Source organism: Elaeis guineensis, chromosome 1 (genome assembly GCF_000442705.2).
Source record: "Elaeis guineensis isolate ETL-2024a chromosome 1, EG11, whole genome shotgun sequence".
In the NCBI taxonomy this organism is placed as follows: Eukaryota; Viridiplantae; Streptophyta; class Magnoliopsida; order Arecales; family Arecaceae; genus Elaeis; species Elaeis guineensis.
This window is the reverse complement of record NC_025993.2, coordinates 183,893,290-183,965,378: the sequence shown is the minus strand read 5'-3', so window position 1 is coordinate 183,965,378 and position 72,089 is coordinate 183,893,290. Positions and strand designations below refer to the sequence as shown.

At 37.7% G+C, this 72,089-nt stretch overlaps 5 protein-coding genes across 6 annotated transcripts; 3 read left to right on the top strand and 2 right to left on the bottom strand.

Moving 5' to 3' along the window:
• The first annotated feature begins 17,846 nt into the window (after positions 1–17,846).
• LOC105040098 (CBL-interacting protein kinase 1) lies at positions 17,847–24,073 on the top strand. Its single transcript, XM_010916477.4, has 13 exons — positions 17,847–18,142; positions 18,235–18,297; positions 21,120–21,191; positions 21,316–21,423; positions 21,619–21,699; positions 21,797–21,850; positions 21,947–22,072; positions 22,315–22,530; positions 22,681–22,785; positions 23,212–23,328; positions 23,510–23,572; positions 23,660–23,734; positions 23,829–24,073. The coding sequence occupies exons 1-13, from the start codon at positions 17,972–17,974 to the stop codon at positions 23,946–23,948; spliced, it is 1,371 nt and encodes a 456-aa protein (XP_010914779.1). The 5' UTR covers positions 17,847–17,971; the 3' UTR covers positions 23,949–24,073.
• A 1,001-nt stretch (positions 24,074–25,074) lies between these two features.
• Positions 25,075–31,556, top strand: LOC105040097 (protein RADIALIS-like 4). The gene is made up of 2 exons (XM_010916476.4): positions 25,075–29,325; positions 31,280–31,556. The coding sequence occupies exons 1-2, from the start codon at positions 29,045–29,047 to the stop codon at positions 31,305–31,307; spliced, it is 309 nt and encodes a 102-aa protein (XP_010914778.1). The 5' UTR covers positions 25,075–29,044; the 3' UTR covers positions 31,308–31,556.
• Positions 31,557–32,597: 1,041 nt separating this feature from the next.
• Positions 32,598–44,423, bottom strand: LOC105040096 (suppressor of mec-8 and unc-52 protein homolog 1). Its single transcript, XM_010916475.4, has 16 exons — positions 44,269–44,423; positions 43,323–43,533; positions 42,719–42,871; positions 41,371–41,419; positions 40,359–40,442; positions 40,136–40,239; positions 39,926–40,012; positions 39,785–39,838; positions 39,248–39,343; positions 37,231–37,358; positions 36,611–36,737; positions 36,455–36,514; positions 36,208–36,315; positions 33,818–33,918; positions 33,489–33,540; positions 32,598–32,942 (listed from the first exon to the last, which is right to left on the bottom strand). The coding sequence occupies exons 1-16, from the start codon at positions 44,295–44,297 to the stop codon at positions 32,844–32,846; spliced, it is 1,542 nt and encodes a 513-aa protein (XP_010914777.1). The 5' UTR covers positions 44,298–44,423; the 3' UTR covers positions 32,598–32,843.
• A 133-nt stretch (positions 44,424–44,556) lies between these two features.
• On the top strand, positions 44,557–49,613 carry LOC105040095 (probable RNA 3'-terminal phosphate cyclase-like protein). The gene is made up of 6 exons (XM_010916474.3): positions 44,557–44,838; positions 44,922–45,071; positions 45,665–45,846; positions 45,936–46,111; positions 48,266–48,485; positions 48,987–49,613. Exons 1-6 carry the CDS (start codon positions 44,634–44,636, stop codon positions 49,194–49,196), a joined length of 1,143 nt encoding a protein of 380 aa, XP_010914776.1. The 5' UTR covers positions 44,557–44,633; the 3' UTR covers positions 49,197–49,613.
• Positions 49,614–51,680: 2,067 nt separating this feature from the next.
• On the bottom strand, positions 51,681–55,897 carry LOC105040094 (uncharacterized). Of its 2 annotated transcripts, none has more exons than XR_003800035.2 (3): positions 54,561–55,887; positions 54,123–54,279; positions 51,681–52,059 (listed from the first exon to the last, which is right to left on the bottom strand). XR_003800035.2 is itself a non-coding variant. In XM_073250699.1 (3 exons), exon 2 carries the CDS (start codon positions 55,559–55,561, stop codon positions 54,593–54,595), a length of 969 nt encoding a protein of 322 aa, XP_073106800.1. In that variant the 5' UTR covers positions 55,562–55,609; positions 55,758–55,897; the 3' UTR covers positions 54,057–54,279; positions 54,561–54,592. The 2 variants fall into 2 exon arrangements, 1 of the variants encoding a protein (XP_073106800.1); XM_073250699.1 differs by lacking the exon at positions 51,681–52,059 and having other exon boundaries at positions 54,057–54,279; positions 54,561–55,609; positions 55,758–55,897.
• Between the last annotated feature and the right edge of the window lie 16,192 nt (positions 55,898–72,089).

The window sequence follows — 72,089 nt, the reverse complement described above, 5'->3', positions numbered from 1 at the left end:
ATCAACTGATTGTTAGTTAGTATATTATGTTTATGAGATCGATCTGTAGTCGGAATTGGGGATCGATTGAATTATCCCAACAGTTATCCCCCACTCCTAAGTTCAAGGCAGTCTGACATGCATATTGTCATATGGTCTATCACGTTGGACGAAGGGAGTTGTCACGTCATGTACTGCTTCGAACCTCGATTCGGCTGCTAGCATTAATGATTTTTGAAATACGAGAGGTCTCCAGCTGTTTTATTGTTTCAATATCTATGAGATCATCATTGGGATGTCATTTCGGAAAGATAATTCGGTGCCTGAAGAATTTGGAGGATTTGAGTAAATCTTGGCCATGTGTCTAAACATCATTGGCTCTGAGCTATTCACACGGATAATGGTGATGTGGCATGATCTGGGAGCAAGTGCGTTGAACTGTCCGATCAATGGTCAATCTTGATGTTGTCACATGTCGACATCTGAGAAGATCCTGATTTGACTGCTTTCATCCGAACCGTTGAGAGGTCCTATATATATAAAGTCGCTTTCATTTGAATTTTACTTTTGCATTTGTCGCTTTCCTCTGCAAGAGAAGGTTCTGCTGCCTCAGTGTTAGGTACTTTCGAGTTCTGTTCCTCGCATCACCTTTGGCTCCCGATCGAGTTCTCCTTCTCTCTCTTAGCATTTCCTTTCTTTTTGGACTTTTCTTCTTTTAGGGTTTCTATTTTCAATGGTAAGTAAGAAGGTTTCATCTTCTCGAGATAATCGGTCGGAGAATCTAACTGACGATTCACCTTTAAGTCTGAAAATAAAAATTTTTTTCTTATCCAGGTCCAATGTTGAGTGGTTTCAAAAATAATACCGTATTTTGGAGCAATATCGGTTTTCTACTCCTAGTCCGGACGGTCGGATGAACTCCCCTTCTCTGGACCAAGTCGTATTTTACGTTGAGGACCTTCGGACCGATCTTCGATTTTTTATTTCAGAGTTCATCTGAAATCTTCTTGACTATTATGGTTTTTGTCCTGCTCAACTGGCTACGAACTCTATTCGACTGATTATCAGTTTTGTTTTGTTATATCGGCTTATCTCGATTGATCCTCATCTTTTTCTCTTTCAATCTTTTTTTGTCCTTTGTTCTCATCCTAAGATCAAGGGTTGGTGGTTCTTCAATCCGAGAAATGACCTTTCTTTCATCTCCGATCTTCCATCGTCCATCCATGGATGGAAGAATCAATTTTTCTTTGTTTCTTCTTCATCTCTCTGGAGCTTTCCTTCATGTTGAGGCAATCCGAGAACTGGCTCCAACAAAAATAGTCGGGTGGATTCTGTTGATCAAGAATACTTCTTTCGATTAAAGGATATAGAAGTTCTACTGCAGCGAGAGCTGATAACCGAATAGGCTCTCTACGATGTCAGACTTAGTTCGATAACTTCTCTAGATATAACATAGTCGGTCATTTTATTTTTTCTTCCATCTACTTTTAAACTTTGTACAGATCTTTTTCTTTTGATTGCAGCTATGGAGACAAGTGCACGAGTATCAACTGCTAACATTCGTTTGCATGCTGCCAAGAAGAGGGCAGCGACTGACGTCAGATCTTTCCGACCACCAAGAAGGAGTCGAGTTGACTCTCCATCGGTACTGGCAAGGAAATTTGATATTCCATCGAAGACAGCCTCCGAACCAGTCCTAGCATTGTCGGCCCCGATAATGCTTCTTCCATCTGAAGCACCATCCACTGGAGTCAGGGCGGCGAGGGATGAAGAAGCCACAGCAGAACCATCAACAGGTCCATCGATGGGGGTTCAGGCCGGGTCAGAAGTCGCAGCTGAACTCGAGCAATCTGCGGCTGTGCCAGCTATTCCTTCAGTGAAATGTTCTCAGATGCAGTCAAACATTGACTTCTCGATGGTCTTAAGTGCGTGACCACTGACTGAAGATTGGGGAAAGACGCCAGTTACCTCGACTGATGATGGGTCGTCTGCAGGACTTCCCACACTCTTCGACATTAGGATTTTCGAAGGTGAGTCGGCCTTGACCAATCCGGCATTGGCCAAGCGACTCATTGAGGCCACACTTCTCTCGACAAATAGGGAGAGTAGAAGGAATCGGACTGTGTCCGAAATATTTTCTTCTTTCTACTCGACGATACTTGAGATAATTTTCTGACGTTCCTCATCTTTTTTTTTTAACCCAACTTGACTTGTCTTTTGTTTTTAGTGGGCACACGATATATACGCTCTAGAGAGCAGATATCGGAAGATTGTTGACCTTCGTCAGGCATGGATGGATAAGGTGGCGGCCGTCACTGTCGAAAAAACCACTGCCGTCGAACAACTTCAGATGACAACTGAACGGAGGAAGAAGCTTCAGGAAGAAATCTTCCATATGACGACCGACCTAAAATTCTCTAGAGCCAAACTTGAGTCGGCTCGTCAGAACATCACATCTCTCGAATCTCGGATCAGGAGCAAGAAGCACTCCATTCATTGGCTCTGGAGAGAGAGGGATGGATGTATTAATGAGTTAGAAGCAAAGCGCGGGAGGCATCGAGCCACTGTAGAAAGGCTGGCATTGGCCGATGCTGAGTCGGTCTCCACGAAGGCTGAAGCTGAGTCGGCGAGAGATGCCCTGAGTCTGACTGTTGAGAACTTCAAAAATTCGAAAGAATTCAAGGAGGAGATTCTCGAGGGTGGATTCATTTTCTTCTGCATCGAATACGAGGAAGATTAAAATATGATCAAAAAATTATATCCGAACTTGGACTTGAGCAGCATCATTTCTCTTGGCTCTGAAGAAGAGGCTGCTGAAGAGGGCACTGCACCGACTGAAGAAGATGCACCGACAGCACCAGGAGCTGCTCCAACTACCGAAGCTATACCGAAGCGATATAATGAAGAGAACGATTGGTGATCGGTGTAATATTTTTTTTTTTTTTGTAATCAGACAAATTGTGTAATCAGACCTTGGGTCTAATTTTGTAACTTCTTCGATGAATGAAAAAGAAAACTTTCTAAGTACAAACTCTTTGATATTTTTCTCTTTATACTTTCAATATTGTAGAATCATAGTCGGACAACCGATTACCCATCGGTGAATCGAATGTTCAGTAATAACTGCAGTAGAGTTTCTGTTAGTCGAGCGTTGGTCGATATACCTTACCTTTTAGGTACTTGGATAGACGATGATAAGCCGAATGTCCTTCAATTGATCGTAGTCAAACCGATATGTCTAGATATTTGATAGATGGTGATAAACCAAATATCCTTTGATTAACTGTAGTCAAGTCGGTATGTTTAGATATTTTCAATTCGATACGAGCTGAATTGGTATAATATTTTGCTTAGTTAAAACTAAATCAGCATAAGTAGCCATTTAACTAGAGTTGGTTTTTATAGTGAAAAATCGAGATATAGACAGTATGTCGATTTTTACAGTGAAAAATCGAGATATAGTTGGTATATCAATTTTTACAGTGAAAAATCAAAATGTAGTCAATAAAAATTGATCGATTATTTATCGACCTAATATCATTTTGTAGATGTAGTTGCTAGAAGCTTTCATGATTTTGAATTCGAATATTTCATTCTAAATATTGTACACATGAACAACTTTATTGAAAATATATCTTTAAATTATCAACATTCTAAGTTCGAGGAATAGTTATTCCATCAAGAGTTTTTAGCCGATATGCATCTGATTGAAGTGTCTCAGTTATTTTGTAGGATTCTTCCCAATTGGGAGATAACTTCTTTTGATCTAAAGGTTTTAAAATTTTTGCCTTTCTTAGGATCAGATCTCCTGGACGGAAGACCTTCGGCTTAATTTTTGTATTATAATACAGAGCCACTCTTTGCCGATATACTGTCATCCGAACTTGAGCTTGCTGTCGGACTTTCGAAAGTAAGTCTAAATCAGCTCTCCGATATTCTGAATTGCTTGACTCATTAACTGTTCCACTCTTGCTGATTGCAATCCGATCTCAAATGAAATCATCGTCTTCGTTCTATAGGCCAGGTTGAACGGTGATTCTTCCATCGATATGCGAGGAGTTGTCCGATATGCCCATAAGATCGGATACAGCTCTTCTACCCAAAAGTCTTTGGCTTTATTCAGTCTGGTCTTAAGACTATGTAGGATTGTTCGATTTGTTACTTCCACCTCATCATTGGATTGTGGTTAACCGACTGATGTGAGTTTGTGCGTAATATAAAATTTTGTACAGAACTCTTTAAAATTTTGATTGTCGAATTATCGATCATTATCAGTGATGATAGTGTGTCGTAAACCAAATCTGCATATGATCGACTTCTGAATGAAATCTTTCATCTTATTTTTAATGATTTGTGCCAAAGATTCAGCTTCCATCTATTTGATGAAGTAATCAATGACAACCACTATAAATTTTTTTATCAGATACTGGAGGAAAAGGTCCGAGTATGTCGATTTTTTATTGTGCAAAAGACCATGATGCAACAATCGATGTCAGCTAACTGGTCGGTTGATGTTGTATATTTGTATACTTCTGACATAATTCATATCTTCGGACGAGTTCGGCTGCATCTTTTTCATGATGGGCCAATAATATCTTTGTTGTAAGACTTTGTAAGCTAAAGATTTGCCCCCAAGTAAATTTCACAAATCTTTTAATGAACTTCTTGAAGTGCATAGTCAGCATCTGCTGGTCTCAAATACTTTAGTAAGGAAAGAAAAAATGACCTTTTATAAAGTTGGCCATTCATTAAAATATATGACGATGCCATTCATCTGAGTCGTTTGACTTCTAAAGGATCTGTAGGTAAAGTTTCATCAGTCAAGTATTAGCTGATCGGATCCATCCAGCTCAGCTCATCATTGACTTGTAGCACTTCTTCGATTTTATCGATGTTTGACTGTTCAAGACATTCGACGAATGTCCGACCCAATGAGTTGAATGAAGTGGTTGCAAGTCGAGAAAGTGCATCAGTTGGAGTATTCTCTGTTCTTAAAATGTGAGATATCTCAAAATATTTTAGAGTAAATATAAGATCTCTCACCTTCTAAAGATATTTCATCATAACGGAATCTCAAACTTCAAACTTGCCCTTAACCTATCCGGTAATTAGCTATGAGTCGGTGAAAACCTTCAAATTATTAATATCAAGCTCTTTAGCAATCTTCAAGCCGGCTAGGAGAGCTTCATACTCGATTTGATTATTTGAAGCTTTGAAATTAAATCGAAAGACATATTCAGTTACAATTTTCTCAAAATTTGTGAGGATGAGACTGGCTCCACTGCCCTATGCGTTGGATACTCTATCAATATGTAACATCCATATCGATGTTAATTCGGGCTTGAAAGTTTTAATTGACTTTATTTTGTCATTAGATTCATTCTCAAGATTATTGTTAGGTATGGTACACTCGGTGATGAAATCGATCCAAACTTGTGCCTTCATCGATGGATATGGACGATATTATCAAATTTACTAAGTTTTATTGTCTACTTTGTCATTCAACTTGAAGTATCATATCGGTATAAAATCATCTTCAACAGCTGATCCGTCAAGACAATAATGGGATATGCTTGAAAATATGGGCGAAGTCATTGTAATGATATGATTAGGGTGTAGATCATCTTTTCTACCCTTAAATATCTTATTTCAGTATTATGAAGCACATTGCTGGTGTAGTAAATAGGCCGTTGAATTCAATTTTTATCCTCTTGGACGAGTATCGAACTAATTGCCTCCGTCAAAATCATCAAATAGAGATTCAAAATTTTTTCGATCTTTAATTTTGTAAGCAATGGTGGAGATGTCAGATATCTTTTTAGATCTTTAAAAAACTATCGGCACTCATCTGATCATAAAAATTTTTTTACTTATCTCAAAATTTTGAAGAAGAGCAAACATCATTCTGCCGATCTTGAGATAAATTGGCTGAGTGTAGCGATCCTTCCATTAGATTGTTGTATCTTTTTCTTAGAACTTAGATACTTCATATTAATGATAGTCTTTATTTTCTTGGGATTGGCTTCAATTTCTCATTGTGACACAAGAAATCTAAAAAATTTTTTAGAAGTTACTTCGAATGCACACTTAGTCGGATTCAACTTCATTTGATATCGTTGAAGTGTGTTAAAGATTTCTTTTAGATTTCGAATATGATCAGAAGTTTGGGATCTTTTCACCAGCATATCATCCACATAGATTTTCATATTTCATCTGATTTGTGTCTTGAATATTTTGTTGACTAGCCATTGATAAGTTGCTCTGGTATTTTTTAAACCAAATGATATTATTTTGTAACAATAGATGTCTTTATCGGTTATGAAGGCTATGTGCTCTTCATCTTCGGATACCATTCAAATCTGATTGTAACCTACAAAGACATCCATGAAGCTTAAGAGTCGGTATCCTAAAATCGCATCAACTAGTTGATCGATTTTTGATAAAGAAAAACTGTCCTTTAGACAGGTCTCATTTAGATTTATATAGTCGATGCAGATTCTCTATTTTTTATTAACTTTTCTCACCATCACTATATTGGCGAGCCAATCGGAATAATTAACTTCTCTGATGAAGCGAGCTGCGAGAAGCTTATCGGCTTCTTCGTCGATGATCTTCTGCCTTTTAGGAGCAAAAGATCTTTTCTTTTATCTAATTGGCCTAACTTTTGGATTAATATTTAGCCGGTGGATTATTACCTCTGAAGGAATATCTGACATATCAGTAGTCGACCAAACAAAAATATCAGCATTTGCTCTTAATAGATTTATTAATTGTTGCTGCTCCAGATTAGACAGCTGCGGTCTAATTTGGACCGTCTTCTTAGGATTTTCTTCTTTTAGCGAGATGGAAACCAGTTGTTTGGCAGGTTCACCTCTCTTTTTATTTTTTCTTTGGTCTAATTTATCGACGGACAAAGAGTCTTTAGATTGATTATTTTATGTGGAGACGAGAAAGCAGCATCGAGCAAGCTATTGATCTCGATGCATTTCTCTGACTCTATTTCTTGTTGAACATTGGACTAGCAAATGGTATGTTGAAACTACTGCTCTCAGGATATTAAGTCCAGATCGTCCGATTATGGTATTATAAGTCGAGGAAACTCGAACGACTGTGAATGTCAAGAGAACAGTACTCTGTTGTGGATCTGTTCCTGTGGTTAATGAGAGAGTGATTTTTCCTTCACAACAACTGTATTTTCAGTGAAACCAACTAATGGTGTCGAGACTCTTCTAAGTCAGTTAGTCCGTAGTCGCATTTAGGAGAAAGTCAAATAAAACAGAACATCAGTTGAGCTTTTATTATCAACTATTTTTTTTTACATCATAATTTGTTATCATCGTAGCAACAACAGCATTATCATGAGGAGTTTGTATTCTCCGGACATCATCTTCTGAAAAAAAAAATTATTATCAAGTCGTCGTTTCTTCACCGACTCTTCTTCGAAAGTTGCCCTCCGATCCTTCTGTTCCTCAAAAATCATATTGACGACTCCCACTATTGGTCGATTGTTGATCGTTTCCTTAGCTTGTGGCTGAGGCTGTTGGTTGGTGGGAGGTTGAGTCGGACGATCTGTCGAAATTTTTTGAGATAGTCTCGTCGAATCAGGACTCTATTTTATCTCTGAGTTGGATGCACTGTTCGGTATCGTATCCGTGATCATGATGAAACTGACAGTATTTCTTTCTGTCATGGCTCTTTGATGGTGCCTTCATTGGCAGGGGGTGTCAAAGATACTCCTTTTCTTCGATCTCCATCAAGATCTGTATACGGAGAGCAGAAAGAGGAGTATAGGAGTCATATTTACCATAGCTGTTCGGCTTCAGACTCCATTATCGAGGTGAAACTCGCTTATTGATAGTCGGCCTACTTGATTCAGTCGGAGCTCCATTTTTCTTCCATTTTTTTTCTGATCTTTTGTTTCTATTTGGTGCCTGTCAGAAGTGCCCTCATCTGCATGGATATACTTGTATGCATGCTCCAAAAGTTTAGCATAGATCCGAAGAAGAGTCTTGTCTAGAAAATACGTGAATCTGGATCTCCTCAGACCCCTCTTCATGGTCGATATAGCCATATCTTCATTGAGATCCCTGATCTCAAGTGTGGCTGTATTGAAATGAGCCACAAAATCTCTTAGTATCTTTGTCTCGCCTTGCTTAATGGAGAAAAAACTGTCTGATATCCATGGCACCTTTCAGCTAGTGCTAAAATATACCATAAAAAAATACTCGAGCTGCTCGATAGAATTAATGCTCTCCGGTTGAAGCCCAAAATACTAGATTTGAACAACCTTGCGAATAGTCGCTGGAAAGTCAATGCACAAGAGGACGTCGATTGTCTTCTGAATCATCATGAGAGCCTTATAGCTCTCCAAATGGTCGATTGGGTCGATGGAGCTGTCGTATGGCTCTATTTGTGGTATCTTGAATCGAGACAGAATCGATTCATTTACAATATGCTGAGAGAGAGGTTGGATAGTGTGGAAGTCATAAATGTTGGAAGATTTTTGACCTTTCACCTGAAGTCGGATAAGTTGACAGTCGATCTCCTTAAACTTGCGCTCGTAGTCGTCGAGCCACCATTGTTAGAAAACTCTAGGGATAGAATTTCCTGAAGAGCTTGAAGATGGAGAAGCAGAAGGCATACGAGGTCTTTTTCCCTTTTTGATACTATGTACACGGGAAGGAGAGGGAGAACGCTGTGAAGGATGGACGGCACGATGGGAGTACCGAGAATGCAGTTATATGTCTCGATGAGAGTGTCGAGAAAGTCGCCGCTCTGGAGATGAGGAAGGTGAACACCGTAGAGGATGGTAGCTGTGCCTAGACGGCACTAAATGAGCCATCGGCTCCTCCACCGGCGGTTGCTGCTGCTGTTGTGTTTGTTGCTGTTGGAGGTTGTGTACCGCTTCCGTTAATACTTTCATTTACTGCATTAGGGTAGCAATTTGTGCATCCATAGTGACTATAGGATGCAAAGAGCTAGGCTCTGTCAATGGAGGTGGGGGAGGAATATCTTCTCCTCGCAGATCCTGTTGAAAGTTGAGCTCTGATTTTTGCCATGGTTCTCGTATTGTCCCCCTACCTGATGTGCCAATCTATTGCGGCTAATCCCCTATTGCATCCATCGTCATAGAAAAGCACCTGCAAAATAAATCCACACTGATCGAAATTATATCTGACGGAGATCCTCAGATGCTTAAGTCAGTAGGAAGTGGTAAACAGCGGATAAAGTATTAGAGTGGTAGAGTATCCATCCAGAATTGTCTTACCAGTGCTGTTTGTTTATCTCTTTTTTATAGATAATTCAGATGTAACCGTCGAGCACGTGGTCTCACTTTTTATGACACTAAAGAGGCTATTATCCCAATTATCGAACCATAATCATGGAGTTAATGGGCTATTTATGCCCACTAATGATCGTGACATATAGTTGATAATCATTTATAATGGTTAGACATGTGAGTTCTGCACATTTCGGCATTATGTGATCGTGAAAAGATAAGTCAACCATATTTCGATAGTCGTGGAGATCCGAATGAGCATTGATCGGTAACTCTGATATACCGATGATCATCGATCAGATATTAACTGAGTTATTGTGATTGTCCGTTGATAGTTGAGAATAGCCGATAGTTGGTCGGTCAACTGATTGTTAATCGGCATATTATATTTATAAGGCCAATCTAGAATCGAAATCGAAAATCGTTTGAACTGTCTCAACATATATATATATATATATATATATATATATATATATATATATATATATATATATATATATATATATATATCATCCATTCTATTAATGCTTGGAACAGAGGAATCCCTGAATCCCTAGAACCAGCAAAACAATCTCATGGCACCATCATTGCTCTCCTACATTGCTTTTATTTTTTTGGTAGTTTGAAACCTTCCTTCTTTGGATTGAATGGATGAACCTGCTGCTTGTTTAAGTTATGCAAAAGATCAATTATATTAAAACCATTAAATTAAGAAAGATCAAAAGAAAGATAGCAGCAAAGGAAGCTTCAAAATATTTTCTTAACAAAGAAAAGAAAGACTTGTAATACCAAAACAAGTCATACAAATGCTTAACACCGACCTAGAGAGGAAACATGATAATCCCAATGGGAGACATTTTAAAATCACGAGCTGTATGTTGCCAAATTGGCAGGTTGCCAACCTTTACAATGAAGCATTCTACCATCTCCACTGAGAGAACATGATAGTTTTCACTAATTAAACGCCATCTGCGATATGTGACACTTGTGACTACTAAGCCGTGTGGGTCTACCATAATTGCCCTATATGAAACCGTCATGCATACCTGGAAATATTGACCATCCTTCCAACGTACTTTCATGACTCACACGTTCTTCATTCCAGCTCTCTCTCTCTCTCTCTCTCTCTCATATTATTTTTACTCATTCATTCATTCATTGTTTATTAGCTAAAATGGATAAAATTTGACGTTTGTCTGAAGGGCCACTTTGGCATCAGTTCGTCATCTGGCAATCAACGGCTAAAAAAAGCGGGATAACTTTACAAAAGTATGAGTTGGAACTGATAGCGACGGAAAGGACCTCTGGACTCGCCTTTACCACCTAAAGCTAAAGCGAGTGATATGACATCAGTGAAACGAGGACCACATGGCTTGCGTGGTTATTAGGCTTAATTGCGTGAGGCCATGAATTCACTTGTGCTTGCCTAACCCTTGGCTAACGTGTTATGGTCCCCATCTTCTTGTTTGGATTTGGCTGGTGTCTTATCTCGAAAATTCAAAAAGATATAATGCCGGAACTATATATATATATATATATATATATATATTTATTTATTTATTTATTTATTTATTCTACCTGTGGGTGCATCATATCATCCGAAAAACTAAACATGAACATTACTCAAGTTCCCCATGGCCAATCACTCTTGTGACTAGTTGCAGCACTTGGAGAGAGCAAAATTATCGCAGTTGATTCCTAACACTCTTTCTTCCTCTACTTTGCTGCAGCATTTCTTTTTCCTATTTCACTTGAGTAGATAGTTCTTATCAGTTTCTACAAAACCATGGTCTTGACGAGCCATAGACCGATACCTTTTTCTTTGTACTCATATAAGAACAAAACAAGACAAACTCTTCTTGATGCCAAACAAAAGAAAAAGAAAAAGAAAAAAAAAAAAGTAGAAGAAGAAGGAGAAAAGAGAAGCCCCCTTCTTGATGACAAAATTAGTCATCTTTCAAAATAGATACATTGGATATATGTATGGAATAATGAACAGGCATTCCAGCAAATCATTTATAAATGTGTAATATGATGGGGGTTCAACATCAGTGACCTAAAGAATGTCGGCAGCTCTCATTTAGGTTCGAGCAACTTCTTTGGTCCATCATACCTCATACTTAAACATCACTTTTGGGATAAATCATAATAAGAGATCATCAACATGGTCCCCTCATCTAGCTTTTAGGTTCAAGTTGATCTCAATTGGATTCCATAACTCTAATCAATACCCTCAGTGATGGTTAAAAAATTATACTATACCATATGCATCATATAATTGTGCACATAGTCAATCACAACCATTCATTCTTGTAGACCTTATTTTATGAAACGGTGAACTAAGTGCATCCGCACAAAAACAAGCCGACTATGATTATCAGCATACATAGCCACTCGGTGCACACGACACAATCAGCTGATTGTGAAGACAATAAGGGCTCAAAAGAAACAACTTGGCCTAAAATGCTTTAAAGATCCAAGAGTTAGACCTCCATTCAACGGGGATCGGGTCAAGTTGGGTCCTTTAACTTTGGGTCTCATGCTGGTCTGGGTTTGAGAGGTAAATGCGACAAGCGAGAAGGGACATATATATCTCATCAATCGACGACATGACAAAAATGATCTGCAACCAACCACTCTCTTCCAGGACCACGTTTCACCTTCAGTTATTAGCCAATAACTTATAGACACATGGACCTGGAGTCTACGTCTATGCAGAAATTATTGCCTGGACCACACCCCCGGTCAGGTAGACCAGTGCACATCTCGAAAACATGCACGGTGGATATCGTGAAATCGAAAATTTGTGACATACAAGGGTGGATATGGCATGTTATTCACCGTGGGATTTGGATGGTCTATCTGGACCAAGCCCAGACAATAATTTTTCACATCTATGAGAACAGCTTCTCCCTCTCCCTCTCCCTCTCCCTCTGCCAGAAGTCCCAGGGGCTTCAGCCGGAAAACGGGTCTTGTATCGTCCAAAGCGGTCTGATTCGACTCTGTGTCCGGTTCGAGGGGGCAGCCGCATTTGGTGGTCGGCAGGTAACTCCTTAACATCTTTATTCTCTTCTCTAGTTTTGTTCGTGAACCGGCGTCCGGTTCATGCGCACGAGCCGGTCTGATAACGTATGAAAGCCATCGATCGGCGGTTTGTGTGACGCAGTCATGTACGTAACGGCTCTCCGGATATCATGCGTCCGTGAGAGAGAGAGAGAGCGCGCGCTACGAAATGGGTGGTGCGGAGTAACGCGAGCTCTCCCTTTACGAAATGGGTGGTGCGGAGTAACGCGAGCTCTCCCTTTACGAAATGGGTGGTCCAGAATAACGCGAGCCCACAGGTCATAGCTGTTGTTCGCGCGTTACCTGATGTCATCCATCTCCACCTGTTAGTTTTCGTTAATTGGATGGCAGAGATAAATGGGAGGCTCCGGGCGTCTTCCGCGGCATGGATGAAACACTATGAACGCAGACACTTTTTTTTTTTTTTTTAATGGATAATACATACAAATCTAATATAAATATACCTAATAAAATTGAAAAATAAAATATTCCTAAAAACTCTTAGACCAGCCATTATGTCAGTGTATAGGACATTCGTCATGTGTTGAGCCACAAAGAAGATGATCCAATCTACTGTAGTATTTACCTCATGGTGGACAAGCTTGACGATTACGAAGGCATAGCCCATCAAAATCTTCTATATGTCATACAACAAGGGGTAGTCATGGCTTGTCTTCATTTAGCCTTGAATCCCCCATCTATCACGATGGAGTCTTCTTTAATAATGATCGATCGATCAATCCCAAGGATCTACCTCATATAAATGAGATATTCGTCCAAGTTGCCCTCGATTCGGCTCTAAAAATCGAGGTGATAACTTCCTGTTATCCTAAGATTTATATTTGGATATGACAAAACCAGCACTACCACTGCGACCAATCAACTGCCATATATCGAAGTATGGTAATATCTAAAGTGTGAAGCTCTGATGCATCCATATAATAATATCCTACATTGTGTGCACTATAAGATCATGCATATGGATAATCACAATAAGTTACTTTTCCAATAATATATCAAGATAAATATTTGGTGAACGAGATCTATGAAAACGAGCAGCACATGCGTTATAGAATATAATTCGTAAAGGAGTCCCCTTTCTACACTAGTAATTCTCATTTAAAGTGGCATTTCAACATTAATTAGCTCGTAGATCGTATCACTTCTTCTAGTAAAGAATCCTTAATAGAAGAAATTCTTGCATGCATTGCAGTTACATTAGTGCACGCCATCAATCATCAAAATGTATTAGCATGAGCTCTATTCATCTCAATTATTGGCCCCTGCCAACATACCTAATAAAGTGATGGTGTGCATTAGTGTGGCCGCGTATGCGGCGCACGCAAGAGGCATGCTTTGCTTTGCCAACCCGCAAAGCCACGCAGACACAACAAACCGTGGCTACCCCGGAGAGTGAAACTGAAAGGCCGGCATCAACGGCCACGTGATCCACCTGCCTGCCTTTATGTGGTTACCGGACGTACACGTTGCCCAATGAACCGTGAAACGCTTGGCAACGGGACATGGAGCTCCATGGAACACGAAACGTTTGGGCACGCCCTCCTTGGGCACATGCACGCAAGGTCACCTGGACAATTCTATATTCAGCCAACCTCTCATGCAGACCGCATCAATAATTCTCACTGGTTATGCCAATCATCTTATACAACATAAGAACAGGAACTTTTCATAGGTATAGAATAGATGCGATACTGATTGGTTGTTACATGTTGAAACGGCTTGAAGACTTGCAAGGAAACCTAGCCATTTCATTCCCTCAAGTCTTACGTCATTCTCTAAAAAAGAATTGTAAAATGTGCAAGCATGCGTAGAGAACGGGAGCAATACGCAACCTTTAACGACTTTCCCTGGAAGCAAGTTCTATATCTTTAGCTTTCACTGTGTTGTTGTTTGAAATCTTTCTAGTTTTGTTTTTTCAGAAGTAACCGGTATTCAATCTTCGGGCCTGTGGAATTCTCATCTTCCATCTATTTCTTTGCAATACCTTTTCTGCTCATAAACAAGAGTAGTAGAATTGTTGGAAGGAGCACTACATTTATTTACGAAGAAAATATATGAATATAGTAAATGGATGTAGATGTTATTGATTTTATATATTTCTACAGTATGCTAAACTCCTAGGGAGTTGGTGATGGTGTTATGCAATATTGACTGATTGCTCCGCATAAATGATTGTAGTCTTTGTAATAAGCATTATTATATGTACTTTAATTTACAGATTTTCGTGCACTATAAAGTAATTATTTTTGAATGAGCATCATTAGAAGATAGACAGCTATTAAACAAAACACATGATATAGCAGTGCACTCGTGAATGAACTTATTTATCTCTTGACGGCGGTCATCTATAGTTGTAGAGCACTGTGCATCAAAGAGGATCCATCCTCATTCAATCCTTAGGCATTTTTATATTTGCTTTCCTAATTTTGTGGAACAATATATAAGCTTTTATGCTTATAAAGTTGGAAATAGGTTTCCGGCAAACATACGTCTAACATGTGGTTGTAATAGAGATATAATATTTTCAATTCATGCTCTTTCTGTGTCAAAAAAAAAATATACTAAGGCCGTAAGCATCAGCCGCTTTTTCTTCCCATTATCTTGCTATTCCAACAGTGTGATCGCTACGCACACTTGGGGACCATATAAATGCCTTTTTCTAACGAGCGATTGGACCAACTCAACTGCGCTACCCAAAACATACTCCCACGAGGCACGACTTTCTTGGCTTAGAAATCTTAACTTATGCAGAAGAGAAGGAACCGCATACACCTCTACATTGCATGCTGCTAACCATGACCAAGGATTCTTTTATTTTTCGGACCATGACAAAAGGAGTCAGCACACTAACTTATCATTGACGGTTTCTATATATAAGGGCCATACACCTGCTATGATGGTAAGCTTTCTCTTTTTTGAGGATAATATTGGTCATAACATTTTTTTTGGGAAATAATTATCTTAATTTTGATACATGTATTTTACATGAATCATTTATATGTCAGTTTTTCAATTTAATTTGTAAAAACTTTAGGTGGATTATATGTCTCACTATATTTGGACCATATATTTGTGTCAGATTATACTCAACCTCGGTATGTTGTTGTTCATATGTTATTTTGCCCTTAGCCTAGAAGTTTTTTTGTTTTTTTTGTGGGATAATTAAATTGGATAAATCAAACCTTAGCCTAAAAGTTTCAAGTGCCATCGTTATAATGCTTTATTCATGATTCGGTAAACAAAATATATGATGGCCATTGTTGATTTTATATTTTTATTCTATGTTAACTCACTAATTTCTTTGACAATCAACATATGTTATGTTATACGTACATATAGACGTTATGGTTGTTGTAATTGTCATTTCATAGCATATTTCTATATAATTTCATAGCATATTTCTCTTTTGGGTTCGTGGTTTCTTATTATTCAAGTGTTAGTTGGAGAATGAAAAAGAAATCCCCCCAAAAAAAAGGAATGAAAGAAAAAACATTTCACATCGAGTAGAGGAAAAATATTTTTGATTGCTTTACGTATCATGCAGAGACATAATATTTGCACAGTTTAAACCAAGACAGCATTGTTTTTCTTTTTCCACTATTCTTCATCATATACTCATATTAAGCTCCACACTAACATCTAATGTGTAGACGTTGCTTAAAGAAATTATGTTCAAAGAATTCTCATCAAAAGTTTTAAGAAATCGATAAATCTAAGGATAGATTTATAAAAAAAGAATTTATACATCTTAGATCTATATAAAAAAAATTATACATCTCAAATATATAGATAGATTTATAGGATAAAAAAAACAGTTCTTTTTTTTTTTTAATGGATACCAATACTCAGAAAAATAAGAGAAACTCAATCAAATATAAAAAAGATTAAAACTTAAAATATGAAAAAAAGTTAAGAAATAAAAAAATTAATATCTTGTGAAATAAAAAGTTACTGCATCCCCCCCAAAAAAAAAAGGGAAGATGAAAAAAATAAGACGAAAATCCAAATTTCTCATAAAAACTGCTTTCTTGTGAATGCTTTTTCTTGATCATTTTTTTTATAATGTTGCTCATGTCCAGCATTAGAGGACTAGCCAATACTATCATTGTTCGATCGAGAGATATGGTTATCCTAAAATCTTATTTCAAGATCAGCGTATTTGGATGGTCTTGAATATCCATTCTCAAAAAATCTCAGACTGAATGATGATTTGAGAAGTTTTATAATCTAGCATCACTGTCATGCATAAATACAGCAATCTTATTTTCTTCATCCGGATCATCTTTCATCTCGAATGGGTCAACCCATACCAAACACACCTGTTGGGGAATACCGACCGACCCCGCTCACGGCGGCTTATGGTCGGTCATACCCGACCGACCGACCGATCGTCGGATGCCATTACCGACTGAGGGTATGTCGGTCGGACGGACCTTTTTTACTCTCCCGACCGACTGCACCGGGGAGTCCGATGGCCGACTCTAGCAACATGCCCGACTGACCGTCGGAGGGATCTGAATCTCCATCCGACGCCACACGGCTGGCTACCGGCTTAGGGTCGGTCGACTCCTCCGATCGCCGTACAGCTGTCAGAGACTGTCAGCCCTGACAGCAGCACGCGACACCGCCGTCTAAGGGCATTATCCCACCTAGGGCATTATCAACCCTAGCGATTTGACAGCCCCACGGTGATGTGACACTTTCACGGCGACTCTGACAGTCTACGGTGAGTTGACAATTCCTCACTTGTCCGCGCCATTAATGACGGCGCCATACCACGCTCCACTATATATATCGGGGAAGGCTACAGTGCTAGAGACCCTTCGAAACAACAGGCTTGCTCCCTTTCTCATTCTCTCTCGATTGAGCTCTCTGTTTTCATTTCACTGTTGCCCAGTCACCTCTCTGACTTGACCGTCGGAGGATCTCCGCTGGAACCGCCTCCGATCAGCGTGGACTTTCTTTTTGCAGGCGTTCGTTTTCGACGATCAGATGATGAGAGAATTGACCGCAACAACACCAAATACAGTAGTTAAGTTTGACGCGAACTATTGGTACAATTGCTTTCCACGTCCTATAACAGTAAACACGAATAGAATAATTATTTTTAAATGCTAATAATGAGATCTTACAACTTCGTAATGATACGTTGATAACATGGCGCGCAACCACGGCTCTGATACGGTCTTCCGGGTTAGCTGTTGCCGCGGTTATGAGCAACAGCTGCTGTCTTTTCTCTACAAGTAAAGGGTCATTTTAGTAATTACGTACTTAAAGCAGAAACCGAGATCCCTGCCCTTATTTTATACCTTTCGAGATCTTGTCACCGCCCGGTCAGGGTCCACGACCCAAGCTGGCCAACCCAGCTGCTCATTGTGGCCTCCTTGCAGCCAGCTGCCGGTGTCGCCGAACGAATCTCCCTCAGTAACAAGAACAAGCGGTGACGGGACTCTCGATTCCGACATCCCAATTCCGGACGCTATAAAAGGCTCTCTAGGCTCTCCGTCTCTCCCTCTCGCAGAGGAAGTCCTCGGTTGTCTCCACAGGCCTCCGGCTTTCGAAGCTCAGGAGGTGTTCTCGTCCTCCCCGGCCGACGGCAATCGGTGTTCGGTGACCGGCGCCCGGCGGATGACGAAGGACGGGGAGATTGTGCGCCTTGGGAAGTACGAGATCGGGCGGACGCTGGGGGAGGGCAATTTCGGGAAGGTGAAGCACGCACGGAGGATCGACTCCGGCCAGAGCTACGCTGTTAAGATTCTCGAACGGAAGCGGGTCATCGACCTAAAGATTCGAGACCAGGTATCATACGGGCCCTTTCCGGGAATCAATTTCGTCCATTTTCTTCTCTCTCTTCTTGTTTTGAGTGGTAATTCCGGTTGCGAATGTGGCAGATTAAGAGAGAAATTGGTACGCTGAAGCTTCTCCGGCATCCAAACGTTGTCCGCTTATACGAGGTCCGTTCTCTCTCTCTCTCTAGAGGCTAGTATGGAAACTTTCGTGTGGGAGGGTTATTTTGGGAATACTGTAGGTGTGTATTATATGCGAGTTTAGGCATCCTTGCTCTCTGCGACGAGGTTTAATTAACGTTCTCCATATTTGCTTTTTCCATTTCGTTCCATGGGAACCATCATTGGCTATTGTCATCTTCTTCTTGACGCCGTTATGTTCCCTGTTAGCAAGGTTAGCATTTACAGTGTTACAGTACATAAGTTTTAGAATTTTGCTGTGACGCTCCTTTTATAATATTTTATTATAAAAAATTATTGATAATATTATATATTAATTTTTTATATATTTTATTTTTTTAAAAAATAATATTTTGTTATTATCATTATATTTTTTCACTTTTTTTTCTGCTCATGGCTTTACTGTGCCCAACTATCCCTCACCTCTCCGACCCTCAGTGCCACCTGCGGTCTCTTCTCCGGCCTCCGCACCTCCTCACCACGATCTGACCCCCCGAGGCTTCTTCGCTCCATGACTCGGCCCCTCGAGTCTCCTCCACTCCTTTGCGCCACCAACCCCCCAACCCCTCTCTCTGACAGCCCGTGCATCCTCCACTCTTGATTCTGCACTCTCACTCCCATACCTGTCGATGCAGTTTTACGTCTTTCCAATCCCTCTTCCTCCTATCTCCGATGGTTATGATTGCTCTACACCCACCCCTGACCCTCAACCCCCATCCCCTGATGTCTCCAACAGTTCGCGACTTCTCTACACCATTCCAAATCTTGTCCCTGCGGCTTCTATGCATAGTCACTGCCTCCTTCCTCGACCTTACGTAGCCTGTAGCTTCTTCGTGTTGCCATCACTGTCCCTCGAACTTCTGATTTCTGCGATTTTTCTGTATTCATCTTCTTTTAATGATCCATAAAAATTAAAAAAATTTTAAAAAAAATTAATTTAATTATAATATTAAATAATTTTAATATTTAAAATATTTATCATATCAATCGTACATATGAATACTTCATCAAACTGAAATTCAGATCTATATTTAACCTAATGGTTAGAAAAAAATAAAAAATAAAAAGATCAAAATTCTCTTTGAAACACTGTAGCAAAATCTTGGGCTCAGGAAAAGTAGGTTTTTTTTTTTTTAATATAAAAATTTATTAAATAATTAAAAACAATGTGTCATCTGAACCGTGAAACTACCAAATAACGGCGTCATAACTGGCTAACGGCTACCTAACAGTAAGCTGGAGAAGTTTTAACGGCCGTCGTACAATCGCCCAGAAGGATATTTTGGGAATCCACCTGCCCGTGTATTCCAGATTTTTCTCGATTATCCTAGGGTCGTCACTCGTTTCATCTTGCTCTTTCAGCCGTTGGATAAGTTGACTGTTATAAATTAACGATGATAGCGATTTTTTTGCCTTCTTAATATATGATAACGATAATATGTATATGTTGATGGCTGAAATTTTGGACGGACGCATCCGTCTCTGTCTTCTTTTAACGTTCGCGTCGACAGAGTCATCAACGTCGATTAGTGGGTCCCTCGACACCTTTTGTGGAGATGGGGTTCGGGTTTGATCTTTCGCGCGAAAGGATGATTTTCTTCTTGCGCTACGTCAACCGTTGGATCGCGCAATAATTTATGCACGGGGCTATCCAACGGTTGGCATCGCGAAAGAACATCAAACATGCTTTCGCCCGAAAGTGCGTGCTGCCACGCTTGTCGCATTGCAATGGCCTTCCCCGCAACGGGCCGCGCACGCATAGGTCCACTCCAAGTGCGGGGATCAGACGTTCGATAACTGACTCGGTCTTGGGTCAGACCAATCTCCAGCGTCCATTTAACTGTGCCTCTTTCTACGGGGAGCCTACTTCCCAGCTATTCGAAAGCGAAAGCGACAACGATACACTTGACCAGAAGTTGTTGTTAGTGGATTAGGCTTTTTTGGTACAGGATCCTAGTTCTATTGGTGTTAGGTGTCTAAAAGGTGTGGTACAATATAATGGGCCCTGTTGTTGTTTGGTTGCGTCTGGTCCGAGTATAGGCCCAGTGCCACGTGATCCGGCCAATGATTCACCTTTGCCTTACTTGTCCGTTCAAGTTATAGCTCTTTCACTGTTCCGAGGTTCCACAGGGCTTGAACCATTTGTTGCTGGTTGACACGGTTCTAAGCCAAAACAAAGCTGTACTCTATCTCGTAGCTTTCAACCGTGTTATGTTAGGTGTTTCATGCACTTTTCCAACTCTTTTACGTGAACCCAAGCTGTTCTCCTATATAAGCTGTTTTCTTGTCCTTTTAAGACACATCACTTTGTCTTGTACCGAGTTCTCCTTCACAGTTCCCATTTGCTAATTACGCTATCTCCCAGTTCATTTTTTTTTTTTTTTTTTGATCTTAGTCTTGTTGGGTTTTCACAAAACCACCTCGATGTGCTCATTATCATCCAAATTTATGTGCTTGGAGACTCTTCATCTTTTACCATTTTGTGACAAAAACGAATGCTGATTCCTAATCTCGAACCATTGTTGCAGTTCTCTTCAGTTAATATGGGCTACGCTAATTCTTATTTTGATAATTTTGGATTGGGTTTTGCCTAATTCTCTCTCAATTATTTTTACATATGCTAATGGCTAGTTATCACGTTTTATGATTGAAGTTTGAAGCCCTTAAGTTGCCCCTTCATTTTAAGTAAAAAAAAAAACTTAAGTTGCAAGTTTGCGTAAAAAGTTTTCTTTACTGATGAAATCTAATCTGTTCAAAATCCTTGGCATAGATCCTGACATTTTTGCATGTCCTTATCTCCATTTTGGCAGGTCTTAGCAAGCAAAACCAAAATTTACATGGTCCTTGAATATGTAACTGGGGGTGAGCTATTTGACAAAATTGTAAGCAGCTTCGCTTCCTATATATATAGCCCTTAATTTTGTATCTCTTATAGTGGCTAGAGAATGTCTTCCATTGCAATATGGTAATGAACTGATTTTCTTCAAATTTTTGTGGATATTGAAGGCAATGAAGGGGAGACTTCCAGAGCATGAAGGGCGAAAGCTTTTCCAGCAGCTAATTGATGCTGTGAGCTATTGTCATGACAAAGGTGTCTTCCACAGGGATTTGAAGGTAAATAGTACTCATTGAACTTCAAGTATGAAAAATCCTAAAAATTCCACATGCTGTATAAGACTATTATGCATATCCTGTTATGAATTTAATGACGGTGTCGCATTATTTGTTTTACTGGGAAGCTTATTTCCTTTATATTCAAAGATGATAAAATTTTTATGGTGGTGTTAATGTTCCTTGCTTCAATTACAGCCAGAGAATGTGCTTCTTGATGCAGAAGGGAACATTAAGATATCTGACTTTGGCCTTAGTGCTTTACCTCAACAATTTGGGGTATGTCTTCACAAGCTTCTTCTGGAGTCAGATTCTCTGTAAATGTATTTTAGATGTTGCAAGTCTTTATGCTTATCTTTTCCATCTTCTGTGTCAGAATGATGGGTTATTGCATACGACCTGTGGCAGTCCAAACTATGTTGCCCCTGAGGTGAGGAATTATGTATATTTTATCTCTGATTCCAAGTTCCCATTTGTTTCTACCAAGCTGTTGGCAGATGATGACTTCCTGCGATTATGCATATAGGTTCTTGCCAACCGAGGATATGATGGTGCTAAGTCAGACATATGGTCTTGCGGTGTCATCCTCTATGTTATTCTTACTGGATATCTTCCCTTTGATGATAGAAACCTTGCTGTCCTCTATCAAAAGGTAACATAGAATTTTGCTACCCCCCCAACCCCCTCCCCTCCCCAAACAGAAAAAGAGAGAAAAACCTCTTTCCAATCACATAGCTATTTGTGATGCATATTATATGCTTAGCAAACTTCAAGTTACAAAGTGAAAAATGTGCCAAGTCATGCTACTATTTAGTTTTAAGTTTATGTGCTTTGATCCGATGATTATATCAATATACATTAGTTTTTTTACTGTAATTTTCTTGATTGATTTAGATATTCAAGGGTGAATTTCAAATTCCTAAATGGCTTTCCCCTGGAGCTCGAAACATGATAAGGAGGATACTTGATCCAAATCCTTGTACCCGGATTAATGTGGCCCAAATCAAAGAAGATGGTTGGTTCAAGCAAGATTATATTCCTGTCATGCCTGAAGAGGAAGAGGAAGAGGAGGATAAAAGCTCTGATGATGAATCCTTCTCAATCAAAGAGGTAGCATGAATGATGCTAAGACAACCTTTGATGCCAGTTCCTTTTTCAAAAGAGAAAACAAAAACAAAAAAAGGAAACCTCTCATTCTAGGTCCTTTATTAATAGCAGTTTGCCATTGGAACTGAATACATGATTGGCTATTTGGTGAAGGTTGCAGAGACCAACGAACATGGAAATATATACACTCACATCAATGCTTTTGAGCTAATTGGAATGTCTTCATCCCTCGATCTTTCTGGGTTTTTTGAGAAAGAGGTAAACTCTTATTCATTTTTCCTTTCCCCAGCATGTTTTTTCACTTTGTTTGTATTCCCAGCATGATTCTGTTTTTGAAGCAAGTGGGGGAAGCCAAAAGCTTCCTCCAGGATTTATTCCCAGTATAATTCATCGACATGTTTAAATACTCACTTAGACGATGTAAAATTCTTGCATGCTTAAAGGCATAACAAAACTGCCTAGATCTGTCCAGATCTAGGCAAAGTAAGACTGCCTAACTCCTTGCTTTCCTGTCCCCTCTCTCTCTCTCTCACACACACACAGTCTAAAAATCCTTTGAAAGCTCTTTGATGTTTCTTTTCTAACCTCTCAGTCTTACAACCAATTCTGCTATAATTCATGGAGATGCAAGAAAGCTTCAGATGATTATAACTATTTTTCTCTTAATTACCTTGGCAAATTTAGGATGTCTCTGAAAGGAAGATCAGATTCACCTCAACTTACTCACCAAAGGATTTGTTTGAGAGGATTGAGGACATTGTCACTGGAATGGGATTTCAAGTTCACAAATGCCATGGCAAGGTTAGCATGTCCGAACCACTTCCTCAAATTTGTAAATCTGATATGTGCTTCATTGCAAATTTTCTTTTCCCTTTTTTGTTGTACAAGGCTGTGCCAATAAAAAGAATTTGTTCTTAGAACTTTTTATGTGAATGTTTATCTGTTCTAAGAGGTCTTGAAGTTCTATCATGTCTGTTTGCAGTTGAAAGTTATGCAACAATGCACGGGCTCAACGACCCCGCAGTCCCTTTCAGTTGCTGCGGAGGTAAATTTCCTGCCTATCACTATGTTCCATATTCTGGTATTTTTACAAGCCTTCCTTGATGATATTTTTTGACATCTGAAAATTCAGGTCTTCGAGCTCAGCCCATCATTATATGTTGTGGAATTAAGAAAATCACATGGAGATTCTTCATTATATAGACAGGTAGAACTCCATCTTTGTTGTCAATGGTGCAAACATTTATATATCTATAAAGGTTTTCTCTAAAATAATCCTTCATCCTCCTATGTTCTTGCAGTTATGTGCGAAGTTGTCGGATGATTTGGGGGTTTGTAGTAGCAGCCAACAGTTGTTGACGGAGCAGTCCTTGATGCCGGAGTTCACTGGACTGGAAAAGGAACATGTTGTTGCTATATGAATTTGTATGATTTTGTGAGGATTTATGGGGAGAAAAAAAGCTGTAATCCCCATGTTAGATGTGCTTAGAATTAAGCTGGATAACCGAGCAGTTTGCCCTCACTAAACTATTATCATTTTGTGGTACACCAAGCTTCAACCATTCAACATCTCGCATCAAAAAACCTGGATGAATATTTTCCCCTTCTTGTGGTGAAAAAGAGACTTGGTGAAGTTTTATTCATGCTCAGACTTAGAAAATGCAATTTTTAATGTGAGGGCGAGAGGCCTGAATTTCAAAGCATTTAAATGAGTAATACTCAAACGAAAGTATTCTTGCTTAGCTGAAGATTCTAGGATTTCAGCTGAAGCTTGGAGTGCAATATCACTTGGTCTTCTCAAAGTTTCTAAAGAAGCTGATAAAAAAAGAAAGAAATTATGCATAATGATAAGAATAAATTATAAAAAACCTCCTATAATTGGGTGTAAATTATACCTACATCTAATAGTGGGGTCTGTTCCGTTCAACACGCTAATCTAATATTTAATGAAATATTAATCAAACCGTTAATCTTTAATAGATTCAAATGTCATGTCAGAAAAAAAAGAACAATAATCAAAATAATCTTAAGTAATATAATGGTCATCTAAAGATATAAAAAATAAATGTATATCATCTTTTTCATCGAAAGGTTTTCACAAGAGATAAATAATTTTACTAATTTTTTTAAAAAAAATTGTAATTTATTTTAATAATAATTATTGATCTTGATGTCGATCAAGATTTTTCAAAAAAAATAAAGAACTATTCAAAGTCAGATAGGAGCGAGACATAAAGGAAGGTTTGGGTATCAGAGAAAAGAAAAAAAATCCAAACAAATGTAATCAATCACCATAGCAACTCCCAATCATATGATTTCCTCTAATCTTACATATGTAGTACTCGTAGGACAATTCAACACAATCAACTAATAAACGTAGTACAAAAAAGAGCAATTCGGTGTACTACATGTGGGTCTGGTGTACCAGTCAAACTTGTTTGAATTGAAATGGCATCGGTTTGTACTTCCAACCGGTACGTGGTCACCAAATTGGCAGGAGAAAGAGTACGACAGCCCCTTCCATTGTCCTGAGCTGCATCTTTTTCTTTCAACATGGGTAAATATATATTAAGCTCCAAAATGGCATGGTTCGACTGAAGCAGAAAGTAACGGCAAATAAGCCAAAAAAAAGAGCTTGCAAAAGAGAGAGAGAGATCGATGTACGCGTATGAATAGATGTCGAGGTCGGTACAGAGAGCAGGGAAGAGGGCACAAAGACGGGGACGAGGTGGAGCATGGGATGGGGTCATCAACACACGCCCAACTCGAAGCATCAAACGTTCAGGAGAGGAGCAAAGGGAGCGAGAGAGATCTTTGGTTGTTGCTGCTCTTCCCATGCACTGCCTCTTCCCTGGCTCTCTCTCTCTCTCTCTCTCTCTCAACTATAATTTGATTTCGTTCATTGTTGCGTCTGAGTTTACTAACTTCATGATTTCTTGGTTGTTTGGTTGTTTCAAATTGAACTCTTTTTACCACCCATTAGGTAGATTTTCATGGCAAGTCAAAAGAACTCGAAAAAAGCAGGTTTCCCTTATAATTTTTGGAACCATTTTCGACATTTTTTTTTGGCCCTTAGAGAACTATTTGACGCAAATAAAGGTTCATGATTATCTGTTTTGAGCGAAACTCGCAAAACCTCATGTGGATTTTAGGAGCTTAGACTTCTTCGAGAACACGTTTAATGGAAAGCAGCCAATCAGTGTTTTTTTCCATTAAACAGGGCTTCTGGTTGTAGGATTAGCCCGTTTTCATGTTATAATCAATACTGCTATATCTTGCTTGCAAATTTATAACGGTTGAAATGACAGTGAAGTTGCAGAGCAGCCATTGTGAGTAGTTGCAGCAAGGTATGTTATGGCATGATTTGTTTACCTGCCTTAAGAATTCGCCAAGAGCTTTCCATCACATCTTCTACGCTCACAATGGTGATTATGATGGTTTGATTAGCTTATTTGAGTAGATCCATTCCTCCCTGCTTCAAGGAGGGTTTATTATGTTTTTTTTTTTTTTTCTCCTTTCTTTAATCTTTTACTGGAGAGAAGAACCTAAAGGCTCAGCTGCATTGAACCATTACACATGCGGACAAAGTCTTTTTTGATAAGGTAATCCAAATCTTTCCAATAATTTTTACCCCAGTAATTATAAGAGGTCATAGCATGTTTGAGGGGCCAATATGAGGTCAAACTATACTGTCACAATTGAAAGTTCCGGCACATTTCTTTTTTCAAAAAAGTTTTGCTCCATGTAGTAACAGTAGTTTGTATTGAAGCAACTTACAAAATGAGGCAATTCATTGAGCTCAATGAAGAACAAGAAAATGGATCATACTTTGTTAATTGATGCATGTTAGAACAAGAAAATACATAGCTGCTTGCCCAATAATTCAGTTAAATACGTTCTATCTGACAGTTCGCTTCTTCCAAAAGTAAAATGAGAAAATGCAGGTGGGACAAGCATAGATTTCAATAACTAAAAGCAAATCTAATTGGAGCTTGCCAGACTGCCTCAAGACGTCGGAGCATATATGGAGCTGTTATTTGTAAACTTTGATAAATTATTCAATCTATTGGATTGAAAGACTGTACTGTGATACCTTTCGATCTTTTTTGTCTTTGGGACTACTTTACCAAACATTCCTGATTTTTTCTTTAAACTTTCTGCTTGTTTAAAGCTCCAATTGACCGATATATTTGATTAAAAGATGTTCATGCACCTGCCTGTCAGTTTGGTTCCGAACATATCAGTAAAGTTCTGTTCTAATCGTACCACATCATGATACTCCATCTCTTTTTTCTATCATGAGTATAACCACCAATTCTTGGCTTAGTCAAGAGAAAAAAAAAAAAAAAAAAACATGTCGAACTATATACTGAATTATAATTTATTCCCTAGTAAAATAACACCTTTTCACTTCAGCATGATTCATTGCAAGCATTTGCTATAAGAAATTATACAATTAAATCTCAGTCACTTTTGCTGATGCTTTGGTGGAAAGATGAAAAAACGGCAAGTAGCTGAAATCATTATATTATAATTTCTTCTGAGTGATGGATCATAACACAAAATTTCATCTTCAGAACGACTACAGAGCAAGAAGACCTAAGGGAAACTGAACGAGTTTCTCAAATTTGATGAGTTAATTAAGGGTAGATTGCAGCCCTAATACTTGCAAATCCATTAACGATGATGAGTTAATTAAGCTGGAGAACCTGCTCGTCGGCATCTTGCCATCTTCTCCTCAGAATAAACTAAACCCAACCCCAATCCTAATTCGCCGTGGTTGGGCTTTCTATTCCTTGAGCCTTTTGTGGAGTACAGAACAGTAAAATGGATTTGCTTCTGTAAAATTACATGCAGCACCCTGGTTGTATCTTAATTTATATTTGTCCCTACCAGCTCGCCAGTCGGCGTTAAAATGAGAACTTGTCCCGGTTGGTGCGGGGATAAACTTACTTTCAGGTCCCCAAGTGGACCTTATCATTTAAGTCCAGTGTCCAAACAATTGGCCAAGGGTTGAAGTACCCTCGGCAAACTGGATGGCGGGCATCAGTTCATTTTTACCATGGAAAATTTACAAATAACTTCCTTCTTTCAACTTAAATTGCAACTATGTGCAGCAACCAACAAACCGCCAAAATAGTTAATCTGGTTCCGGCAGTCAGGTTGACGGGACTGGTTTTGCAATCATAAAATTGCTACATCCCTAAGTAGGCATAAACTTATTTTTTGGTCAACGGGTCCACCACTCAAACCAGGTTACCAGTGATGGTAAATTTGAACGAGTACCCAAGAAGTAATTGCCGGGCCGACCTCATCACCGATACCCCTAAGTTGACTACGAATTACTTTCAAGCAACATAATAGTGAACTTACATCTAAAGTCCTCAATATCTTACTGTCGAAATACTATTTTAAGAACCTCTTCCCTTTTGTTTATTATTTAAGGAAGCAATAGAACAAGGAGGTCTTACGTCAGGGGGGAAAACAAGGAATCGAGAGGTCCTGAATTAGAGATATTCATATTCACATATGAGAGGAACCTTGCAAGGTTCCAAGCCCAAATAGATCAAATATACTTCTCTATATATATCGCACCAATAGAAAAAGAGAATCTCCAATTCTCTCTCTAGAATATGCGGTCAACAAATAGAAAAAAGCAAGAAGCTTCTCCACGTTATCGGGGAAAGGAGGTTGTTCGAAGTCCTTGTCATATGTGAGTCGGAATCTAAGCGGCCAAGCTCTGTGTTAGGATTCTGGCCAAGTTGATACGCTTTGTAATCACATAAAATATTTGAATCAACGAATTACAGTGTTATTAACAATTTTTGTGGTGGAGCAGGTCAGTTGGAATCCATGGACGTTGGGAAATTTAGTAAATGTTGTGATGGGGTATATCGGAATCATACTATTTCTTGACACAAATCGTATAATTTTTATATAATGGAGTAGGTGTGAGATACATGGTGTTCACATCAATGCGAACAATTTAATTTTGGCACGTTAAGTTTTTATGTTTTTTGCTTCATTTTTGCGGTTTTCGCCATATGGAGTTGGGTTTGAGTTCCGTCCAACCAACCATACTAGTTTTGACCCAGCCAGGGGCGTTCAGATATTAGTAGGTGTCAATTGGGGTATCTTATTCCCTTTGATTTCTTGTTTGTGATGTGAGACAAATAGAAAAACAAGTTCTATCATTTATGATATTGTATAAGATGATTTTTTTTTTTCAAACATGGAGCAGTTTATATATGTTATATCACTGTGTTTTTTATGGGTGGACTTATGGTTTGAACTTTGAAGGTGATAACAAGAGCAATCTCACCCACAAAATCTTTATATGTTACACAGGAAGGGGAAAGTTCTTTGCTGTGCTAAAAGGAAGCTCTCTTGACTTCTATCCATAGTTCCTCAGTGTTTTCCTTCAATCCAATTTAAATATGCATGTGTCTGAGATTTAATCCTTTTGTTCTTTCTTTTCTTTCTAGTTTCCTACTAGAGAAAGCTAAGGAAGTTGGCCATGGAAGATCCTGATGAGAGTGGGAATGTTCCTTCTGGCTGGAGTTGGGAAGACAACAAGTTATTTGAGCTGGCGCTGGCGGTGGTCGACGAAGGAAATCCTGATAGGTGGGAGGCAGTTGCATCCATTATTGGAGGCAAGAGGAGTGCAGAGGAGGTGAAGAGCCATTATGAGGTCCTTCTAGAGGACTTGGATATCATTGAATCTGGTAGATTGGATCATGCAGTTAGTGCGGTACTCAATGACACACAAGATGTCTGTTGGACAGATGAAGACCAAGAGTAAGCACTACACTTCAGACAATAAAAAGAAAGAAACTTAGCATTCATTTAATTGCTAATTTTTTGTCTGATTCAAAACTTAAGCATGTGACATGATTTATTGGCTGGTTTTTCTTATTTCATCTAGATAAATCAAAAGAACTTCCATTTTGCTGGGCAACCTCTTCTTCTCTGCAGTATCTTGGCCACTATAATATGCCCTTTTTAGTTATTCCTCTTTACATATATTTTGCAACATTTTATTTTGTGTTAATCCTCTTTCTGACAATCATTACTAAAACTGCTTTCTTCTTGGATGTCAAACTACAATTTGCCTACTTGTCTTGATGATGATCCAAGCAATTTCAAGAAGCAGATCACAAACTTATTCTTTTTTACTTTTCATTTGCACTTTGTCCTGGTTTGACTATGTCATGCATCTAACTGGGCTTCCAACAAAACAAAATTTTTCCTTATGCAATTTAAGATTCATGCACTGAACAATTTTTATGTTGGACCTTGCTCTTGTTGTCAACGCTTTATCCCTGCCTAGCTACTTTGGACCTTGTTTTGTTAACCTATGCCCCAGCATGTATCTAACAGAATATCTGCCTTAAATACAGGTTTAAGTACTTGAATTGGAACTTTTCCGCTTTCCATGTCTCAGCCACTCATAAACTTGATGCTTCTTTATCGCTGGAGCATCATGCAATATTTCATACCTCGGATTGTGTTAGTTCTTACGAGGAAAGATGCAAAAACAAAATTTATTGTCATAGCCTGCATGGTGTTGCTTCAGTTATAGCATCTCTCTTTGTTATCCCCTGTATTGTTCTTGTTCTCCCCCAAGAATAATTCTCTACGCACTACTTCCCGTTGCAATTCTTCTAACAGTACCTGATAGTTCTTCGCTTGATATGTTCCATAGGAACTGCCCTTCCTTTCACGTAAGGCTGGGATTATGAAGAGGTACCCTATTATGTGCTGACTGCTGCTCTACATCCTTTCTTCTGCTATGCAACTTTGCAGCAATTCCTTATTCCATCTGGATATATGTCTATTCTTTTTATAATTTCTGTCATACATCTTCTCTTGAGAATAATTTTCTCATTATCCTTGATAAAGTCATCCAGAATGGTTATACGGAAGCACATAACTTTCTATTCTACGTACTGTCTCCTCAATTGATATAGCCATCATCTATTGCTTAACCTCAGCGCGAGGTTTGACCTTCTTGCTCTAATGCCTTCCTATATCCAATCATGTGAGACCAATTTTGTGTTGCTTGTTGAACTTGTTTCACATTTGAATTTTTTTGTGTTACCAAACCATTAGTCTAGGTATGCACCTCTTCTGTCAAACTGAAATCTTTTCTGTCCAAAGAAAAGAAAACCTTTTTTGTCCATCTTTTGTAAAAATCATTGTAGTTTTTTAGCCTTCTGCGTTTTCATAACAAGTTCCACGTCAGTGTCCTTTTAATAAATCATGGTAGCCTCGATAAAGTGTTGCATCCAGCCCATATATGAACTCATAATGCATGTTTCACCAAGACTACTAATCAGGAGGGGTGTCAAGTAAAATATTATTTTGTCGATTTGTTATATTTAGCAGGATATATATGTCACTTATCTATCCACATAAGTTAGGAAACTAGACATTTATCGTTTGAGGAGACCTACACTATCGTTGTTCTTAGCATAGAAGAGAAAAAGGAGAAAACTAACTCTTTTCCCCTCTCATTCAATACTGTGCATAAGTACACAATCAGAGAAGGTAGTATTTATTATACAAAAGCAGATCAAATAATACCTGATGCTTGCACCCAAAAAATATGATGCCAATCAAACACATTTTGACATTTGTTTCTTAAAAATCCATGATGATTCTAAGTTCCTATTGAATGTTGCATCATCTTCTCTTATTTCGACGTTCTTCCTCAACTATCAAGCTGATATATCACTGGTTTTTGCTGCAGGCGGCTTGCTCAACTGAATATAAGATGATCGACTGCAAGCACAAACTCATACAGCCAACTTCACTGCTCTTCCCAATTGCAAAAGGCAATTATTGATTTGCTGTATACAAGTAATTTGGTTCAAAGCTCAAGCCCGGCACTTCATTCATTACATATCCTTGACACTTGTTTTGGCATGACTGATATACTAACACGTAAATTGTGAAGTTCATCCATCAGGTTGAGGTGGATTCAGACATCAAAGTACAGATAAATATACCAATCTAAAGTTAAACCACGCATTGTTTAATGCTTGTTTCATCCCTTCAACTAGGTGCCTGAAATGTTTACAGTGCTTGCCAGGACCTGGCAGCAATAAAACCATCCAACTATATGTAGTTGTCGAGCATGTTACCTAATCAAGCCACTGAAAGGATGGTAGGAGTTGAAAAGGGAGCAATGGTTTGTAATAACATGACAAGATGAATGAATTAGGAAGTCATACGAGGAATGATTTTATTAAAATAAATCTCAATACTAGGTGAAAATTCAATGCTAAGTTTTCTAATTTTGTCCCTCGCGAACCAATTAATTGGAAGCAAATTGCAGATCACAAATCTGAGAGGTTGAGACCCTCCAAGCGAAACAACAAACATATGGAGGAATATGCGTCCAACCTGACCATAAAATCTCTGGGAAAGAGTAGCGCACCAGTGCTTAAATTAAGGATGAACAGCACGTTAATACTTAATTATCTTGTTACATAAGCCTTTTCTTCTCTTTCACATAACAGGCACGCTGGGTTCGATGTCAACGTTACTTGTAGAACATGCACAAACAAACGAACGGCAGGATCAACACGTGGAATTGGGCCTTTGAGTACCAGAATGATGCCAATCACCATCTACAAGTTCATGAGATACATTGCTCATGTTGCGTAATCTGATCCTCACTGAAGCAGGTGGATATTCTCACAAAAATATTTAGATGTATTAAAAAATTCTTGGGCAGAACAAAAAAATTCATTTCCAAAATTTGTGCATGTCTCACCATAATTTATTGCGACAATCTGCTCACCAACATTTTTGGGTGGCAAAATCACCTGAAGATTCATCTTTACAACATTGAACAAGTGAAGCATTAGAATTTTTGATGTATTTCTCAACATAAAAGGTTTACAACCCAGCCACTCCTAAGAAATCGAACAATCATGTTGTCTTTTCTTCTTGTATCTTAATCCCATATAACCCCATAGATTTTCTTTGCTTTTGTTCAGTCCCATAGAATAGTTTGATACTAATGATCAGCAGATGCATGACATGGGACCGACATAAACCAATAAGACAAAAGGCAAATTCCCATCAGATTAATCTTTTTCTGATCTTGGTTTCATCCTCTATAAGGATATGATAAAGCAATGTTCAGAAATGGTAACTCAGGAGCTAGAACACCTAAATGATTCAAAGGATGCTGCAAATTACAGGTGCCCCTATTAAATGAAAGAGACTAGCAAAATTTAATACAATTACAGATACAAATTAGGTGAGTTTTTCAGGCTGCATAGGCATAGAATTGTCGCCAACACTCAAGGCTTCCATATTTTCATGGCACAGTCTTCACCATATGTAACAACCATATTTCTATGAGGATGATGAGTAACACCAATCACATCTTTGTCATGAACCTATACAAAGAACACCAAAAGAGAGAAATAAGGCAAGGCATCGTGACTCTAACATCTATCACCACATACCACATAATTGCAGCAAAACATAACCTCTAGCCTAACTTTGTTTGAGGACCCACAAACATGGAATGGTGAAAGTAAAGTTCTGGCATAATCACAGATCGATTTGCTGCATAGGAAAAAAAATTGGTTCTATCTCAAAGATGGGCTTGCTGTGTGTCAGTACCAATTAGTATTTGGAACAACCTACCTATTCTGTACAACTGATTGCATTCTATGTTACCTTTCTAAAGATGGTAGCTATGTCCAACCAGCATATAAAAGTTTCTGAAGAAATTCTTTTCTAAAGTAAACAGAAAAAAAGTGGCTGTGACTAGCAAGTTGGCTGTAACAAGATCACCTTTCAAGTTGTTTTCACACACATTTAATAGTGGAAAAACAGACTTCAAGGTATGCACGTAAACAAAAGCAAATATAAATGTCTTGCACAGCAACAAAGCTAAGATCCCAATCAATGGAAAAAATCAGACAGATGATGCTTACCTTCATAAGATGTTCTAGCTTACCAGACTGATGGCTAAAACAATACAAATTCCTGCACATTATTGAAGGAAATTTAGTGAGCAAAAACAACTCGTGCCTCATAGATCAATGCATCAACCAAGACTAGAAAGACAGATGCACACACAGAGAGAGAGAGAGAGAGAGATCACCAAATGTCTATAATACAAATCTGCCTAGGAAATCAAATAGCAGAATAGCATCTATAATGACATACATAAAATACATGTAGAGTAAGTGTAAAAAAGCATCTCATGCATGACCGCAAACTCTGAATTGAACAAGAGAACTAGGAAGTGCCACTGTCATACATATCTTCACCAACGCAGTAGATCCATTCTCCTTTAGGAGATATACAGGCTGCAACAAAATCTCCTCCTTCCCGCTTGCCAGAGGAGAAACTCTTCACAACCTGCATCACAATTTTATTTTAAGAAGCATGACATAATGACATACTAGCCTTCAATTTACCAAGAAAATGGTTACAAGAATTAGGTCGGAGCCATATTCATTAGCAAGAACAATGTGAGTTGTTCCAGACTGTAAAATAGCCGCATACTGTTTAAACATCATAGTGGTACATTCTCTAGATTCTGTTTCCCTGTCTGTCTTTACGTATACTGAGCAGGTAAATATCAAACACTCATGGCGTCATGGTTAGTTGACTTACGCAATTCCTTTTATATTTGATTTGTCTTGATAAGAATAAAGTATCCATTCCAATACTTGCTTGTTTAGAGTTTCAGGTAATCACAATTTTATTTTAAGAAGCATGACATAATGACATACTAGCCTTCAATTTACCAAGAAAATGGTTACAAGAATTAGGTCGGAGCCATATTCATTAGCAAGAACAATGTGAGTTGTTCCAGACTGTAAAATAGCCGCATACTGTTTAAACATCATAGTGGTACATTCTCTAGATTCTGTTTCCCTGTCTGTCTTTACGTATACTGAGCAGGTAAATATCAAACACTCATGGCGTCATGGTTAGTTGACTTACGCAATTCCTTTTATATTTGATTTGTCTTGATAAGAATAAAGTATCCATTCCAATACTTGCTTGTTTAGAGTTTCAGGTAATCACAATTTTATTTTAAGAAGCATGACATAATGACAAACTAGCCTTCAATTTACCAAGAAAATGGTTACAAGAATTAGGTCGGAGCCATATTCATTAGCAAGAACAATGTGAGTTGTTCCAGACTGTAAAATAGCCGCATACTGTTTAAACATCATAGTGGTACATTCTCTAGATTCTGTTTCCCTGTCTGTCTTTACGTATACTGAGCAGGTAAATATCAAACACTCATGGCGCCATGGTTAGTTGACTTACGCAATTCCTTTTATATTTGATTTGTCTTGATAAGAATAAAGTATCCATTCCAATACTTGCTTGTTTAGAGTTTCAGGTAATTATTTTTTATTTTTTCCTCCATATCTGTTCTTTCATCCTACCACTTTTCATGATTAGTAATCACGAACCCTCTTTCAACAGCATTAAAAAGTGCATCCCAGGAATTAGAATTAGGGTAAATTTAAAAAATCTATGCAGCCTTCTCATGTGTTAATATAGACAATAGAAAACCAAAATTAAAAAAGAAATACATATAAAACAGAGCATAAATTATATTATTATATATAATTGTTAAGAGAAGACAGCGACTTCAAAATAGAAATTGACTTACACAACATGATAACATCTCTGTAAAGGTTTATAAAATAAAAAAATTATGCAAATACCTGTAAGCAATTATCTCCATTGATTTTGCTGAATCCGTAATTAGGTTCAAAATAACAGGAAATAGAAAATCATGTTTAGTAAAATAAAAGCTTATATACATGCGCCAAATCTTTTCATCCACAATGCAGAATAGTATTGCATAACATGGTTAAGCAAATTTATTTACACTACTTGGCCCTCCAATTAACATGTATTGCACCAAAGAAAGCAATTACTACATGAAACAAGTTAAATTGCCAAAGCTGAGACAGGTCCACAGCATCCTTCAATCACCTATCCTTGTTCAATAGGCAATTTTGTAATTTTCAGATGAACTAACACTGGAACTTCTGTAGGTATGGTGTGATTGGTAAATGGTCTAGAAAAACTATAGAAGTGAACTAGTTCAGAATGATGCACAGAAAAAAAAACAGAAGCGGTTACTGCTAAAATTACCACCAGCCTATGGAATCCTCTACAACAACGAATAGTCAGCTGGTTCAGTTATGCCCTTTCTTTGACTATCTAGGCACAAGAAGTTAGAGGATGATGACAGGCTCTCAAAACACAATTATTCTCCATGTTATTGTGAAGAGAATATCATGCCCTTCAAGCAGTTTCTTATCAGTTTTTTTTCCCTGTTGAAATTGCATCAGTTTCGTTCAGCTGACTGCACACAAACTTCCAAGTTTGCATTGTATATTTGAAAAGATCATGTAAGTCTATGTATGCATAAATTTTTATAGTAGTCATTAAGTTAGTGTGTTTATTTTATAAGGATTAATTCTTCAAGCAATTATACTGCTCTAATACCATCTGGTGGCCCCCAAAGAAACCATTTTGTGGCAGGAAAGCTTGTAACTATAAAAATTCCAGCAAAAGTTTCCCATAAGTCAATAAAGGATGCATAGCATGCAAACAAAGGGAAAGAGTATGCTTAGATTAACCACATTCCATTGTTCTAAGAGCATCAAGTACCTGCCCTTGGAAAGTCATGATGTATATTGATGATGTTTTGTTGCACACTATTATGTGCTCAGTATTTTTTGGAAACAAATGGACAGAGTTCACGGATGCATCACCTCCCTGTAAGAGCGGATAGAACAAGTTGCAGATAAGAATCAGGTATATTGATCAAGGAAAACAGAAACAAGAAAATACATATATGGATAGAAAGCAGAGTAGCAGAAAAAAAAAGGGGCACATATGAGATACAAGACGATACCCGCAAAGGAGGTGGGGGCTTGAAAGTCTGTAGACAATCTGTAGTTTTCATATCCCACACCTACAGCAAGCAATTCAGCATGGAAGAGATTGAGAATGCAGTCAGATAAAATGCAAGATCAAAAACAAATTTTGAAAGGAATAAGAAGGTTTACACCTTTACAGTACAGTCACTGGAAGCAGTAATAACACGGCTACCATCATTTGTAAAGATCGCATCATTAACGTAAGAAGTGTGTCCTCGAAACTCTTTCAACAATTTTCCTGACTTGAGGCCATGGATTCTGCCATTTATGATAAAATGAAATTGTAAGACATTATGAATACACCAATGCAAGCAATACTAAGTTTGCACTCATCAATCCACCACTAACATAAAGAGAGACAGCCTGCCTCTTGTGCATGCCTAACAATTAAAACTCATACTTTTATCCATAATGCTTAATGCTTGTCCTTAATTTCAAAGTATTACTCAGTAAGCTTCATGCTTTGATAACCGATCAAAAAACCTACTTATCACACTATCATATGTTTTCTCAAGGGTCCATAGGAAAAATAGAAATGATTGATAGGTTCCTTTCTTTCCAAAATTGTCTAAGAAAGGAACATCGTTTACCTTTTGACTTAGATCCAAATTGGTTTTTAGCAGACAATAAAAGATAGATGCAAAGTATATTCCACTGAAGTCATTTGGTAATATGAACCACTGACACTTGGCACCATCACCATGCCATGTTAATATGAACTACTGAAGAGTGCTCTTGATTAAAAGAAAACCTTGCAGTACTATCAAAGGATGTACTTAATAGCTGGCTTCCATCACGAGAGAATGTAAGACTAGTAACACCTTGAGAATGTGCTCGCTCAAGACGCCGCAAGCATTGACCTGTTCTAATACGCCAAACCTGGAAATAAATAACATAATTATGGATTGTAAAAGAAGAGAAGCACAAAAGCAGAAGAACAAAAAATTCCAGAAGCTAAAACATTATCCAGTTCAATATAAACCAAAGGGAACTAAAAATTTTTTCACGAATGGTTAATTAGCTCCCAGGAAATCATGTGTATTTGCAACCAAATTGATTAAACACAGTTGTATAGCAAGTATAATATGATCAGGAGCCAAGGAAAACCATCCAAAAGAATGCTGACTACCACAACATATATGATAATTCCTCTCTTCATGACTCTCGAGTTATTCAAGTGGCCTTTCAAGAGGCTAGATTAGGCATGAGAACACCAAATGAGAGAAATTACATCAAGCATATACAACCTTGTTAAGCAATGACGACAAATATCTAACCAAAAGGCAAAATCGCTTTTGGCCTTGAGCTCAAAGTTTCAACCGTATGCACTTATCTTCAACACACATGTATTCTGAGAAAAATAGCAAATTTTCTAAACCTTTCTAAGTTACTCCATTACTCAAAAGGATCAATATCAAGAACTTGAAAAGTAAAACAAAAGAACGTCATGGAATCAGTCAATTGTATGTTATGAACCAGATAATGAATGATCGAATGTTTCATTACCCTTCAAATTTCATTTGAAAGAAACTGACATTACGCTATTCTCTTGGTAAATGAAAATGCAAAGCAAAGTAAAAGCTGATAATACCATAATGTACTATTTCTGAACTGCCCCATTCCCATTACTTGAAAAACAATGATGTAAAAATATCCAGAATATTCGGTCAGAGTGATAGTTTGAGTTGTCAGAAAATTTTCTTTTTTCAATAAAAGTGGCAAGAATATTTTTCAAGGCTAACCTTACTTGCATCTGTCATGTTTAGTGTACCTATGTCAGGACTTTTGCCTTGGCTAAGTTATCAGTTTTTGTCTTCATATCAGGCACTCAGAGCCAAGATACTTAAAATATCAGCCCTCACAATCTCAGCTATTAGAGAAAAGAGATATCCCAAAATTTCTACTAATACAATGTACGGACATATGCTCACATGTGGGTGGTATTTTCTAATGATCATCACAAAGACTAAGTGCTTCCCAAGGATGACTTCAGAGCCATCAGAACTGAGCAGGTTGAGGCTAAAGGGAACAGGCAAAAATGGAGAGCTTGAAGATCAGATTCTCTTTGTTGAAGCACTAATGAATAGAATTGGGCATCAGGATCCGGCAATCCAATGGTCAGATCTAGCGATGCCTTCTGAAGGTGAGATGAATAAGGAAGATAGATGGTGGAGGGCCGACCACCACCCTGTAGGTGGTAGAGGAGAAAGTAGATGGGGTGGTTGGTGGACAGCATTGTGGTGTCCAAAATTTAAACTCAGCTAGGATAAACCAAAACATTCTTTCATCTTAGTATCGATCTCATGGCTAAAATAACAAAATTCAAGCTAAACAATAAAACAGCTGTACTTACGCCAACACTTTGTTTCCAAATCATGTTCAAATTTCACATACAGGATTTTTAGCTGAATCCTGGAAGAATATCCAAACAGGCCCTTAACCGGACTGTATCTTAGAAGATGCACTGCCCACATGCATACGAGCATAGCACAATCATAAAGAAGGATCTCTCATCTCTGTATTCAGAAACCTAAATAAAGAAAGTAAACTAAACTGCAGAGTTTGAATCTATGAACAAAGAAAACTAACCACAAGAAATTCCCACAAAAGAGAGAAAACACTGAGAGAAAGATGACGGTTATTGATTCCATAACTAATTGCAGCAAAGTTATGAGCCTAAGCTCTCAATAGCAACATGAATAATAGTGATGGAAGCACAAGATAATAATTGACTCACACAGGCATACACAAATGAAAATAGATGATACCTTAATCTTTCCATCTTGTGATCCAGATGCCAGCATCTCCGAGTCTCTGCTAAAATCAACACAAAGCACGGCATCATCATGCATCATGAAAGCATCCTGCAAGGTTTTAAGAAAGCCAGGTGAAAAAAAATCATCATTTTGTATCTCATAACCATGATATAGAATTTTGAAGCTATTTACAAAATTTTATCTATCATTGACATATATGAACAAATGATGAAATTAAAACAAGATTGCCAGTGTCCATTTTTACTTGGATGTCATATACAGAACAATAAATCTAAGGTGCTGGTCAAGACAACACCCACTCCCTTGAAACTACAATAACATATTGGATCTGGAACGACTAAATTACTTTACTACATTAAGACATTGCTTCTTTTGATGTAGATTACATAAGTCCAGCAGTCAGACACTCAACAATGAAATCTTATTAGGGCTAATTTGCTATTCATGCAAGCACATAACAACTATATGTGAATCGGAGAGTTATTTTCTTCTAATAAGCTGTGACAGTTGACAAGTTTAAAAACTTACATCAGCCTGATACTGCAGATCCTTCTTAAGCTTCCCACTTATGTAATCCCAAACCTGAAAAAGCATCCCTAATTCAGAAAAGGTCCATATATCCTATAGCATGACCTTATCAAAAGCCAAAATATTGATTAGACACCTTACCTCTACAAATCCATCAACTGAGCATGAAACTAGGTACTGACCATCTGGTGAGAACCGCGCACATTCTGGATGACTTTTCTTTCCAAACTGCAACAAGCCAGATAACAAAGTAAAGCCCCAAAAGGACTAATGCAACCATGGAAAAAAAGAAAGAGTTGCACCTATTCAGACTAACTGGCAAGGGAAAGAAGATATTAGGTTGAACTTTACCTTTATTTGGTGTGCCAGGGTTGTTGGGTACATATCATCTTCATCTTGCTTCATTGCTGCTGTTCCTCGAAACAAATCAAATTGTGTGCCTGGTGGCAGCAATCCTGAAAACAGTAAAAGGCAAGAAAAAAGAACATGTCAGTGACGAGAGCAGGTATAACTTAGCCCCAGGTCATTATGATAATGTTCAATCAGGCTAAGGTGGTTATCAAGGTCCAACAACCTTGGTGTTGCTGCCATTTCAGAGCCTGACCAATTAATGCCATTAGTCGCGATGGTGGTACAACAGAAACTTCAGCAGCAAGAGCTGGAACATAAGTGAACAAAAAATAAAACTTGGCTGAGGAAACATATAGGTTTCTAGATGGAAGAAGCATATATAATAAACCATGACTATTGATTTCAACAATGATAAGCATGTCAGTAGAGTACGATATAATAAAACAGCAAAACTTGATGTAACAAACTTCTCAATATACTTTCATCAAAATACATCTCATGGCAATTCATCATACAAACAAATTAATCATCAAGGCTCTTTATGATCTTGTGGCGACTGTATGTCACAACGTATGAAAAAAATTAGGCACCCATATCTACAAAAACTTGGACTTATGGATGACAACTAAAATCCTATTACTTTAGATCAATATTCGTAAGTTTGGAACCAGGGTTTTGGTTTTGAACATATCTTCCAAATCCATTTGGTTTCATGCATGATCATGTGCTTTGAAGGAAATTGGACTCATTTTGCCTGGGATAAGCCAAAAGGTGATTAAAAAAAAAAACTGTTTTGAAGTCCCATTTTTCATAGTATGTCACAAAACTAGAACATTGTGCAAAAGCTTAAACCTTGACCATAAATCATCTTATGTGTATTCTTAGTCTACATAGATATTGAGTAGCTCAGGGAATGAAATCCCAGTTAATATGGGTTTTTCCCTCGCCTCCATCAATCCAGAAGCAATTAGTAGTTAAGATTCACTTTTTAAGCAAGGAAGAAAGAGGCCACTGTTGCCCTGATTTTAATTGCTAGCCAAATATATCCTGGCTGACAAATTTCTAGTTAGATTAGGAGATGGATCAATAATAGCCAGCCCCTCTACATCATGGTTATGGCAAAGACTGTTATTAAAAAGGTAGAAAAAGCAGTTCCACAATCCAAAACTTAGCAAATGTATATTTATTAAGGAAGCAGTTCCAGAAGTATATAGGAGGTTTAATTCAAAACAAACCTTGAGCAATTTGTGCCCGGCGCTTCTCCTTAGTTGACTCTTGGTACGCCTGTCTTGTGCCATTGCATGTTGACAGGAGGATACTTAGAAAAAAGTTATTCCCAAAATGGTTTGAAAAATTTAAATTAGTATATAGATAATTTCATTTACAGTCTTAACCAATTCTTCCTATCAACTAAAAGAAGATGCAATAAGGTTGGATAATATTTATCATAAATAGGAGAGTTAAATATGCTAGAAAATTTGACACAAACTGGAAACCAGCACAAGAGCCAAACTATATTAGATAAATATACCGATTAATATTAATCAAAGAAGTTGAGAACCAACTTGGCTTCTTCACAAAATTAATATTAAATTTCATATTGTAACCATAGAAAAATTACCATGACATGTCACCATGGACAAAATGGCATTGACTTGTTCAAGCCTCCGTTGCCATCTATGCCTACTAATGGCTAGCACATTTCCTGGAACAATATAACCACCCAACATCTAACTAGGTCACTCAGCTGGTCCATTTGCCTTCTCAGATCTTTAAATTGACATATCTAGTTCCTTTCCTTATAGCAGTCTTTTCTGATCTCTGTTGCACATTCACATGACAGCATAATAGATTTTCCATATTATATTACTTGGGGTGTTCTGTACACTTAATACAATATCCTTCATGGTTTTACAACAAAATTGTCTTCTTTAAACAATATATCAATCCAAATTAAAAACGGTGCTTACCATGGTCATGAAAATTTCTTAACAGGGACAAGCAACAACCATGCACATGCCACAGGCATCATGTATTTCATCAACACTAACCAGATTCTATCTTCTCATCAATTGTATAAGTCATGCATGCTGTTTTGACATTCCATGGCTTGTAATAGTTAATCCCTAATAATATGAACTAGTTCACTCTACTCAGCATGGATTGGACAAGTTAGGCATATTCACAAAACGTTTTGTATATCCATGCTAGTCTACAAACTTCTGCATAATGTTATGTATGTTATTATCATACAATAGTAATTTAGCAGAAGTCAAAGGTATCTGTGCAAAGAATAACCTGACAGGTATAATTATGCACATAATATATACATGGATAATAGATGACTAGATGATAGAATAAACAATAGAGGACTGATTAGTCGAGAACATCATGAGAAGTTATATATATTATATATAATGTATTCATATGAAATCCAAGGTTCAAAAAATCAGCATCTGTACAATTCTGGAAGTTCCAGATTCAGGTAATTTATAAGGGAAAGAAACAGGATATAAAACATGTGAAAAGTCAGCATAGATGTCTCAGCAGAGAACAGCTAATGATAAGAATAGATATCCACACCTCATTGGGGTCAAAGTATGTTCGGACCAAAAGATGTTCAAGACGTAAATATCGCTCAGGTTGCTCTTGCTTCATAACACCCATGACCTGAGTTTGTCTAAGAATAGCACGTGCTGTGTCTAACTCCCGGAGCTCAATCATTTCTAAAACAATCTGCCATAAACAATAGAATTATTTATTCCAGTTTTCTGCATAACCAGATATATATAATCAATCATTACTCAAATCATAGAATCAAAAGGAAAACAAGATTGGAATGCTGTTTAATAAAAGCCAACAACTTGAGTAGTTCGATTTTGCAAACAACGAACACAGTCAAAAGGCAGAGAAGAATCCAGTATTCTCTAATCTAGCCTACATAGTCCAAGCAACAGTGCATGACTTTTTCAGATGTAGGAGTCCCTATTAAAAATATATTGTTTGGGGTGGGGGGGCCATCTAAATATCTTAATCAGTAACAGTCAATTCAGGAAACTTTTCTAAAAATGTGATAAAATTAATAAAGTATTGTAGAAGAAACTAATCTGCAAGAAATTAAAGAAGTGACTGCTCAACATAATCAGGCACAAATAAGCATGTAGTATATGAATTTTGTGCTACAGACCTGTTCGTATAGGTCTTCCAATTTCTTCCTAGGAAGCTTAAGCTGTGCCACTTGAGGCAATATTGCATCCCACCTTCCACTATTTATATCTGCAACAAACGTTTCAAGGCTGTCTACTGTATTCAATGAGACTTGGCACTCACTCTGCAATGTCTGGAAGGTCTGGTGCAATGAGTTCTCTTTGCAGAATTGCAGGACTATTTTTATAACACTGCAAATTAAACATATTATTACACAATTTACTGTAGTCCAACAATTCAAGTAAAAAAGAAAAGAAAAGCATTCCCAAGGATCCCGGGTAAATTAACTCATGTCAAAATTTTAGCTCATAACCAGCACATAAAAAGAAAAACATGCCAGATAAACAAGACCATAAGATTGATAAAACAATCAAAACAAATAGGCCATTTTTGTCTATCAAAGAATTCAAGATTATTGAGAAATATAACCGCTAGCTGAGACCTTCCCTCCTTCCCATGGAGTTTGTTCTTTAAATTCTATTCTCCACTGCAATCAAAACCCTAGCTTTTCTGCATCAAACCAACATTTTCCCTCCAACCAACTCCGACTCCACACTTCACACATTATACTCTTCACTAAATGTAGAATTGAAAACCAGCTCTTTTTCCAAATGCGTCGCTTCACTCAACCTCTTAGAAACAACCACCCTCCGCCGTAGAGTCAATGCCAAGTCCTATTCCATGGTGCTATTAAAACCCTAGCTTTCCCACATCAAACCCATCTTTTCTTCCACCCAACTCCAAATCCACGCAATATACCCTCCCAATCCACGCAATATACCCAGGTCTCTTAAAGGACCAAATACCAAGCTTCGTTCGACCAAAAAGTGTCATCCATCAAGACGGACAGAGATAGAAAGAGTAAGAGAGGAAGTAGATATGGGCTTAGGGTTGAAGACAAGAAGAGAAGGAGGAGGAGGACTTACTCCCGAGCTTCGATCTCCAGCGTCGACATGGCCAGTCCTCGCGGAGGCTTTCCTGCCTTTTTTGCCCGGCGGGCAGGGGGTTTGTGTGAGAGGAGGGAAACAGACGGGAAAACCAGCCTCTCTCACCTATTCTAATACCGATGGCGTGTTTGTTATCTAAAATGGCGTCAAAATATCATCATCCCAGAAGATCCATCAATCTCGACCGTTCAATTAGCCGCAGCCACGCATCACGTGCATTGCACGACTGATTTATAAGCTTCGATAGCTATACCGAAATTAGGGTTTTTCTTCGCCTTCAATATTAGGGTTTAAAGACAAGAAAGGGAGAGAGGGAGAGAAAGGAAGACGAAGAAGAAGAAGAGATGGGGAAGACGGCGTATATGAGATTGAAGGGGAGCCACCATCTCCGGCAGCGGCTGGTCCTGGCTACGCTCTCCGCCAACCCGATCGTTGTCGAGGAGATCCGGGCCGACGACTCTTCGCCGGGGCTCCGCACGCACGAGGCCTCCCTCCTCCGCCTCCTTGAGAAGGTCTCTGATGACTGCACCGTCGAGATTAACGAGACTGGTCCGTAATAAAACCCCTTTCCGTATCTAAAGTTCGTTTAATATCTAAATTGTCTTCAAGTTGGGGATATCTTGGTGCAATAGGAACAAAGCTTCGGTACAAGCCGGGAGTTTTGATTGGAGGAAAGCATTTGGTGCATGACTGCGGCCTTAGCCGTTCCATTGGGTACTTCCTCGAGCCACTGATTCTGCTGGGCTTGTTCGGGAAGAAGCCCCTTTCCATAAGGCTTAAAGGTTTGAAACATTCTTTCCTACAAACTTTTGCTTCCATATCACAAAAAATTGAATCCATCAAGTTATTAAAGTCCTGTATTTCCACATGCGTCTGGTTAGTTGACTACTTGCGGCAGAATATCCAAGCAATCTCTTCTTGGAATGTGTTCATAGCTTAGTTTAATGTTATCTAAATATATCATAAGTCTCAAAAAGGTCAGCTTGTCTCCCCAAGCTGCAGTAAATTTTTGGATTCAAAGACTTATCTGAATATTGTTTTACTTCCCATGTATATTTGATCAATTATCCACCAATATAAGCCGTTAACTTTTGAGTTGAAGGGGTCTGTTTTATAGCAATTAAGTTGAAGTGCATCCAGTAATTCTGGGATTAAAAATTGAGGAAATAAAACTTTCGCTTCTGGCTTCTCCTACTATTTAGCCTCCTCATACATCACCAGTCATGAATACTGGAATATTGGTGAAGCTATTTGTAGATAGTTTACTTCTGTGTAATGCATATGATTTATTTTCTACCAGTAATGACCAATGTTGACTATACTTTAAAAAAGAAAAAAGAGATAGAAAAACTGCAACATAATGCTTTTCTTGCAGGAATTACAAATGACTCAAAGGATCCAAGTGTTGATACTTTTAGGACAACCACATTGCACATGCTTAAGCACTTTGGTGTTCCTTTAGAAGGACTGGAGTTGAAAATTGAAAGCCGGGGTGCTCCTCCTCTTGGTGGTGGAGAGGTTGTTCTTGGAGTTCCTATTGTACCTAATACTTTATCAGTGAGTATAATCTCTGTTTAAACATATGTGGAAAGTTGTTTTGTTTATTGTTTTGATTGATTGTTTGCTTTCAAATGAACTGCTGACAGGCAGCTCATTGGATAGATGAAGGAATGATAAAGAGCATTAGAGGAGTAACATTCTCTACAAGGGTGTCTCCTCAGATTGGGAATCGTATGATATATGCTGCCCGTGGAGTCTTTAATCGCTTTATTCCGGATGTTCATATATTTACCGACCACAGATCTGGTCCATCTGGCGGGAGGTTTATGTCTTATCCCAGCAAGTCCCCACTTCTGTTAGCCTTTTCATTTAACATAGCTGATGCCAGTTTAAATGTCTTTAAACTTACTGGTTGGTCCTATAATTCTGGGAATTGCATGACAAATAGCATTTCTCCATCTATTTATGCTTTGAGAATGATAACTCAGCTATATTGTTTTATTAACACGTGTTAAAGTTCCCTTAGAAAAGTGGTAGAACATCCAGGTCCAACTTGTTGTTACATCATCATGATGAGATACACACACACACACACACACACATTATGAATAAAAAAATTGTCTCATCATTATTTTCATACTGAAATTTTTAGATGCCTAGCTCATCAATCAGATGGCACTGAATATGCATGGTGTAATCACAATCACTTGTCACAAGCACCAAAAGATTTAGAAAGAGTTGAAAAAGCATCAGAACTCATAAATATGTTTGTAGTTATTAACATTATGTTCAATATGTGTGTACCTATCATTGCAATTAACAAAAGAAACAAGATTTCAATATTCAGAAGGTTAAGGTAATAAGGTGATTACCAGATGATTAGATTCCGACATATTTTGGAAACAAAATAGCAGTTTTATGTTTATTATGTTCAACTAGTTCATGTACTGATATTTCATGTTTTCAGTAAATACAGAATGCTTGAGTTTCTTTCATACTAATTCTTTCTTCTTCTCAGTTTGGTCCCTCTTTCTACAAGAAAGGATATGGTGGGGTACTTATTAGTTCTCCCCCACACATAAGCTTCCTTTGGCATGTTTGTCATTAAGGGCATCCCTAGGCTATTCTATCAGGCTATAGAGGATTTGCCAATTCAAAGTCATCTTTGGAATGCTTGTCATCTACTAGTCTTAAATCTGAGCCTCCTTCAGCTGCAGGCACATGACAAGCAAGGGCAGGACCACTGGGAGCATGGCTCTCCATGATACAACCCCTTGAAGCTTCCTGACATACATCTATATGAGTCTGTGTGTGTTTTGTTTCTGTCCGTCTGATTTCCCCTGATAACTTTTTATTGGCAACCTCAATAAATCAAGGTGCATTTCCTATGATATTCCAAATGCCTGCAAAATTTGTTATTAGGAATCTTCTCCAACCATTTGGAGAAGTGGTCATAAACCTTTCTTGATAAATTGGATCAACTAAATTTGTGGAAGTATTCTCGATCTAAAACTCGCAAGATGACTTTGTGATTAACACCATCCCAAATTAAACAGTTAAGGGGCTATGTCAAACTTTAACTCATGGTGGGGAGCTTATCTTATCATTTACTGGCTTAGCCTTCAATATTTGTTGCCTATATGGCATCGAGTGTTTTTCCCACATTTGTCTCACTATCTCCTCTTTCTTTCTTCTAGCAACTCATTTTTGCAAATGCATATCATAATTCCCATTTCTCTAGCCCAAGGGTTTCCTTTTGGGGGTGGGTTTGAAGATTTACCATCTTGCTAGAAGGTTATGGCTAATACTACTGGAGGTTAGTGCCATGCATTTTGGCCAATATTCTTCTCATATGGAAAAGAAGGCTTGTTGTATCATTCCTTCCCAATGTGATTTATATTATATATATTTTTAATTGCTGTTTTAGTTTCAAGTAGCGCTGATATTTGTTTAATTGCTATAATAACTTGTAAAAGCATGATATTAAATGTAGAGCAAAAACGTTGATGTTGTGTATCCCTTTAAAAGCAATTTAGATGGATCTTTTCTAAAGGGAATGAATATCACGTGAGTTGTTAAAGTTCCATCACCAAATAAATGGCCGTTTGTCTTGATCTCACAACATTTTTGTTGGATTTTTTGGTCTAGTGACCATCCTAACAAGGCTTGATCAGCATCTGAACGATGAAGTTTGAGTTCACAAAATTTTCTGGGCGCCTGTTTGATGTCAATGTTATCATTATTCATGACTAACAAATAAGATATCCCAGACAATAAATTTTGCCCCTAAATAAATTGGTTCAAGTATCAATGTTTCTGCCCTTCATGCCAGATGATTATTTGATACTAAATTATTTGTTATTTAACTCTTGGGTGAAATCGCCAGTTTTAGTTGAAATGTAAATTTCTTTATGCCCCATGCTTGCTTGGTTCTTAAATTAATTCAACTTTGACAAGTAGCTCCATTATATGACAGGTCACCAGGCTATGGCATATCTTTAGTTGCAGAGACTACTTCAGGCTGCTTGATCTCTGCAGATACTACAGTAAGTTATCCAAAAGCTGATGAAATGGAAGAATTTGAAGATTCTGATGAGAAACCAGAGCTGATGCCTCCTGAAGACGTTGGCGTTCAAGTTGCTTCAATGCTGCTTGGGGAGATAGAGCAAGGAGGGGTGGTAGATTCAACACACCAGGTGCAATGCATATTATGCTCTTCTTCCCTCATAATAAGCATCATATTATTGCATAAAGTTCCAAAAAAAATTTCACGTAGTTAGACTTTTCCCGGTTAGGGAATCAACAGTTCATCAGAAATTCAGGATTGCCAACATGGTATGTGATACACGGTCTGATGGATGATATCCTTTTGGATTGTGTTCAATAGTCAGATATAAAAATGATGGTTAAGGCTTCTCATGATTAAATTGAAAAATGAAAGCACAATCTGAAAAAAGTGCAGACACAAAGTTCATACTCTGTTTGTGGTTTGACGTTTAGACATTCATCTTCATCAGGTTTACCTAAAAAAAAATATATATCTCTGATTTTATTGATTGATTAGCTTGAGCTTTATATGAGATATCTGGTTAACAAGGTTAAAGTTTATCAGAAGGCATGTATGTTTGGACATAAAGCACTTTGGCAATTTTATTTTCGATTCTGAGGGTTAATGTGTGTTTTGATCTTGTTTGCAGGGCTTACTGTTTCTTCTTTGCGCACTATGCCCCCCGGATGTATCCAAGGTTCGTGTGGGAAAGCTCACACCATACGGTATAGAAACACTTAGAAATATTAGAGATTTTCTTGGTGTCAAGTTTGTAATCAAGCCTGACCCAACAACAAACACCGTCATACTCAAATGTGTGGGATCTGGAATGAAGAATCTCTCAAGAAAGATATCATGACCAGCCAGTCATGCTATGGGGGGACGTTCATGGAAGGTGTTGGGTTGCTCTTGAAGATGTAGCAACGTCAGTCCAACGATTTTCTCCTGTCACCTTGTACCAAATATTTGTCTTTTGAGGCTTTACTATAAAACTATCTGAGATGTTATTTGAAGAGAGGTGTCCATCGTATGATAGCAGTTCTGCTCATGCTAGGAAAGAGGCTTTAATGGGTAGCAGCATGGTGGTTAAACGAACTAATCTCTGTGCCAACAACTTTTGATCTATTCTTTTATGCCTATTCTTGTTGTTGGGTAGAATCTTTCTTTAACGAGCTTTATATTTTCTTGTAACTTGGTCCTGATCTTTGATTCTAACCATACGAGGTGATTTTACTCGTGCGAGTTACAAGTAAATTCATTTGGTTAAGTTCCAGCATATGGAAGCATGTCTTTTTGATGCTTGTAAAACACAATTTGGCATTGCCTGTAGGGGGTCCTTTTTTTTAAAATTTTTTTTTAAGGGCTAGGATTTCCTTTGGATGATTTTGAGGTGCCTGATAAGAATTTTAAAACAATTTTATGGTTCTTTAAAAATTGAAAAAAAATCTACTAGATAAAAACTCGAACTCGTAGGTCAAAGCTTTGTTTGAAATATGTTGCCGACCATTTTTTCGGTTGAGACCGGGCTAGAATTCTCGCAACGATTTTTTTTTAATAAAAAATAATTTTTAAATAATTTATAAGCTAACAATATTTGGTAATAACAATTTTTAATAATATGATACAACAACAAATATACAATAAAATAATATAAGTATTATATTATTTTATATTTGTAATGTGATATTATAATAATATAATGCTATTGTACCATAATAATATTATGACATGGTGCTTCCATACTTAAGCCAAAGCTTAATATTATTATATTATATTTTATTTTAACTAAATATTAACTAGATAATTTATATAAGAATACATAGTTTTTGACAGCATAAATAATTAGATAATTGAAAGTGCAATGTACTAACTTTTATTGTTATTTTCAATACTAAATAGTTACTCCATCCGTGAAGACTTTACAAATAGAAATTCTACTACGTATAGCAATGATAAATGGATCTAAATATGAAAAATATATTAGATGTTAGTAAAATTATTTTTTAATTAATTTTATCCAGCATCCCCATCTATTTTGTTCTAGGCATGATTCTTTTGTTAATCATACTCATCTCGAAGTGCAATTTTTAGTGTCTTATCTGTCCATTTAGGATATTGCATATTTCTTTTCATAAATCATATCTATTTAGTAATATTTTTTTTAAATTTTTACAAATAAAACTAAAATTTTATTTTTATTTTATTTTTAATTTTTAAAAATATAAATATATTTGAGACAGTCAATTATTTTTAGAAATATAAATATAATCATGATAATTGAGACTATAATATTGTGGCAGAAATCAGTGGTGGTTGTGGCAGCGATGATGGAAAGGACGAGCTAGTAGTATGGCGGTAGCAATTGTAAGAGGATATCAATGATGTGGTGGCGATGGTAATGATAATAATAATGTTACGAAAATTATAATGACAGTAGTAATGATCGAATGATAATGCTAATGATGATGCAGACAATAGTAGCTATAACAAGAATAGTAGTGGAAATAATAACAATGACGGCGACAATGCGATGGTGCTCATGACAATAATTGAGCTAGAGGTAATGCCCATGATGGTGATAAAATATATTACTCATTTTAAAAATAATAAAAGAAAAAATTTTATACTTTTAGACATAATGAATATATTTTTTAAGAATATAAAAAAGATAATAGCAACAAATATTTTCACCTCAATTTATTTTTATTTTAAAAACTAAAAGTAAGAAACAAAAGCAATGTCCAATTTCATTAAGGGGGCACGAAAGTAAATATCAAGAGATGCACGTGCACAAACCGGACTCTTTAGGCTGCTCTTATTTGTTTATTTATTTATGTTTAGCACCTAGGGAGATTACATGAAAGTCAGTTTTTTTTTTTTTTTTTGATGAGCAACGGCAACAGCGTCCCATTATGCCCTGATAGAACAAATCCGAAACAGGGAAACAACCCTCCCTGGAGAGGGGTAAAGCGTTGTACATCTAACCTTTCTGCATCCTGTAGCGCGGGGGAAGCCTTGCGCGCTAACCAGACTGGAACCTACGGGGAAGCTGCCTCGGCACAACGGTTCTCCCATAGATAAAAGTAGATTAGGACATATAAACCATTTAATATAGGGATCGACCATCAACTACAACCCATGTCAAGGAGACAGCTGATACATCCATCAGTATAATATCGTCTGAGCTCATACTTTTCCCCCTTTTTTTTTTTTTTTTTTTTGACCGGCTACATTATAGAGCCCTATAGTAGATACAACTGATCTCATACGTTAATCCCATAAAATGATGTTATGCTGATATGAAAATGCATAACAGCGTAAGCTGTTGACTAAATCACTCCATTCAGAATTTGCTTCGCATTGCACTACTTGGATTTCTCCCGATCCTCTGTATTTGCCTCTTTCTCTAATTCATTCGAGCTTCCAGCAGAAAAGCAGCTCGAAGCGTCAAGAGGGTCACATGCGGCTTGCAGTGTCCAGCTAACGTTATCACTATGATAACATTTGCCACATTGAAACAAATAACAGGTTACTCCACGATTCAACTCCTGCTGTACAAAATATATATTGGAATATCTTCCCAGATAAGATGAAAACGTTAAACGCTGTGTGCACAAAACGAACAGCAAGCGATAGACTCGTCATTGGAGAAGAGATGCCACACGAGCAGATGTGCCCCAAGTGCTTCCACGCACTTCCATTAAGATCGAAGAAAAACCAGCCTGGTGAATGAATCAATCACCTATTAAATCTTACCAAAAGTTCTAAATATATAGTATCTAATCATGGACATTATGTATAGTGCTTCATGCTATGTCAAAATGATGGATTTGAAGATCTGATGTTCAGTTGAGCAAATGGGAAATTTAAGCTGCAATTAAATTCTGTCTTCAGAGATTATACAACCTACTGCATTGCTATTTTATTCCATGAGAACTACTGCACCATGATCTACAAGCCCAATTACATGTTAATTACATTAAAGAAAAATCACAAAATCTGCATATGGAAACAGAAATACATATTCAAATGCCATTGAACCTCTTGCAAGTTGCAACACTGACTTCTGATAAGAGTGTCTCAGAAATGTGAAAAATAATCTTCAATCTGAACTTTTCCTTCCACGTCTTAAAAAAAATGCTCAGGTCTTTGCATCACCTGCGCCGCTTGCGCGTGCACACACACAAAAAATGCCGTCAGCACCACCCTCTTTCTTTTGTTGATAATCTAATCAAAGACATCCTAAATATCCCCTTTTTGTATCAAGATTCATCGCTCTTCCCTGTTTTGCAGATGCTCAAGTTTAGGCGAATATCAGATGGTTGTTCCTTGGTGGCATGAGATTTAATTGTGAACAAACAGGTAAATCTCCTTCCCTACCATCTGGTCTTATAGGTTTGAATATGAAAAGTCCCTTTCTCGTCTAATCTTGCCCTTGTTAGGAACTTAGCACCAATTTCTAGAGGTTGGGCATCAAATTGACAGTCAATCATAGGATCTGCCTAGTATTTCTATGCAGAACCTATTCAACTTATAGTTCTGCTTTATAGCCAACCTCGTAATGGTGATGATATTGGGTAAAAACTAGGTCTTTAAGTCAATAGTAATATACTCATATCAAATCACTTAATACATAACTAAGCAAACTAGGTGGGCCACCTAGGCAACAAATCTTGCGTTAAGTGCCTAGGAATGCCCTTGACCACTCTTATGAGTGAAGCCAAGGGAAAGAGGTCAAAATGTTAGGATTCAATTCCCTCCTTATTTACCAAAAGTGCAGGTGTGGAAGCAGATTCAGGTTCAGGTGTGGGGAAGCAGGTCTTTAAAAAAATGATAAGCAAGCAGGAGGAGGGACGAGTTTCCAAAGGATATCAAGAAGCAGGTGTGGTATCCTACATGAAGACTTCTACTACTAAGGTTCCCTCTTCCAGATTATTCTTAGTGTTTGACATTAAAGATAAAGAATCAGAATAAATCTCATGTTCAAGCTGTATATTAATCTATGCTACAAGCCTATATAGCAGGTACATGGTACATAACTAAACATTAATCAACTAGTTTGGGTCGGCAAACATGGTACATACCTATATTAAAACAAAATAAGACCCATACAGATACAGTGGGATGCATTCCAACGAGTAAAAGCATTCATCAACCATCTCTGACAATAAAATGGGTGCCCTAATTCCTAACATTATAGAGTTAGAGATGCCTAACAAAATATTGGCAGATGTTAGAGAATACTAGTTATCAATCATAGAAACCAATATGATTCCCAAAACATTATAAACTGACATAAAGATCGGACAGATATAATTATAAAACTGATGTTTTCCTTAGGAACAATGCTCTAGTTAATTTCAGCAGTGCATCACAATATATAGAAAATAGAAAAGAAAAAATGATAATCCTAAGAGAATAAATCACTTCCAGCTATGTACATAAATCCTCCTGCATTACTGCACCAGAAGAGTTTTGTAGATGCGACCATCAAGTACAAAGAAAATAGGGCATGGGGAGAGTCACAGAAGTAACAGTAAAATGAGTCCATTTGTTTTAGAATTCATGATACTAAATCCATGCTCTAGAATGAAAAAAGAAAATAAGGCATGAAAAAGGAAAATGATTTTAACGAAGTACCAAACCAAAGAATTATATTTTGAAGTTCAAAGCATTAACTAATGACAAATGACAGCAGAGTTAGGAAACTCTAGTTCAATTGAAAGATACAATTGGATCCAATTTTGGCACTTTAGTACGAAAAAGAAAAAGTTGGAGTACATACAAAATGCTCTGAACAATCTCCAAACGATTGCAGGCATCCATCAAGGACTGAAATCAAAACATACAACGACCCACAAAACCAACTCATGAATGCTGAGTCACCTTGTTCAGCAAACCCATGAAGATATCTCTGAAGCTGGTCCCAAAGATTGATACATCTGCAACAGGTGTAAAGAATTAAAAAATAAACAATCTCTCAGAGAATCAATTAAAAAAAAAAAAAAAAATTGACTCGAAGTAGAGAAACTTTATATGACTTCTCATATTTGCAAAATACACCAAAAACAAGAGCTTTGTAAAGGAGAAGAACACATTTTCCCCCAATAATAGTGAACCAGTAAACCAAAAATGAAATAATTATCACACTATTTCTTAGCATTCACAAGATACTAATATTTGAAGCACAAAATAGTGCAATATAAGATGCCAAAATCTTCACCTTGAGTTGGTTGAGGGAACCTAGGACCACTATCAGCATCTACCCACAACACCATCCTCCTCCTTAACAAAGGCACCCTGAGTACCTGAAAGAACTCCCCTTTCCTTGCTCTCCCTTTGGCCAACATTATTTCCAGAACGAGACAGGCTCCCTAAATTGCCCTTCATGTCACCATTATTAGCATGGTTATGCATCCCAGTTAAAGAAGTCACCTTGCTTTTATCATCTACAAGACCTTGAACTGGCTTCAGTGCCGTTGCCACCGGCTCCTGGAACTTCATCCACCTATCAGTATCCCTGTTCTGCACACTCTTCTGCCCCACCACGGCGGCCACCGTGCTGCTCAGCTTTGGCATCTTCTTCTTTGTCTCCGCCACCTCCGGCACGGGAACCACCACGGCCTCATTAGCTTCCTTCTTCTTCTTCTCCTTCTCCATCTTCGAGAGCGTAAAGACCCTCTCCAGCATCTCCCTCGCTCTCTTCCTCGCCAGTGCCGCCTCCCTGACCTTCCTCTCCGCTTCGGCCCTCGCAGCCGCCGCCGCCCTGCTCATGGAGGCCACCGACAGCCGGGTGGCGGCGAGGAGCACCTTCGCCGACGTGAGATCAAACGATCGCTGCTGTCCATCCTTGCTAACGCGAAAGTAAGAAAAGCTCTCGGGGTTGGAGCAGCTAGGACAAAGGTAGGTGGATCCGCGCTCGGCTTCTTGGAGGCAGGCAGAGTGTGCGATGGACGGGCACCTGGAGCAGCGTACAAGGGAGGGCAGCGCTGCCGGCGGCGGCAGTGGAAGGGCGTCGAGGAGCTCGAAGCAGGCGACGCAGAAGGATCCAGAGTGATACTTGAGGACGCAGGAGGTGCAGAGGCGGCAGAAGACGGTGCGATGGCGGACATGGTGGAGCGGCCAGGGGTCCCGAGCGTCGCAGCCGTCGCCGCCGCATCCAGCGGGGCGGGGCGGCGGTGGTGGATCCAGCCTTAGCGTCGTTGCCACCACCTCCGTCGTCATGGCCACCACGGCATTGGCAGGAGCCGTGGATCCGGACCTCGGGAGACCCTAAAAAACCCCAGAAGGACGATTAGCGTTTCGGAATTCGAGATTAGCGTGATGAGGCTTCGAAATCGAGAGAAAGAAGCGGGATCGGGAGCTAGTCGGAAGATTTGGGGGGTTGATTGGAGAAGGATATGGGGGCAATTTGTCTAACTTTTGGAGATGTCCTCCCTCTTTCTTCTCTTTCTCTTCGAGCAAAAGGTCGTCCTTTTAGGGTTTGGGTTTTCTCGTCTCAAACGTCTCTCTCCCCTGGGGTTTGTCCTCTTTTCGAGCTGCCGAGGGTTTGGTACGGTGGGTCTCCACGTCCGATTCGATAAAGATGGTAGTCGGATCCGGTCCCCTTTGAACTGGTTTAATAACCTGTTTATTTATTTGAAACTGGTTGGGTCGGTTCAGCTAGCTAAGCGGGTCTAGAGTGATAATGTTTCAATGAGAAATTCTTTTTTGCACCGCATCGGCAGTGCGGAAAATTTGATGCAAAGTATATTTTTTTATATAATTGATTTATATTTTTTTTATTTTTTAATATATATTTAATATTTATAATTTTATTTTTTTATTTAAAAATTTTGTATGATAAAATATTTATATTTTTTAAAAAAATTATAACATCCCGTGACATATTATGACTTCCTACATACAGAATGTCATAATATAATTCAGAAAATTATGACATCCTGTGACACATTATCACATCCTACGTCAAATTATAATTTTATATATATAAGATGTCATAATATGATCCAAGATATCATAATATGAACCAAGATGTCATAATATAGAAGAGACATTTTTGTCCAACCACTTTCCAACGTGCATTTAGTACATGCAGTTCTATTTTTTTATTTAAAAATTTTAAATGACGAATTATCTGTATTCTTTAAAAAAAATTATAATATTCTATGACATATTATGACATCCTGCGTCAAAATTATGACTTTCTGTACGCAAGATGTTATAATATGGATATAAGATATCATAATTTTTTTAAAGAATAGAAGTATTTTGTCATTCAAAATTTTTAAATAAAAAAATAAAATTATAAATATTAAATGTGCGTTAGGAAGCGATGGCTACGTAGATAAATTTTGTAAAATTAGTGTATGTGTTTGTTAACAGATAGAAGATTAGGAGTTTATGAATAGTATTTTTTTTACAGAAAAAATTTCAAAACGGATTGATGAAGTTGCATATTTGGCTGGGTTTAATCATTTCAAATTTATGGTATTTTAGGATGGATTATTACCATATTTGTAAAATCTTATTCTTATCAGGTGATGGCAACGTGTTAGTGGTGGGATCGATCAAAATCCATACTTGTCTTGTAATTAAAAATCTCATATTCATATTTGTCCCATATCTATCTCGAATCGGATCGAGTCAAGTAGAGATGTGGATTGGATTGAATTGGATCGAGTATACATAAATATTATAAGATAATTATAATTTTGAAAGAAAGATATAGATTAAGATTATATTGGTTTAGATTTGGTGCGAAGTATACCATTATTTGTATCTGATCCGAATCCGCTTCAAAAATTTTTTCTACAACCTATATCCATCCTGATTCTAATTGGATCAGATAAAACTCAATCTATTGAAGTTGGGTTGGGTTGGATATCCGGAGGGATCGGCTAAAATTATCATTCCTATGCTTATCTCCTTTATTTTTTGAAAAAATTGTAGGACTTGTTTGGTTCGCAGGAAAAATTTTTCTTCTCAAGAAATAACTTCTCAGAAAGCTACTTTTTGAAAAATTATTTTTTGAGAATAGGATTTTGATATATTTGATTGATCATGGAAAAATAACTTATTACAGAGTAGCTTATGTTTGGTTGAGTGCCTATTTTTCTGAAAAAACTGTGTAAAATATTTATTATATCTTTCATAGATATAAGATCATATCTTTTTTTTTGCTTATAAACTTTATATAAATATAAATATTATATTTATATTAATATAAATATAATATAAATATATTATAATATAATATTAAACTATAATAATTTATTATGTTAATATAATATTAATATATATTAATATAATATTAAAATTTTAATATAATAAATTTATTAATATAGATATAAATATAATATTAAATATAATATTATATTAATATAACTATTATATTAATATTAATAAAAATATTATATTAGTATAAATATTAAAATAATATTAAAATAGAATAAATATTATAATATTAATATTATATTTATATAAATATTAAGATAATATTAATATAATATTATATCACTATTCAATATTTTATCCTAACCATTCATTGATATTTTGTAAAATCTTAGTCATGAATCTAAAGGGATATTTTGAGAAAAAAAGTAGCATCACTTCCAATCCCATTAGAAGTGCCAAAACCCATCTCTCCCATGGGTTGTCACTTCACATGAAATGTGAAAAATGACTTCCTATGGGAAGAACTTTTTTCACTCCCTCTCTTCTTAAAATTTCAATCAAATAAGAGGTCCTCTCTCTACTTTTTAAGAAGTGCCTCTTCCTCCCTCCACTTTCCGTCAACCAAACAAGTTTATAGTATCTTTGCTCACCTCTTATATGCATGTGTCTTTATTGAATGAGTTCTTATGAACATATATCTCGGTTGGCTAGTTACTTGAGCTCTCTTCCAACATTGCCCTTTTCATGAGTCAAACAGGAGATGCCGCATCCCTAAAATTGCTAATAAATCAACAATCGACTATGAAAATCTTATGTCATAGGGATGCCATAACCATCCAATCTACTATTCACATACATTGTATAATCTCAACCCTAGTATATAAAAGTAGTAAGTGGCCAGTTGTTTTATAAGTTTCCTTCAAAATCTAATAATTAATCTTCCATCAGGATGCAAAAATCGACTAAAATTAGTGAAATCTATTGTGGCCAATCCCCGAGTATGCTTAAGTCCGATGACAAGTGACTTACAAAACAAGTCCACACTGATCGGAACAGTATCCGACGGAGATCCTCCGATGCCTAAGTCAGTAGGGAGTGGTCAACAAGATAGTTGAAAGTAGACTTTGATAAAGTATCAGCCCAGTATGTCTTATCCTTGCTGTTCTCTTACTTTCCCCTTATATAGGTAATTTGGGTGTAACTGTCGAACATATGGAGTCCCACTTATTATGGTATGAAAGAGTAGTTAACCCCTATTATCGGGCCGTTATCATGGATTTAGTGGGTAGTTTATGTCCACTAACAGTCATGGTGTGGAGTAATTTCCTACGATTGTGGTATCATAATTGTCAGTTCTGATATACTGACTGAGTATCGATAATCTAGACTATATGTCGGTGCTTTTGATATGCCGACTGACCATCGGTTGTTGACTCTGATATACTGATTGACTATCGATTATGTGGTCGATGGAATCACTATGATTGTTTTGTAGCAGCCAAGGAAGTCGATTGGGGGTTACCGATAGTTAGTTGGTGAACCAACTGATAGTCAGCAATCTGTGTCCATGGCACCAATAAAACATCGAATGATGAGACTTGTAGATGTGTGGTTGAACTGAAACTCCTTCGACAGTCCAGCTTTGACGGTCCATCATCAGTTGCTGACACATAATTGATAGACCGACTATGAATCGAGGGAGTAGATTCGATTGCCCCAACAGTTGCCCTCCACTCCCAAGTCTAACATGGCTTGACACATCGGATGATGGGAGTTATCACGTATCATATCGAGTCCCGATTCTGCAGTCTTTTCAACTGCAGGCAGTAATGGTTCTCTCAAAAATTGAAAGATCTCCAGTCATTTTGTTGTTTCGATGGTTCTGCGATCATCATTAGCATGTCTAGTCAAAGAGATAGTTCTTAATGTTATAGTCGGCTAGGCGGTCGGATAATTCGATTGATTTGAATTTAACCAATCGATTGTCGCCATGCATTCAATAATGATTGGCTCTTGACGCCCTATGTGAATAGTATTGATGTGTTTCGATCAGACAGTAAGTGCATCGAAAGGTCCGAACAATGATTGGTTCGGATGTTGCCATGTGTCATGATCTGAGAAAGTCTGGATTTAAACAAACTCATCTCGACTGTCGATGGATCTTATATATATAAGGTCATTTTTCTCCATTTGGATCTCCTATTGCAATTTGCTTACAATCCTTCTGCCACTAAGAGTTCTCCTATGGGTGTCGAGAGTTCCAGGGGCTTAGGGTTATCTTCTTCTTCTTTTTCGCATCATCAAGCTTTTGCTTCAGGTTGGCCTTCCTCTTTTCTTTCCTTCATTGTTTCTTTGCCGTTACCTCCTCCTTTATCGAGTTCCTTCTTGTTTGTTGAATTTTTCTTCTTTGTTGGAACCCTCTCGGGATAATTGATCGGGTAAATCGGTTGATGATTCCCCTTCAGATTCGGACGTGGAAGCTTCTTTCTTGTCCAAATCTAATGTTCTTTGGCTCTAGAAGCAATATCGCATCCGAGAGCAATTTCAGCTTTTTACATTAGGTCCAGATAGTCGGATGAATTCTCCTTTTCTAGATCAGGTAGCGATTTATGTCGAGGACCTTCGAACCGGTCTTCACTTTCCAATTCTGGAGTTTGTTCAGAATCTTCTTGATTATTATAAGATCTGTCCTGCCTAACTGGCTCTAAACTTTATTCGACTCATTATCAGCTTTGCTTTATTGTGCCACATGATTCCGATCAATCCCAAGCCCTTTCTCTTTCATATTTTCATCGTTCTTCACACTCACCCTAAGGCCAAGGGTTGGTGGTTCATCAATCTGAGGAAGGATCTGTCTTTTATCTCCGATCTTCTTTCTTCCATCCATGGATAGAAGAATTAATTTTTTTTTTATCTCTTCTTCTTTGCCTTGGGGTTTTTGGACTTCTTGGGGTGCACCAAGAATGAGCCAGAATGATCACAGCCAAGTCGATGTTGTTGATCGAGAAGACTTTCTATATTTGAAAGACATGGAAGTCCCTCTGCAATAGGAGCTGTTGATGGAGCGGGCTTTATACGATGTTGGACTTAGTTAGGCGCTTGCTGTAAGTATAGCATAGTGTAGTTTTTTTTTATCTGATTGCAGCTATACGACCTTCAGCATGACCTTCGGCAGATGAGATCTGACAGTTTGCCATCATCAAGAAGAGGCCCACTACTGGTGTAGGGCCATCTAAAGCTCCAAAGAAGAGTCAGCCTGACATACCATCGGTAGTAGTCTCTGTGGCTCGTATCGAAGCACCATTGGTAGTTGCTTCTGAGGCCCATATAGAAGTAGTCACTGCACTATCAGCTCTAATGGCCCTACCACCAGTCGGAGTTCTTCCGTCGATTAGGCAACCAAGCGATCATGATGCCATTGTGGTCGTCGATCCAGAGCCGGCCAGTGAGGGGCCGATAGTATCTCGAGCACCTCCTACGCTCGGGCCAGAGTCGGTCAACGTTGGGCCGATAGTATCTCGGGCGCCTCCTACATCCAAATGGATGGCAGCTCTAATTGATCAATCGTCTGCTCGGGAGCGAGGGAAGGCACCAGAAGCTTCAACTAGTAGTGAGGCTCTGGAAGACTGGATGGAGTACTGTGATATTCGGGTGCCGTCAAGTGAGTCAGCTCTGTTAATCCCGAAATTGGTAAAGTAGCTTGTGGAGGCTGCGCTTCTCTCGACTGATCGGGAGAATAGGAAGAGTTGAACCGTAGCCGACATATTCTCATCATTTTATCTGACAATCCTCAGCATAAGTTGGTAATCTATTTTCCATTTGTGCCTCTTCTACCTACTTTTTCTAACCATTCTCTCTTCCTTTCAGCTGGCGCACGACATGTCGGCATTGGACAGAGGATATCAGGGGATCGCAGATCTCCGTCAGAAAGTCACAGCTGCAAACGCCGGCAAAGTCACCACTGTAGAGCACCTTCAAGCGGCAACTAAGCAGAAAAGAAAGTATCAGGAAGAGATTTCCTGCATGAAAGCTAAGTTAGAGTTGGCTCGAGTCGAATTAGGGTCGGCTCAGCAATCTGCCAAGTCTCAAGAGGCCCGGATCTAGAGCAAGAAGCACGTGATTAGTCAACTCCAGAGGGAATGTGACAATTGCCTCAAGGAACTGAAGGGTGAACGGGAGAGGCATCGAGCCATAGAAGCATGGTTGGCACTAGCCAATGCAGAGTCAGTTTCCGTCAAAGAAGAGGCAAAGACTGCCCAAAAAGCTCTCAGTTAGAAAACTTTATCTAGATTTGGATTTGAGCAGCATCACTGTCCTGACCCCTAAAGAGAGAGCGACAAAAGTAGAGCCGACCGATGAAGTGACTACTCTGACGAAAGAAGTTGAACCTGCATCGATCGAAATAGATCCGACATCAGTCGTGGTCCAAGAGATCGAAGCAGCAGCTGAGGAGACCAAGCAGCAGTCGGTGTAGATAGGTCTTCACCTTTTTTTTTGTACCGAACTTTATTCTGACTTTTATTTTTGTAACCAGACCTTAGTCCAATTTTTGTAATCCTCTATTGATAAATGAAAGAACCTTTTTCACAAGTGTTGAATCTTTTTGGATATGTCATTTATCGTAGATAATTGTTGCTATATGTAATCGACTATCAATTGGTAGATGAATAACAATCGATAGTCGAAGTCATAGAATTTTTCTGTTAGTCAGATACCAGTTGACTAAATTTTAAGCATAAATTTTTTTAAGTATTTGATATATGAGGGCTAGCCAAATATCTTTCGACCAATCAGAGTCGAGTCGGTATATCTTTCGCTCGATCGGAGTCGAGTCAGCTTATTATTCCGCTCAACCATAGTTGAGTCAGCAAACTATTCCACTCAATCGTAGTTGAGTCGATGTATCATTCCTCTCAACCATAGTTGAGTTGGCATATGCAGTCATCTGTTTGGTGTCAATATGTAGAGTCATTCGATCAAAATTAGGTCGATAAGTATATTGGTCGATTGGTCATCAGTCAGACACCACATTTATAGATACTCGAATATTCGATTGAAAGTAGAAAGTTGATCATGTCATTTTGAATATACTATTACATGCAGACAGCTTCATTGATAGTACATTCAAAGATTATTGACATTTCATATCCGAAGGACAGTCATTTTGTCGTGGGTCTCTAGTCGATATGAACCCGAGCGAAGGGTTTTGATCACCCTATAAGGTCTTTCCCAGTTTGAAGATAATTTTTCTTGATCCAAGAGTTTTAAAACTTCTGTCTTTCTTAAGACCAAGTCTCCGGGATGGAAGACCTTTGGCTTGATCCTTGCATTATAATATCGGGCCATCCTTTGTAAGTATACAGCCATTCTTATATGAGCTTGCTGTCGAACCTCTGATAGTAAGTCCAATTCGATCCTTCGACAGTTGGAATTACTTGGCTCTGCATATTGTTTGACCTTTATTGATGGTAGTCCGATCTCTAATGGGATCGTCGCTTCTATTCCATATGTCAGATTGAATGATAACTCTCCTGTCGGGATGCGAGGAGTCATCCGATAAGCCCATAAGATCGGATATAGCTCTTCTATCTATAGACCTTTGGCTTTATTCAGTCGGATCTTGAGACCATATAAAATTATTCGATTTGTCATTTTTACTTCACCGTTTGATTATGGATAGTTGACAGAGATGAGTTTGTACATGATATGAAGTTTTGCACATAACTTTTTTGAATTTTTGATTGTCAAATTATCGATCATTATCGGTGATGATGATGCGTGATAATTCAAACTGATATATGATGGACTTCTGAATGAAGTCTTCCATCTTTCCTTCGATAATTTGTGCCAAGGGTTCAGTTTTCATCCACTTAGTGAAATAGTCCACTGTAATGACTAAGAACTTTCTCTGACCAATCGTCGGAGGGAAGGAACTGAGTATGTCGATTCTTCATTGTGTGAATGGCCATAGAGTAATGATTGATGTCAACTAGCTGGTCGATTGATACTGTATGTTGGCATACTTTTGACATACTTCGCATCTCGAAATAAATTCGACTGCATCTTTTCTCATGGTGGGCCAGTAGTATCCCTATCATAGACTCTTGTAGGCTAGCAATTTACCCCCCAGTGTTTTCTACAAATTTCTTATAGACTTTTTGGAGAGCATAATTAGCTTCGGTAGGTCTCAAGCACTTTAGCAGTAAAAAAAAGAATGATCTTTTGTATAGTTATCCATTCATCAGAATATACTGTGAAGCCGTCCACCATCGTTTGGCTTCTAATGAATCCTTGGATAGAATCTTGTTGGTCAAATAGAGGATGATTGGGTCCATCCGGTTTGGTAATCACTATTTATTGCACTTCATCGACCTTGTCAATGCTCGATTGTTCGAGATATTCGATGAACGTTCAGTCGAGTAGATTAGGAGTAGTTATCAATCGAGATAGTGTGTCAGCATGTGCATTTTCTGTTCTTGAAATGTGAGAGATCTCGAAATATTTGAAGGTTTGAACGAGATAACAAGATCTCTCATCTTTTGAAGGTACTTCATCATGGTCGGATCTTGAGCCTCAAATTCACCTTTAACCTGACCAATGATCAGTTGAAAGTCGGTGAAGACCTTCAAGTTGTCCACACCAAGTTTCTTTGCCATCTTCAAGTTGGCTAGCAAGACTTCACATTTGACTTGGTTATTCGAAGCTTTGAAGTTGAATCGAAGGGCATATTTAGTCACTGTCCCTTCAGAGTTGGTGAGGATAAAACCGGCTCCACTTTTGAAGAACTTGAGGAGGGAGAAGTTGAAGGTGAGCACGGCCTCTTCCCCTTCTTGATACTGTGGCTGCGAGAAGGAGAAGGAGATTGTTGCTGATGATGAGAGGCATGGTAGGAGTGCCGAGAAGGTGATGGCTCGATATGATGAGAGTGTCGAGCCGATCGTCATTTCAGAGATAGAGAAGGAGACTATCGTGGGATGCAGTGACTGTACTCAGATAGCACTGTACGCGATGCCGGCTCCTCTGCCATCGGTTACTGCTGCAGTTACTATATTTGCTATTGCTGGAGGTTATGCACTGCCTCCATCAATATTTTCATCTGCTGCATTAAAGCAGCGAGTTGTTGGACATCCGTAGTGACAATCGGATATGAAGAACAGGGCTTTGCCAATGGAGGTGGAGGTGGAAGATCTTTTCGATGGGAAGATTGTCGGGCGGAGCCGATAGAAGCATTCTGGGCTCTCATTTTTACTATTGTAATTAGATCTTTCAATCCATACCTGATGCGTCAATCTATTGCAGCCAATCTCCGAGTATGCTTGAGTCAGATGGTGAGCAACCTACAAAACAAGTCCACACTGATCAGAGCAGTATCCGGTGGGGATCCTTCGATGCCTAAGTCAGTGGGAAGTGGTCAATAGGATAGTTGAATGTAGACTTTGACAGAGTATCAACTCAGTATGTCCTACCACTACAAAAAATCTGATTTTTTGTGATGAAATTTTTTTGCCGCTAAAGATAAAATTTTCGTTGCTAAAACTATTAGCGATAAAAATTTTTGTCTCTAAAAGTTTGTAGAGAAAGCCTCATAGTAAAAGATCTTAGCGATGAAAAAATTTTATTTCATCGTCAAAAGTAGTCAATCGGACGATGAAAAAGTTCGTAGAATTAGCGATGAAATATTTTTATCGCAAGAGCTTAAACTTTCATCGTTAAAATTATGATAAAAAATATTTTGATCGTAAAAAATAAATATTACTCATTTGAAGTTTTTATTATTATTATTTTAATTTTAACGATGAAAAATAGTATTTTGTCACAAAAATTAATGATGAAAAAAAATTTCATCGCTAATTTAGCGATGAAATGTTAAATTTCGTCGCTAAATTTATGATGAAATAAAAAAAAATTTCATAATTTTTATGATGAAAAAAAAATTATCATAATTTTTGTGATGAAAAAAAATTTCATCATAATTTTTATGATGAAAAAAAAATTTCATAACTAAAAAAGGAATAAAGAAAAAAAAATAAAATTTATGATAGAAAAAATTATTTTTAACGAAGAAAATTCTTTCATCGTAATTTTAGTGATGAAATAAAAAATTTCATCATAATATATAGTGAAAATTTGAATATTTTAGGATCGTCAAAATTTTTTAATTATTTATTATGATAAAATTAATATTTCATCATTAAATTAAATTATAGATAAATAAAATATTTTTTTATTTTTTTATCATAAAAGTACCTATTTAAATGTAAATTTTCATCAGATCAAACATATTTTACATAAAAATATATGAACACAATAAAAACATTCAAATTGCAAATAGCAATAAGTTTCGTAGCATCATTATCATATACAAAAGTATGATTCATACATCATTTAAAATTTAAAAAAATTACAAACTATGTATTATCAGAGTTATTGGCCTCGTTCTCTTCTTCGGGCATCGATCCCTGACCCGATGTGTGTCGCGATGGCTGTGCAGAGACAGCATCAGCGGCTGTAGAGGTGGTAACTCGGAAGCATCGATACCGAGTTGTCCCACCATCGCAATCACTATCTTCTCGAGCATCTGACTATGATTCATCCGGTAAGTAATTTGATCCTGCATCATGCTCATCGATGTCCTAACTGCCTCTGGCATTGAGGCATCATCAGACCAGCCGGACGACAAACTATGAGATTTTTTTGATCACATGCTATGCTCAGATCCTAGCTGCCGCCCGAAGACGGCATCCAGGATCGCATCATCTGTCATCGAACAAATTGACTGCGATCCAGCATCGCTGTCAGATCCAACCTCCTTCATCATCTGTTCTCTCAATTGTAACATTTTTTCTTCACAATAGATCAAATAACACCATAAATTTATTTTAAAGCCTTTAAAATAAATTCAAAATATAGTACCATACTTACATGACGCTGCCTCACCTCCTTGGTCACAAACTTGTCACTCTTATTTTGATAGAATTTATCATAGGCGTCGACACTGGATAGTCCCTATTCAAACAAAAGAAAAGAAGAAAAAGGACATCAAAGTAACTTAAATATTCAATAAGAACTTACAGAGTGTAATTGTAAGTATAGTTATGTACCATCCTTTTCATTTCTGTGCAAAAGAGGCACTTTCTTGCGTGTGAATAGAATCAATCTTGCTCCTATTCATCTTATTCATCTCCGATCGTTGCTAAAAAATACATACAATTATAACCAATAAAGGACATAACAATATCAAAATAACTTGAAACACTAAACATACCTGAAATGTCTCATTCTCAAAATGCTCGCATAACCACCGCCAATCGTCACTAAACCCAGCCCAATTTCTATAAGGCTGGGTCACAAAGTCAATCTCCTTCACCTGCAACTCATTACAGTATTTATGAAGCCTACATCGTCGATCTCTGTATCTATTTGTAGCCATTTTGAGAATACATGCCGTCACTTGTTCGTCGGTGCAATCCTCGAAGTCAATATTATCTTACACATATGAACATTCATCATAACAAAAAGCAAAGATATAGAATTATTCATGTAATAAAGAATTATCCATATAACAAAAAATAATATGGATCATGTAATGATGTGCAAGATATTCGAAGTTAATTCTTACCTTGATGTGAGAGACTAGGGCATTGCAGTATCGAGGGGCTACATGCTTGAAACTTTCGACGGTCCATGAAAAATGATTCTGTATATACAGACTAATCTCATTTGTGACTATACTAGCCTCTTTGCCAATCGAATGATCCCAAAATATATGTACTTTTGGCTTTTCATTGTGCGTATGTACGTATTTCTCCAAAATGAGGCCCCTACTAGGACTACGCACTGTGTGTCACTGCTATGTTTCTGTATATAAAAATTCATGAAATGAACATATATCATCTACCAATGGATGTATATAACAAAAATATATACATAGTTTATAAATTGATAGAGATATACCTACAGGGGGATGATGCTGCGATGCCATAACCTCCGACTGGGTAGACTGGCTGAGCACTAGTCTGCTCTATAGATTCGGACAGCTGAGTCTCATCTAAATCTTCTGACTCATCATGCAAAATACTAAAGTGAGGATGTATATTATCAACTGGGACCTACTGTCTACCCCACGAACGTCCACTCCAGGACCAGCCATCATGCTGCAATGGTTAAAATAATTCAAATCAGTACGTAATCAAAAAAACTCAAGTATTACATGATGTAATAAAAAATATATTGAATTACTTATTCATATTAATTATTATTCTCAGAATCTGAACTTGTATCCATATAGTCGTCCTCAGTAGGACTTATAGAAGGCATCGACTCTGAAGTGCTATCATCATCGTCGTTGATGAAGTCATCATTCATATGTGATTGTGACTCCAAATTATTGTTGGATCGTGCCCGTGCCTGTGCCCTTACCGACGTTCCAACAATAGGAACATCCTTATATTCGCAGTCGTCTCTTTGCAATTGTCCTATCTCAACCATGTCATCTGGCACTAATATATTATCTGGTGCTTGCATTTGATATGCTTTATTTTCAATAGTTGCATGGACTCCATTCTCTAGATCTTCATCATTCGGGCATGTAAAAACTACAAGATCGAACAAATATCTATGCTGAGCTCTTATTGCAACTTACCAAGGCTCTTTCATTTTGGTATCATCAATATGCCACACTAGTCTCGCTTGCTTTACAAAAATAGAAGGATCACTTTCGTACTACACGTGATCAATATGAACACTGACAAGTTGAGGATCTATAATAATTGGCCTGTGTCATCCTAAATCATACCATCGATACTTGAATAACATGACCCACCAAAAATCACTATATCTCAGCTCTATAACCTCATGCAGAACACCAAAAAAATATATTATTTCATCCTTGTACTCGCCCTCCATGCTTATTCTACAATTCTGTATGGTTTGATCGTGATTGTAATTTTTCGTTAAGAACCACACACCATTGACTATACATGCTGAATATATTGATACACGTCTGTCAGGTTTTCGTGCAAGTGCGGCTAAGTCATAACTGATACAGTTAGGATTGTCTATACGTAGCTGAACTATCTACAATTAAAAGAACAATAAGTAGATTAAGTTTATCAAAATAAATACTATATAAACAAACCTTTAAATCATGATGAATATTAACTTAACTTATCCGTTCGTCAAACCATGATGCGAATTGATTCCTATGTTGTGCCACTGTTAATGTAGGATTGATTCTTCTGAGCTCACTTTCATGCTCACTGAAGTGATACAGTAATAACATGTATATTTTAATTTAGGATCTACGAGTACATACATTCATGCATATATCAACAAAAAAAATTAAATATATATACTCACATCATGTACGCTTCCATCTCCTCGTAATTGTTTAGCACATACCAATGCATGCCGTCCATTTTATGTGGTGTCAACATTCAAAAATCTTTCTTACCATATGGTCGACAATATTGGAGAACACGGACAATCCATCAGTCAGAATATCGTCAACATCGACATTCCATTGTGGCCTCATAAATTTGGTCTCCACTCTTTGAAGGTACATAGAGCAGAATGTCAGACATTCATTCATATCGTGTGCCTCCGCTATTGAACCTTCGGACCATGCTTTGTTAGCAATGGCACTCTTATATTCTCGCATCTTCCTATCCAATAAATTATCAATTGATATACATATATAATAAAGAATACAATAATAAATAATAAATATTATAATATCATACAATTATCTTTCAATTAGGTACATCCATCTTGTATATATTGGCCTACCCAGTCTAGCCTCATATGGAAGATGAACTGAAAGATGCATTATGATATCAAAGGAGGGAATATCAAAGGAGGGAATATCATCTCAAGCTTACAGAGAGTAATGATAATCTTCTTCTCTAATATGTTGATCCGACCTTGCCTCAACATCTTCGCATATAAGTCCCGAAAATAAGTTTCCAGATCAAGTAATACATCGCACACATTATCTGGCAATAATCCACGCAAACCAACTGGGAGCACATGTTGTAGAAGCACATGGCAATCATGACTTTTCATCCCGATGATCTTCCCATCTTTCAGCTTGATGCATCATTTCAAGTTTGAGGCGTATCCATCGAGAAACCTTACTGATCTCAAATATGTGAGAAATTGATTTTTCTCTCTTTGGTTCAGTACATAACATGCCAATGGCTTCACCAATCTGTCCTCCCGTTGAATCAAATGTAATTCTTTTCTAATCCGCATATCCTCCAAGTCAAGACGAGCCTTCATGGTGTCCTTCATTCTTCATTCGATATTGAGGATGGTATAAAACACATTATCAAATATGTTCTTTTCAATATGCATGACATCAAGATTGTGTCGAAGAAGAAGTATTTTTCAATATGAAAGATCGAACAACTTACTCTTTTTTCTTCAATTTTCGATACTTGTTCGCACGCCTACTTGGTTGGCCAGATCCTTAACAAATATGACATCCCGTGGGTCGGGCAATTGATTTAAAATATTATCCATAGATTAGAATGTTGGCTGGGCACGTCGTTCATGCTTGTCGTTGAACTTAGGACTTCTCCTCCATCTATGATCATCCGACAAGAAACATCGATGGCAAGTGAAACAAATCTTTCCACGAATACGGTCTGATGTAATATCATCGTTACAAGTTGAGCATGCTTTACACCCTTTTGTACACCATCCAAAAATATCGTCATATGCAGAAAAATTGTTAACTGTTCAAAGTAGTGTCGCATGTATGCGAAATATACCTCCTGCAACATGATCATACGTTTCGCACCCTTCCTCCCACAAGTATTGCAACTCTTCAATCAATGGCTCTAAAAATATGTTTATGTCTCTTCCATGGGCAAGGAGACTCGGGATCAACAAAGCCAGCAGATTACAAGGTGATTTCATGCATTTTCAAGACGATAAATTATAAGAAAATACCATAACAGGCTACATACTGTATGTAGTACTAATATTATCATATGGATTAAATCCGTCTGTTGCCAACCCTAGCCTGACATTTCGTGAATCAGCTAGAAACCATAGATGTTTACGATCGAAATATTTTCATGCATCTTCATCTGATGGATGCCTCATGACATCATCGTCGATGTTGTTTTCCTCCTTATAGCATCGCATGTCACAAGCAGTATACATTGACATGAACAATCGACGCAATCGTGGCGTAATCAAAAAGTATCGCAAAACCTTGCACAATATTTTTTTTTCTTTTTATCTTTACTACAACTTTCTTTCCATCTACTTGAATGACAAATCGGACATGCTTGTAGATTTTTTTTATCCTTTCAAAACAGAATACAATCATTCGGACATGCACATATCTTTTCCAGTGTAGGCCCAAGTCATCGACTCCCAACTCGAGTCCTTTTATTAATTTTTTGGCTTCGTAATAACTTGATAGAAGTAACTCTCCCTCAGGCAGTAGGTCCTTCAAAAATTTGAGCAACCAATTAAATGAGTTGTTTGACCACTTACCCAGTGTCTTCATATGTAATAACTTTATCACGATGGACAACAAAGAGTACTTGTTACAATTAGGATAAACGTCACTTCGCGTATCTCTTAATAGACACTCGAATCTATCATTCACAGGCATGTTACTGTCCTCCTAAGCTTTTTGTCTCAGAATAGGATGCTGATGTTCTGATCCCGCTTCCACATTTGCTTCAAATAACTCCAGATGGAGATCCTCCAAAATTTTTTTATCTTTTGTACCAAGTGTTTGCCTTTCACGACTGGATGATCCACCTACTGACGATGCATTTGTGGGACTCTTGGGCAACATGCTCGAGCTAGTCGGCAAATCTTCACCATGACAAGTCCATCTCTTGTAAGTCACATCTATACTATATTCGTATAAATAATTTTGAATGTCCGATAGGATACACCAAAATAAATTCATATATTGACGACATGGACAATGAGCTTTTTCATCTTCTCTAGTGTAATTGGATGCCACATTCACGAAAGATATCACACCCACAATATACTCAGGACAGAACGTATTGCGCAATGACATCCAACCACGATCCATGCCTACACATTTATGATGCAAACTATACAATCAATCTTATGTAATAATAGTTGACTAACGCCTTATATCCTCTACCTATAGGGTGATGGTCCTATCCCATTCAAGAACGTAAGATTTTAATATTGCAATATATATTTTCTATATCAAAAAAATTTCAGCAGTATTTCGGCGCAGTTGCCCAGATACACAAATACTAAAATTATGCTATATATCCAGAGAACATGATCGAAAATATCGATAAAACTCTTCAATGTAGAAGCACATGGTATGCAATATAAAATTCACTCACGTGCTCAAATTGTCCACAAGGATAATTCGAGGATAGTGTGTACAACATCAATATTTTTTTTATTAAAGGATAAATATTGGTTCATGCATGCTATTCTCGAACAAAAATTTTTAAATTTATAGATTTGTTATGCTACAATAATATATTATTATTATAACTATTTTTATTTTTAAATTATTTTCAGATCATGAACTATGCTTCAGAGTAGAGCAACAAAT

Coding starts and splice junctions, on each gene's coding strand:
- LOC105040096 (XM_010916475.4), bottom strand. CDS start 44,297: ATGTCGACGCTGGAGATCGAAGCTCGGGA. Junction 36,316..36,454: donor AGCCCCCACCTCCTTTGCGG/GTATCGTCTTGT, acceptor CCGCTCTTACAG/GGAGGTGATGCATCCGTGAA. Junction 33,919..36,207: donor TCATGACTTTCCAAGGGCAG/GTACTTGATGCT, acceptor ATTGTGATGCAG/GTTGTGAAGAGTTTCTCCTC.
- LOC105040097 (XM_010916476.4), top strand. CDS start 29,045: ATGGAAGATCCTGATGAGAGTGGGAATGTTCCTTCTGGCTGGAGTTGG. Junction 29,326..31,279: donor TGGACAGATGAAGACCAAGA/GTAAGCACTACA, acceptor TTTTTGCTGCAG/GCGGCTTGCTCAACTGAATA.
- LOC105040094 (XM_073250699.1), bottom strand. CDS start 55,561: ATGACGACGGAGGTGGTGGCAACGACGCTAAGGCTGGATCCACCACCG.
- LOC105040098 (XM_010916477.4), top strand. CDS start 17,972: ATGACGAAGGACGGGGAGATTGTGCGCCTTGGGAAGTACGAGATCGGG. Junction 18,143..18,234: donor ACCTAAAGATTCGAGACCAG/GTATCATACGGG, acceptor CGAATGTGGCAG/ATTAAGAGAGAAATTGGTAC. Junction 23,735..23,828: donor ATTCTTCATTATATAGACAG/GTAGAACTCCAT, acceptor ATGTTCTTGCAG/TTATGTGCGAAGTTGTCGGA.
- LOC105040095 (XM_010916474.3), top strand. CDS start 44,634: ATGGGGAAGACGGCGTATATGAGATTGAAGGGGAGCCACCATCTCCGG. Junction 44,839..44,921: donor CGTCGAGATTAACGAGACTG/GTCCGTAATAAA, acceptor TTGGTGCAATAG/GAACAAAGCTTCGGTACAAG. Junction 46,112..48,265: donor TCTGGTCCATCTGGCGGGAG/GTTTATGTCTTA, acceptor ATTATATGACAG/GTCACCAGGCTATGGCATAT.